Here is a 72089-nt window from a genome sequence, read left to right as displayed (position 1 = left end):
GGATAAAGAGGACTTGATACTTAATGCTATGGTTGTCTTTCATGACCTTAATGATCTTTAGTAGTTGCGGATGCTTGCTAGGGGTCCAATCATTAGTGCATATGATCCAAGTAGAGAAAGTATGTTAGTTCATGCCTCTCCCTCATATAGAATTGCAAGAATGATTACCAGTACTTGTTATCGATTGCCTAGGGACAAATGAATTTCTTGTTGACAAAAGCTATCCACTTTTATTACCTTGCAATTTTTTGTAGTTTTATTCTCGCAAAGTACTCATAGTTTTATTCTTGCAAAATAGTTTCATACTTGTTTTAGGTATAGCAAATGTCAAGTGTGTGTAGAGTTGTATCGGTGGTCGATAGAACTTGAGGGAATATTTGTTCTACATTTAGCTCCTCGTTGGGTTCAACACTCTTATTTATCGAAGAAGGCTACAAACGATCCCCTATACTTGTTGGTTATCAAGACCTTTTTCTGGCGCCGTTGCCGGGGAGCAATAACATGGGGTGAATATTCTCGTGTGTGCTTGTTTGCTTTATTAGTAAGTAGTTTTTATTTTCTGTTCTAAGTTGTTCTTGGAACACGAAACACCAAAAAAATTAGTGGTACTTGCTACTCATGGAGATGGGGAACCTCCTAAACCCTCGATGCTTGTTATGTGAAAGATATTATGCACTACTTTGATAATCCAGAGAAAACCCCATTCAACTATATAATGGGAGTAACGTTGGACCAACCTGAATGCTTTAGGGATTATCGTTTGACTCATAAATGGAAATTGTTATGGGATCAAATTCATATGTTGCATTGGTATGCTCGGGAGCTATGCTTGAGATATGATTATACTTGTTGCTCTAGGATGAATACTTCACACCTTCCCTTTTCATACAAATTTAATGATAATGAAACCTTGGCTTCTTATGCCAATGGTAGATAAGATTATTATGATGTGGAACGGATAGAAGAATTTATTGCTTTTAAGGGTGCTTATGAAATTGAATCCTTGTTTATATAGTATGAAGCTTTTGATGATGATGTTTATAGACCTGAAAATTTTGCCATCCTTAAATATTGCTATGATAATTATAAATGCAATTACAATATTGATTTATTTATTGAGAAAGTCTCCGCTATCCAAGAAGAGACTAATATATTGCAGGAGTCTATGGAAGAAGGAATTGATGAAACTTTGAGCTCATTGGATGAAAAGATGATGAGGAGAGTGAAGAACAAGCGGAGGAAGAGCGGATTGATCACCCATGCCCACCTTCTAATGAGAGTAACTCTTCAACTCATACATTGTTTAATGTCCCTTCGTTCTTACCAAAGGATGAATGCTACGATAATTGCTATGATTCCGTTGATTCATTTGAAATATCCCTTTTTGATTAACTTGATGATTGCTATGCTTGTGGCCAAGATGCCAATATGAATAATGTTTATGGAGATGAACTTGTTATAGTTCCTTATGTTGAGAATGAAATTTTTGCTATTGCACCCACACATGATAGTCCTATTATCTTTTTGAATTCTCCCGACTACACTATATCGGAGAAGTTTGCACTTATTAAGGATTACATTGATGGGTTGAGTTTTGCTACTACACATGATCAGTTTGATGAATATAATATGCATGTGCTTGCTTCTCCTACTTGCAGTTATTATGAGAGAGGAACTACATCTACGCCTCTCTATGTTTCCAACACGATAAAATTACAAGAAACCGCTTACGCTATGTATTGGCCTTTACTTGATGTGCATGAATTGTTCTTGTATGAAATGTCGATGCATAGAAGAGAGTTAGACTTCGTCATTGCATGATATATGTTGCTTTGTTCTCACTACTAGATGCCAAATCATTGTTAATTAAAATTGGCTTTGATATACCTTGGGATATGGGTGGATCCATTACTTGAGTACTTTATGCCTAGCTTAATGGCTTTAAAGAAAGCACTGCCAAGGAGACAACCCAAAAGTTTTAGAGAGTCATTTATTTCTGTTGAGTGCAATTTAAAAAACAAAAAATATAAGGGGAACTTAAAACTTCAGAAAAAGAAAAGTGAAAGTGAGATAGACGAGCATCGTGGAAGCGGGAGCATGCCTTGAACTTTGTTCATGCCCATGGAAACTTTGTGAATCTTGAATTGCAGAAACTTTTCAACAAAAATAATTATCCCCTTGTAAAATTCCATTGTATTATAAAAATAATATGCCAAGATTTGCCTTTAGGATGTTTAGATTGCTTGTTCGTATGTGCGGTGCAGAAACAGAAACTTTGGTTGTAGTGCGCGATTTTCCATTTTTTTTACTGGAACGTCGAAAGCTTCTAATTTTTTTTGCACAATATTGCTATACAAAATGTTTATTTTTTCTAATTTGTTCAGAATTTTTGGAGTACCATAAGTATGGTGAATTTTCAGATTACTACAGACTGTCCTGTTTAAGAAAGATTCTATTTTTGATGCATTGTTTTGCTTGTTTTGCTGAAACTATCGATTCTATCAGTGGAATAAGACATCAAAAAGTTATATTACAGTACCTACAATGCAAAAAGAAAAAGAATTGGTTTGCAACAGTACTTACAGTAGTGATTTGCTTTATTATGCTAATGGATCTTACCGAGTTTTCTGTTGAGTTTTGTGTGGATGAAGTGATCAAAGATCGAGGAGGTCTCGATATGAGGAGAAGGAGGAGAGGCAAGAGCTCAAGCTTGGGGATTCCCAAGGCACCCCAAGTAAATATTCAAGGATACTAAAGCGTCTAAGCTTGGGTATGCCCCGGAAGGCATCCCATCTTTCTTCAACAAGTATCAATATGTTTTCGTTCTTGTTTCGTTCATGTGATATGTGTAAATCTTGGAGTGTCTTTTTCTTTATTTTTCACTTTTCTTTTATGCACCATGTTGGTATGAGATAGTCCATGGTTGATTTATGCAATGCTCATTGCACTTCACTTATATCTTCTGAGTATGGCTTTATAGAATACTTCATGTGCTTCACCTATATCTTTTGAAGTTTGGATTGCCTGTTTCTCTTCACATAGATAACTATTGTTTGTAGAATGCTCTTTTGCTTCACTTATATTGTTTAGAGCATGATCTTTTGTAGAAAGTCTCCTGCTTTACTTATATCTATTTAGAGAGTCCAAAGGAATTGGTTAATTGCATGGTTAGTCATGAAATCCTACATAAAACTTATGGGTCACTAAATATGATATGTTTGATTCCTAGCAATAGTTTTGCGATAAAGAGATGGAATATGTGGTAGGTACTAGTAAACAGTTGCGGTTAGTAAGAATATTGGTGTTAAGGTTTGTGATTCCCGAAGCATGCATGTGTAGTCTCTCGTTATGCTATGAAGTTGGAGCATGATTTATTATTGATTGTCTTCCTTATGAGTGGCGGTCGGGGACGAGCGATGGTCTTTTCCTACCAATCTATCCCCCTAGGGGCATGTGTAGTAGTACTTTGCTTCGAGGGCTAATAAACTTTTGCAATAAGTATATGAGTTCTTTATGACTAATGTGAGTCCATGGATTATACACACTCTTACCTTTTCGCAATTTGCTAGCCTCTACGGTACCATGCATTGCCCTTTCTCACCTCGAGAGTCGGTGCAAACTTCATCGGTGCATCCAAACCCCGTGATATGATACGCTCTATCACACATAAGCCTTATTATGTCTTCCTCAAAACAGCCACCATACCTACCTATTATGGCTTTTCCATGGCCATTCCGAGATATATTGCCATGCAACTTCTACCACTTCCGTTTTGATGACTTGAGCATTCATTGTCATATTGCTTTGCATGATCATATAGCTGACATAGTAGTTGTGGCTCAACCACCGTTCATCATTTTTCATACATGTTACGCTAGATCATTGCATATCCTGGTACACTGCGAGAGGCATTCATATAGAGTCATACTTTGTCATAGGTATCGAGTTGTAATTTTTATTTCTTTTGAGTTATAAGTAAATAGAAGTGTGATGATCATCATTATTCATATTTAGAGAAGTGCCCCAGTGAGGAAAGGATGATGGAGACTATGATTCCCCCACAAGTCGGGATGAGACTCCGGACAATGAGAGAAAAAAAAGAAAAAAAGAAAAAAAGAAAAACAAAAGAAAGAAAAAGAAAGAAAATAAAAAAAAGAGAGAAGGTGCATTGTTAGTATCCTTTACCACACTTGTGCTTCAAAGTAGCACCATGTTTTTCATATTGAGAGTCTCCTATGTTGTCACTTTCATATAATAGTGGGAATTTTTCATTATAGGATTAGATGCACACCCACTTAGTTTCATATTGAGCTTTCATACACTTATAGCTCTTAGTGCATTCGTTGCATGGCAATTCCTACTCCTCACGTTGATATCGATTGATGGGCATCTCCATAGCCCGTTGGTTAACCGCATCAATGCGAGACTTTCTACTTTTTGTCTTCTTTATATTTACCCCTATAATCATACTCTATTCCACCCGTAGTGCTATATCCATGGCTTGCGCTCATGTATTGCATGAGGGTTGAAAAAACTGAAGCGCATTAAAAAGTATGAACCAATTGCTCGGCTTGTCATCGGGGTTGTGCATGATAAATACTTTGTGTTAAGAAGACAGCGCATGACAAGACTATATGATTTTGTAGGGATAGCTTTCTTTAGTGTTGATATTTTGAAAGACATGATTGTTTGTTGGGATGCCTGAGTATTGATTTATTTATGTCAAATTATAGACTATTGCTTTGAATCACTTATGTCTTAATATTCATGCCATGATTAGATATATGATCAAGTTTATGCTAGGTAGAATTCCACATAAAAATATCTTTTTTATCATTTACCTACTCGAGGACGAGCAGGAATTAAGCTTGGGGATGTTGATGCATCTCCATCGTATCTATAATTTTTGATTGTTTCATGCCAATATTATACAACTTTCGCATATTTTTGGCAACTTTTTATATAATTTATTCACTACAAAAAAATACACTTCCATGATGATACGTATTTGTCACAGTAGGTCGCGTTTTTTTTCATGCATGTACATCCATGACAAATTTATGACAGAATCAAGATAGTCATACCTGTGCTGTCGTAGAAGTGTTCCATGACATTACCAAAATTATTATCACGGAAGTGTCCACTTCCATGACGATAAATCACGCGTCACAGAAGTGCTTTCGTCAAGGGTGACCGACACGTGGCATCCACCGTAACGGAACGCCATTAAGCTATCGGGCCGGGTTTTGGATCCGATAACCCATTAATAGCCCCGACCAATGGGGATTTTCCACGTGTAAAATCATCATTGGCTGGAGGAAACACGTGTTGGCTCACCGTTGGGACAGATGTCATCCACTCATTGGACAGAAGGCACCTATGATACGTTGACACGTGGCACAGCCCAACAGAGGCCCATTCCTGTGAAAAGGCCGGCCCATTTGATTTGGTTAAAAGGTGGTGGGTCGGCCCATGTAAAGCCTGTTAACGGCATGTTCGCATATAGCCCATTTACAGCCCGCTAACCCAAGGCCCGTTACGCCCTACCCGAATTAGGCCCGGTAGCGTCATCTGGGCCACCCAATATGATTCCAGACCGTTTTCACTTCTGGCCCATGTATGGCCCATGACGTCTTTTGGGCCATATGAGGCCCTATGTAACTCTTGGCCTATTAACGGCCCGTAGTGAAACTGGCCCGTAATGAACATTGTTTTACTTTACACCCATTAACGGCCCGTGGTGAAACTGGCCCGTAATGAACAGTGTATCGCTTTATACCCATTAAGGGCCCGTTATTCCGTTGGGCCGTTTCCAGCCCATGTTATCTTTCGGCCTTCTCAGAGCCCATTTATTCTTGGGCTCATTTCCAGCATTCGTTTACTTACGGCCCATTACTGTTCATTTTCTGCTTAAGGGCCAAATTCGGCCCGTGGTTACAGTCGGCCCGTTTGTGGTCCGTTAACACATTGGGCCGTTTTCATAGCGTCATGAAATACGGCCTATTAACTATGGCCCGTTATGGTCGGCCCATGAACGGACGATTCCAACTCTAGCCCGTTTACGGCCATAATGCGGCCTGTTATTAGCCCATGTTTGGCCAATCGATCATACTGCCCGTATAAGGCCCATTGATGATACGGCCCGTAGAAGGCCCATTTTTTCTACGGCCGGTAGAAGGCCCACTATTTCTACGGCCCGTAGAAGGCCCACTGTTTTTACGGCCCGTAGGAGGCCTAGTGGCAGTACAATAAATATTAGCCCATGGTTATTGTGGCCTAGTTTTAAAAAATAGGTTATTACAGCCACTAGCAAACCGCGGAAAAAGAACTGCAATGACTACAAGCAAACTAATAAACAATACAACAAGGAAATAAATAAGCAAGCAACTTACTCTAGTCTATCACGGCTATCACACATATTACATCCACTGGGCATCAAAGTTTGCCACCAGTGCAAATAAATGCGCCGACAAAAGAATATAAAAAACTGAGAGCACTTCAGAAGGCACTAGGCCTGGCCAGGTCGGCCCCCCCAAACAGCCGAAGAAGCTGAGTAGACCTCAGTTGTGTCAACAATAGATGCATCAACACAAGATTTAAGGCATGATGGTGCGCACGGCAGTCCTCTGAGATCTTCATTGCATCTTTGACTTCAAGTCGGAGCTAAGCTGAAGCAAGCCTTTCCGTTTTAAGTTGAGACTGAAGAAGTCGAACTGATTGAGGCAGCGACTGCACAGAGGTTGTCTCACACCTGCTGGTGAGTAGCTTCAACTCACTGTCTTCATCAAGACAGGACCTTGGGGTCATCTCGCTGTCCTCAAGATGGTTTGGCTCACTATCTTCCCTAAAGTTCTGCCTGGCGTAAGAGATACGACTCTGAAAGAGAAACAAGGAGGCACGTAACAGGTTTCACAATTATATAAGCAAATAAATGGATCTGTTCTGCATAAGGAACATGTTTTTACAACTACAATTTGAAACTGGTAGTTGTTGCAAACATACAATCAGATGTAAACAGCAAAGCAAACAACAGTGGAGGCAATGATGCCTATCCAAATCTATACTAGAACAAAGTTTGAAGGCTTGAGAAGGATGAACTTACATTACATGTTAACACGGGCTGGACAAAGCCCTTCTCCATGTTGATGGAAGGATAATTCAATAAATTCCCCAAGAAAATTCTTTATAAGCGTTGCCATTATTCTACATTTTGCAAAGAGTAAATATAGATCTAATAATATTTGAAGAAACAGAGGATAATGAAGCTCAGGTGCAGACTGATGATACATAATCAAATAGCAATTAATTAAGTACAGCGTTACAAGGCAAAAGGGAGAGAGGTACCGACAAGAGCAATGCAGAGCCCATTATTGTTTTGAGATCGTATGATCCTCTAAGCAAGGACATTCATCTGAAATTAGTTTTCATACAAGAGAGAAGGTAAGGCACAAGCAGAAATTTAGGAGTTCAAATTTTGAATTGATATCAGACAGTACCTGACGCTGGGCTCCCAGCAGTTCTAATAGGGGTTTGGCCACTGGAGTAGGGGTAAAGTGTGGTACAGTTGGGCCTGTGTTTTCTGTGGCTGCTGATCTATCTGATTTAACAGGTACCAGTACCTTTTCCAAATACCTAGTTTGTACTCCTTGAGGATCTGCACTCACCCTCTTCCTTTTGGACATCTATCACGAAAGAACAACATTTGACTGGAAAAACATAGTGTGACGACACATGGAATAGGTACAGAAAATGGATAGTTATGGCATATATTGATATATGATGCTTAAACTAAGCAGATGGTGTAACAAAGTAGAAGAAATGCAAGAGGTCAGATGCAAAATATGTGCGACCAATACAACTTTGCAAAGTTAGAGCAAGCACCTTGATGGGTGAATAAGATAGGCCATCCTCCACCATGCCAAGTTTGTTAGCCAGTGGATCATTCCGCAATATTCCTCTCGTGCGCCCATTCTCATGTTCATTTTGATAATGTTCAATATCTGACATGCATGAAAACATAAAAACAAGTGAGATTTTCTTTGTAATGCAGAAGTGATTCTAATCCAATACTGCCTCCCTGTAAACCCCTTTGTGCTATCTCTGCAATTCTTTTAAAAGATGCCATGCATGCTGTAATTTGTTGTGTGCATTAATATAATGTGGCCTGCTACTCAAAATATGAGAGCTCCAGAAGTGATGACACTTCGCAGATGATAGCTTCAACATATAGTAAAGACGAACAAGTCGACCTGACCTGATAGATTCAAAATATACTAAGGGAGAACAACTCGACCTGACCAGCCGACCGCAAGAGAAGAGTATCATCTTAAAGAAGAGCAAAAGAGCAAGCAGATTGAAGATATTACAAGTGTTTCAATACAATGTCGGTTGGCCACCCATGATGAACCAGAGCGCACAGAGAAATACTATTCTTTCCGGTCTCTCCATATGTGGCTCACATGCATTTCGAAACTAAAGTAGGAACATTTAGCTAACCAATTAAACATCTCTCAGTTTTACTAATATCAGCAATAATATCAGATATGAATTTGTACAACTAAGCTTGTTTAGCTCGATGGGTGGAGCAGTGCTATTACGACACGAACCACGTAGGATGATTGTGGTCATCATAAAATGGGGAAAACATAAGCATGATTAGTACAGTGTTGACCGTGGCAGTGGGATGGCAGATCTGGAGCTACAAACCGCGCAAAGGGTAGTTAGCAACCGATGTTTGCTTTGAAATAAGAACTAAGATTTGGTATGGACAAGAAAGTACGGTCAACAAGTGACAAAGAAATGCAATTATGCTGTCTCTCTATATGTCGCGACATGCATTTGGAAACTCAAGTGGGACCTTTAGCTAACCAATTAAATGTGTCGGTTAACTAGTATCAGTATCATATCACAATCATATTTGAACAACTAAGCTTTCGAATTCTGAGTGTAGTGTTGTTTAGCTTGAAGGGTGGAGTAATGCTAGTACGACAGAAAGCACCTATGGAGATCATAGTAGAGTAGATAAAAGGGGAAAACCCTAAGCATCAAGAGAAAAATCAGTAAAATTGGAACTAGCTGGACCAGTGGGTGGCGCACATGCTTTTCGAAACGAATATAGGAACATTAGGTGACCAATTAAACATTCTCTGTTTTAGTGATATGAGCATCATATCAGATTTGTATTTCAACACGTAAGCTTTGGGTTGAGGACTTGAGGAGCAGTGCTAGCACGACACGAAGCACCTACGATGATGGTAGTGAATATAAAGGGGGAAACCATAAGCTTTACGAGTATAGTGCCCGTGCCATGGCGGATCTGAAGGTGCAAACCAGACAAAGCTACTTCGCAACCAATGTTTGCTTTCAACTAGCCACTACGATTTGGTACGGACAAGAAAAGTACAGTAAACAAATTACGATCTATTTTCGGGTGAGATCAATAACTTAAGCACATATGGAAGAGTACCACCTCTCTTGCGACGCCGTGTAGGCCTATGCTGATACGTTGAGGGTGCTGCGGGTGCGATGGCTGTCGGCGGCAGGGAAGAAGACTTTAGACGGCAGACGGTCGGGTCGGGGGATATATCCTGTTACCGTGGACGAGGCGGTCGTAGGAGCGGCAACGGCAAGTTGGACGATAGCGCCGATGAAGCGAGAGGAGGCGATGAAAGGATCCTGGTCCAGCGCCGTGGATGAGAGAAGTCCATCTCTTGCAGTGGACGACGGGGTAGGGGTAGCGGCTCCATCAAGGTGGAGGATGGGGTGGCGGACGGAGGAGGCTGGCCGCAGTGCGGAGGTTGTCGTGCTGCCGACGGTGTATGAATGGGGAAATGGAGGGGAGGGGGCGATCTCAAACTTTGGGACGCACTTCTCTGAAAGGGGGGAAAGTTACGAACTTATCCCCCGTTTAAAATTTCAGACATCGCGTCCGTTGGGGATAGGACGGTAATCTCGCATCTCCCAAATATTTGCCGGTAACTATTTCGGGCGAGGAGAGGGTGTTTTGCTGCCCACGGTTGGCGCCCACAGTGTATGAACGGGGCTGACAGGTAGGGCGGTTGTGTCACGTCTGATGGAAGTTACACATCTGCCCCTATTTGAAATATTAGCCTACATCGATTTCGGACGAGGAGAGTTTGTTTTGCCGCCCACCGTGTATGAATGGGGAAATGGAGGAAGAGACACATGTATTTCGGACGAGCTTGAATCAAATGTGTTTTTCTGCCCACGTTTGGCGCCCACCATGTCTGAATGGGCTCAGAGGCTGTCGTGTCACGTCTGACTGAAGTTACTAGTCTACCCCTATCGACAGCAGTGTAAATCCGATCGATAAGGATGTCAAGTGTCACGGGTAGACAATAATTTTCATCTCGCAAACACTTGCTTCGGGCAGCCCACAAATTATAGTGGGTGTTTAGCCGCTTCGTTCAAAACTTGGGAGAATTAGCATTCACGTTTGCCCTGGGACCTGGCAAAATAATTCAAATCCAGTTTGTATTCAATTACGAATATCCACATATAATTATACATTTTGTTATTTATTTCTTCCAAACCACAACAAAGATTTATTCCACCTTTATATATGATTATGATTTAGAAATGCCGTGATCTTCGAATTCAGTAGGTTGGATACACTCTGATTCAAACAGTTATTTCATCCAATACAATATGCTCACACGAAAAACAGTTCACCTTATGTCAATCATACAAGTACTGAGGATTACCTCGCCTAAAAAATTCGGATCATTAAAACACATGGACAACATGGAATTCCGGACAACATAGGGGGTCTTGCAACATAATCCATTCAGAGACATGACATAACATGCAAGTACAATAATCTAATGACAATTTCAACTGGTATCTAAAGAAGAACAGGGATTACCTTGGGCTTCAGATAGCAGAAACAGCAGGACCTCCTCCGTCTTCAAATGCAACATTCTTACTTCCTCCAATTCTTGGGTTGCTTGCATAATGCGTGCCGCTAATTCCGTAATTTCTAGCCTCAAGATAAAGATTACCTCATTCATGGCAGCCACACCATCTCTTTCTGCCTCTAGTAGAGCCTCAAGCACTATAATATCTGTGCTCAGACTGCTCTCCAGCGGTGTTGCCTCTGAACTACTACCATCTGGTAACATGGATGGCACACTGCTTCCACAAATAGATTCTGGGGTTGTACATTGTGTCCTAGTGTGAACGGCATCCTGAAAGGTTTTCGCTGGACATAAGTAAGAGATAGTTATCGTATGATCCAGGCAGTAAGCTTACATGGTAAACGACGGATGAATTATTGCCGAGCATGGCAAACTATATTTAAATGGTTCGAAGCAGCATCAGCCGAAAAGAAATTAAAATGGTAAGATGAAAGTTGAAAGGGAGTGTACAACCGCTATATTTAAGTTGCCAAGGCATCTAAGCAGTTGAAATAATCTGAGAAAGCACTTAACAGTGTGGCCTCATATAAACTACGAAGACAGTCTTGTGATGAAGTTGAGAGGAAAAGTTAAGGACTCAAATGAAGTAGGCATGCATTTCTTTACGATAGTACAGCAAACACTGCTGACATATTGGCCAACTCAGGTATAACATAACAACAAACAAGCATCGAATCAAGCAATACAGCAAAGCAGACAACTGAAATATTTGTAATTTGGTAGGATTACACGTTGAGGGCACAAGCCAAGAAAGCAGCCCACTCGCATTATATTTAACATGTACTAAAACACACTGGCTTACCATATGTTGCTGTGAAGCCTAGCTGCTGTTGCACTGTTCTTTGAAGATATCGTCAGCATCCCGTGGTTGCAAATCTAGTTGTTGTAGTTTATTCTGCACCATCTATTTAGGTAAAATTAATTTTAATCGCATGCACTGGTCCGAATTGATCATCAATGGTTCATCTAAACTAATGAAAGAAGGGTGTGTGCATACACGACAATATATCTGCTTCTGTCTATTTTTATGCTTGTTCAAGGTGCCAGCACCAAAAGAACAAATATTTTGCTTGATGGGGTTGGCAGCTCCATAATTAATAGAACCATCAAATTAGTCATGCAACTTGGGAAGATCAAGAACACACAAACTCCCCCCTGATTTGATGACCTGGCTAAAACACCTATTCCTTTTTTCTGGAATTGCTGGATCTCAGAATCGCATAGATGGGTAGAAGTAATGGGCAAACGCACCTAAGTTAGAGATTTCAACTACTACGGTAGTGATGGGGTGCATGTTTACCTAAGTAGGCCTAGTTCTTTCTATAATGAGCATTCGCGTCCGGGGACTTTGATCCAACTTGACTTCACAGTCTTTCTCGAGCCTCATTAGCCCAACAAGCAAGCTTTTTTATTGCTACGCGCCTCCGCCTCTCTATATAATGATAATGGGAAGAATCTTTTGAACGAGAATCATCTTCTCGTTAGGGACAATAGTTCCTATACTTAACTAACCTCTGTGCGCAATCACTGTTTGACACATCATTCTTTCAGCTTTTCGTTCTTGACGACTCTGTTTGCTGGAGCTTGACCTTGAACTAGCTTTTTGCAACACAAACCACTATCTTTACTTTCCTTTAGCAATAGTATCTAACTATCAATTCATAAGAGTCGTGAACGCGGAGCAGTCAGGTAACGAACTGGAAACCGGCTAACGTTACTTTTCCTTTTCCGCTTCGGAGTTGCAAACCGGCAGACCTTACTTTCTGAAAAAGAAGTAATGAACAGAGGCTCGGAGCAGTGATGTAATAGCTAGCATCAGAAAAATGTAGGGTAAAACAAACAAAAAGCAGCGGAACCACATGCTAGTTTGCTGATGTGTAATTAAGCATAGAGAACATTAAAAAGTCTGATGGAACCAATAGGTGGCATCAGAACAAAACTAAAGCATATTAACTATATGTGCACTGGTATGTAATTTAACACATGTAACATCACTACTAGGGAAAAGCCTATACACAGAATCTTATCAGCAGCGCGCTTTAAAATAAGGTGCTGCTGCTAATTAGCAGTAGCGTGCTCAGGTGTAACTTGCTGCTGAAACAAATATAGCAGTAGCGCGCCCGCTCAAAGACGCGCTACTGCTATAATTCCCACGAGGCCGTCGCGAGGAAGCCGCGAGGCTAGTTATAGCAGCAACGCGTTATAACGACGGGTGCTACTGCTACATAGCATAGTAGCAGCGCATTTCTCCAATAAGCGCTACTGCTAAGTTTACTACAAAAATTTAGTCCCACCTCGCTCCGTGAAGAGAGTTTCTACCACCTTAAATATGTTACTTCTCAAACTTTGACAAGCACTTGGTCTTCATTGAACTCTATGTGTAGAATTTGTGGCTGCAATATGAGTCTTCACATGTTCCTAAACCGGTGAGGACTCATATTGACAAAACAGATTGTACACAAAAAGTCTATTTTTACATGCTGACACATAGCAGTAGCGCTTTATTGTGAAAGGCGCTGCTGCTAGATAGCTTAGCAGTAGCGTCTTTTACTACAACGTGCTACTGGTAAGCCATTCATCTCCCACCCTCATCTCCAGAATCCGATCCACTTACACAGTCACACACTAGCTCACTGGATCCCCTCTCAATCCCCCGTGCCGGTCCACCCCCGTCGCCCCTCCTCCATCTGCGCCGCTATCACCACCTCCTCCTTGCTGGACTCGGTACCGGCCTCCTCCTCCATCCTCCCTCTCCACTCGCCGTTGGCCGGCCCCTCCTCGCTCCGCCTTCCTCCTCCGTCCTCCCTCCACTGGCCGCGCCGGCCGGCCCCTCCTCGCTCCGCCTACCTCCTCCATCCTACTCTCTTCTCCCTCCTCGAGTCGCCCCTCCTTCTCCCTCCTACCCGCTACATTTTGATTTAGTAGCTTGGCTAGTTCATATGCAACATTTTGATTTAGTTGAAATTATTTAGTTGATTTAGTAGGCTAGTTGATTTAGTTGACTTAGAACATTTTGATTTAGTTGATTTAGTAGGCTAGTTCATTTAGTTGATTTAGTTGACTTAGAACATTTTGATTTAGTTGATTTAGTAGGCTAGTTCATTTAGTTGATTTAGTTGATTTAGAACATTTTGATTTAGTTGATTTAGTAGGCTAGTTCATTTAGTTGACTTAGAACATTTTGATTTAGTTGATTTAGTAGGCTAGTTGATTTAGTTGATTTAGAACATTTTGATTTAGTTGATTTAGTAGGCTAGTTGATTTAGTTGACTTAGAACATTTTGATTTAGTTGATATGATTTAGTTGATTTAGTAGGCTAGTTGATTTAGTTGACTTAGAACATTTTGATTTAGTTGATTTAGTAGGCTAGTTGATTTAGTTGATTTAGAACATTTTGATTTAGTTGATTTAGTAGGCTAGTTGATTTAGTTGACTTAGAACATTTTGATTTAGTTGATCGTTAATCCTTTGCTCATATTGCTTTAGGAAAAATGGCGCCACCACCACCACCACTATGTCGACTGTGCAAGTCAAGATGCGCCAGCAGCCTTGCAACTGGCAAGCTGTTCGGCATCTACTTCTAGCCGAGTTTTCGTCATGCAGCGGTAATAACTATTTTATTTTTAGTGTTGTCATTACTGCATTGTGTCATTTTGCTTATTTTACACAGATCGTCCCATGCAATGTGAGGTTGAAATTCAACAAGCTGACAGTAGACACTGTGACATTTGAGGCTCCTGGGGGGCCGTACACTATGGAGGTCGAGAAAGGACGCAATATGTCGCAGATTGGAGGAGATGGATGGGCCCGTTTCGTCGCTCGCATGTGTCTTACTGGTGGTGAGTTGATCAGCTTCTCCTTCCGAGCAGAAAGACCCAAGCTAGCTGTCATTTATCTCAACCTGGTGGAAGATGATGAAGATGATGAAGATGATGAAGATAATTAGGACCCACTCGATGAAGATGATGAGGACCCACTTCATGAAGCCATCATAGCTCAAAGAACAAGGCTGAGTGAGGAGGAGGTGTCCAACATGTGGGACATAATTCCGCCACGTGCTGACTTTGTCGGGGTGCCATTCGTGACTCGCTTGACAAATACCATGGTTGATCGACATGATATGGTATGTTATACTTACAAATGCAAATTATCTGATGAATTACTTAGTGTACAGTCCAATGATATGGTATGTTGTGTGGAATCTAGTCGATGATATGTTTTAGTGTAGAGTTTGGTCACATGCTTATTAGTGTAGAATCTAAGGAAACTATTAATAGTGTAGATAATCCATATGTACTTATTTGCGAGGCTATTTATTAATTGATATGTTTTTCTTATTCATAAATTGGCAAAGAGCATATCTGTGAGTTATGGTATCAAGCCTGATGAAGAAGGCTCAGCTGGACTACGCCTTACTGTAAGGGGCTCCGTCACAACCTGTACTTACCGTGTGGACACGGACGGTCGCACACACTTAAACTCGGTTGGGTGGAAGAAATTCCTCGATGGCAAGAATCTTCGTGTTGGACAGGCCATCCTAATTACTATCAGGAACACCAACCGCCCAGGCTTGAGGATGATGATTGTCTTTGATATCATCTAGAACTACATATGTGTGTGTGGCTATATCATCTAGAACTACATATGTGTGTGTGGCTATATCATCTAGAACTACATATGATGATCGTCGTCGATATCATCTAGAAGTACATATGATGATGGCCGTTGATATGACCTTGTACTGCTTGAGGATGCATGTTGACTATGCATGAAATTGTTATCTAGTACTCCCTTCGTTCCAAATTACTCGTCGTGGTTTGAACTAAAACCACGACGAGTTATTTGGAACGAAGGGAGTACTACCCAGTAATGGTTTATGAATTGATATCTACTAGCAGTACCTAGTATCTAGTATCTGAAAGGGAAACTGAAAGGGAAAGGGGTAATGGGAAAATGATGAAAGATATAGCAGTAGCGAGGGATGGCGAAATCGCTACAGCTAGGTAATAGTAGCGCGTTCTTAAAAAGCGTCGTTGATATCGTCAACAGTAGTAGCGCGGGTAGGGGTCGCGCTACTACTATGAGTTAGCTGTAGCGCCTTATTAGTAGCGCGGCCACCCGCGCTACTGCTAGCCTCAAAACCCGCGCTACTTTCACTGCCAGAAGTATGGCCCTACAGGTGCAAGCATAATAAAGCGTCTCATGAAAAACTGAATGATGCCCTGAAGAAATTCAAAGGTGCGGGGCTTATGCTAGGAAATTGAACGTAGGCACCGGCCGTTGGATAATAGTACCTGATTCTCGGCGGCGTATGGGTATCATTGTCATACTTGATAGCTAAGGATCGTCGATGGTGCTCGTGTTGCGGTTGAGTTTGGGCCGGCTGTCGCTGTCGCTGAAGCTGCTCCAGTGCTACGGTTGCGGCGCCTGTCGACATACAAGAAAGCTCATCTGTGGTAAGTGAACAGTTACACGAAAAAGATAAAAACCGAAGGAGTACAAATCGAAATAACCTGATGAAGCTGCGGCGTCGGTAAAGCAGGGCCGGTGGATTTGAATATGGCGTCCGTGGAGCGGGTCCGGTGCAGTGGACGAAGGCTTCGGCGGGCGCGTTGTATAGTGCTTTCCGTGAGGCGGATCTATAGCGTTGGACGAGGGCTTGTATGAAGGGCCAGCGAAGGGGCGGACGAGGGAGTCAGTGAAGGGCCTACGCTGTGGTGGAGGGCGCCGGTTAAGCAGATCCGGTGCGGTGGACCATGATGGCGGACAAGGAGATATAGAGCAGTGGACAAGCCAGTCACTGAAGCGGCTCCGGTGAAGTGGTGAGTTGGCAGTTGGGGGTTCCAAGGTGCGGAAGGTAGATCCGGCGGGGTGTGAGGTCCACCGCTGCGGCGGAGGACTAGATTCAGCGGCTTGCCGTGGTTGGGGGGGTCGGGGAGGGGAAGGGGAGGGGCTCTGGGGAAGAATGTTGGGGGCAAAGAGGGGAAAACAATAGCAGGGGTAAAATAGGAATATCGCAGGGCTAAACTTTCGGGCGCGTGATATTTCGATGTGAGCGGGAAGTTTGAAAGCTTTTGGTGCCTAAAATTATAAGTATTCTGCTCTCGTACGGCCGACTATGATGTCATGGCCGACAATTTGTTTGTTTTGCTCGCAGAAAAGGTGCAAGTTTTGAAAATCAATGTCTCCAACTCGAAACTTAGATTGTCCATTCAATTCAAATATGGATCATTGAGCTACTACAAGCAAATACCATCATACAGTCCAATTCAAATGAAATTCCAAATGTGTTTATCCTAAATATGATGACAGAAGCAAAAATGTGTATGTGTATGAATAAAGTGGATGATTATAAAGTTTGAACATGCCCGTATGTATATATGTCTAGGTTTGATATATGAATTTGAAATCACGAAATCCCGGCTTAAGAAATGTACCTCCGTTTAAATGAATTACTAAAGCTAATGATGGAGTCGAATTCCAAAATTCCAATCTTAGGTTTGTAATTCTGGTACATCAAGGTATATAACGCATGTTCAAAAGTATCGTTATCTCATAGTACAAACTGTGAGACAAATGGATCAACCATGAGTGCATAATATCTCAATTACGCTAAAGTCCCTCAAATATAGACACCTCATTCTTTATCTGAAGTCAACCCCCCCCCTCACCACACACACACACATGCACACACACACACACACATAGATAAGTCGTTCCCTCCCCCAAACACCAACACACGAGCACATTAAGACCCCTCTCTCTTGTAAAGTCCGGACCCCAACATAGGTCTCTATCACTTTGTCTCTCGGGCATGCACACATCTCTTCCCTCACTCTCTAGGTCTCCCGCTATCTCTCTTAGCCAAGCACACGCACTATGTAGAGTGTATATTTCCCATACACACAAAACGTCGCCCCCAAACGTCTATCTCCCTAGTTATGTGGTTCTCGCGCACTCACCTCACACACCACCCCCACTGCAAACAAGCACACTTTGTCTCCTTGTGCACCACTCTCCTCTTTCTATCTCTCCCACATGTGAACCCGCCCCAGCTCCTTCCCTGCATACATATATGTCGTGACTCTTTGCATAGCTCCCTAATGTATAATCGTTCTCGATTTCGCACATTGTTCTCTACACCATCTATTCTAGATCTCTCATGAAGTCCCTATCACACACACGATGACTCGCTTCCCTTGCGTCTCCGTTCATAGGCCAATTTCGGACAACATCAACATTGTCTCCCTATCTATACGCCATTTATGGACACAAACGACCCCTATCGCCCCCTCTCTTCCTATCTCTCTCTCTCCGTCGCTAGCTCTCTTTCTCTCGCTCTCACACCCCTCTCCCACACACACACTCAATGTATCTTCCAAATAGGCTGCTGCCCCAGCCCGCACCCGTGCTATCCCGCTACTACACATGTCACACCATTCCCCCTTCCCTTATACTAGGTTTACATCATCAGTGGTCTCTCTAATCCACGTACACTATCTCCCTCTCACACACAAACGCGTGCACAAACACACACAAACACGCACAAACATCCATTTATATGGATCCTCATCTCTCCCAATGTCCGCATGTGTATCTCACACACTCACACTCTAATTATGTATATGTGTCTCCACGTTACACAACACAAAGCCCCATGTACATGTCTCTCTCTATCCTCCACACACATAGACACAAAGAATCTGTTATCATTGCCTCAGTCTCTAACATATCACACACGCACACCGTCTCTCTCTCTCTCGCAAACATGCTCATCAAGGGTTTCCCCGTGAATAACTTACCGTCTATTCATCAACAGTTGTGGCAGTACGGCGAACACGAGACGTGAAAAAGAATAAATCTACACGTGCTTAGACCACCTAGTATGACTACTAGGACTAGAGCAAGCCAAAAAACGTGCCGCCGTCACCCCCTCCTTGTCAGCGATGGGAAAATCTTTGTTTTACACTGTCGAGAAGTCATTGTGCTAAGGCACCACATGCCGAGGCGTTGAATAGAATTTAGATGCTAGTTTACGGAAGCAAGTATCGATAATACGTTTGTATCTCCATACTTATATTTCTTCTCTTATAAAAAACCGAGGTGGTGATGATGGTACGTCTGCCATCTTGCAATATAGACCGTCCGATCTATATCCGACGGATGGAAATTAAACTAAAAGATACCCGCACCCCTCTCCACATTTGCAGACAAGGCCTTCCCTTGTTCATCCCTCTCTCCAACAAACCTCATTGTTGAGCAATTAAGAAAGGAAGCCTCTAGAACAAACTGGCCTGGTGGCCGCTGCCGGCGTTGTCAATCCCCATGCCTCCGCTCAGTCCGACCACCAATCACCACCACACCCCACTCCTCTTCACCTTATCTCATATTTCTCGAGATATCGTTAGTTTTTACACATGGGATTACTCCCGCAAGGGTCAATCACAACAAGTGTTTTATAAAAAATGCATCTTGATGTTCCGTGCAATGCACGGATCTTGCTAGTACTCCTACACAAGACTAAGTTGGTGATGCTGGTGTGTCTGTCATCCGTCGTTTCTGACCATTAGATCTACATCTAACGATTGTGAGGTAAGTTGTTGCCTTTTCTCACCAACATCCCAGTTGTCTACCAATTTGTAGAAAAACCCATAATTAGTATCTTAAAACCAACCACATCCCTCCCTGACCTCACCAAAGCAACCCAAGGAATATATTCTAATTGAAACATATGTATATCAAAATTAGAGTGTTTTGTACCAAGTTTGTGAATAAGTATTATTCTAATTATGATTCGTTGCAACAGACATGAACATTGCTAGTATTTCCAACTATGCATTTTTTCCCTAGTATTCCATCGTTTCAAGTTTTCCATCAAGATATTAGTCACTCATGGTTGATATTTACTTTCAATCATGTACACATATGCACTATGTAACTAGCCTTGCTTATTGGCTTCCAAAGATTAACTTCCACTCCTACTTACAATATGTAGAGTATCTAACAAAAAACTACCACTTTAACCAGCCCTAGGAAGAATCTATTGTACAAAAAATAGCAAAAACATACCGAAAATTTCTTAATCCGCACCAAAAACTACTACCTAGTACTCCTACCGATTAGGTTCGTTTAAACCCATTTATGACAGGGTTGGCCCACACGTCCGTGTTGACGAGGCAGCTTAAACCAACACATTTTATTTGACCGTTGACACGAGGGACCCACATCTGACCTTCTATCCTGTTATTCCCTCTCAAATCATTATTTTTCCTGAACATTACTTCAAACAGTACTTATGTGTGTTCGTCGGTGGCGCGGGTGATTAGCGAGTTGGCCGCCGCTCCGCCGGACGGGCCGGACGCCGCGCTGGCCTCCGCACGGGTTGGCAGGCTGGCCCGAGCGTGACTCACGAGTGAGCAAGCCGTCGCGCTGGCCATCGCTCGAGCCAGATGGGTGGCCTGAGCGCGGCGCGCGCGAGCAAGACGCCGCGCTGCCGTGGCAATCTATCTAGCAAACCTTGTAGACAAGCAGCTGGACGGAGGTATCTTGGCTAGCTAGCGGCCGCGAGCGCCGGGTGGAGCTGGCATCCGGGGTGCCGCAACATAGGCTCCGCACAGCCAGCAGTTTTGACCTCGCCTTCTACCGGCGGCGGTAGCTGCGTCCCATGGCCGAGGATGACTAGGTGGACGGGCTGAGGTAGGAGGTCACTCGAGAATTTTTGTTGGTAAGAGCATGTACAATGGTTGATAAGGTAGTCTTATCTTAAGTCTGTCACGTATGCAAGTGGTGGTAGTTTCTTGGCATTTTAGTGGTTTCTTGTAAGGAACAATGTACGCACTACTAGCGACAAAAGGTGATTCTAGGTTGCGTTGTACTCCAACGAGTACTACTAGTGGTCGCGGGAGTGTATACCTCGTTTTGTGGGTTCGATCCTGGCCGAACAAACGGTGGCCTTTTAAAAAAAATAGTACTACTACACTTTGCTGCGAGCCATATTTTACACGGGTAGTTTGAGTTTTGAAGTCGAACGGACGTGTAGCCCCACAATCTGGGTGCACTGGACAACCTAGCCACGTGAACGGGGTTTCCTTCCCAGCATCCCGTGGCTCGCGTGCTCGCCCTAGCCGCACCTTGCTTGCAGCTTCCTCATCAGCTAGTAGCATATTTAAACTAGCGCCTCCCAATTAAGCCCGAGGAGCCGGAAAAGCCTGGCGGGGCATTGGGAACTGTGCAATATGGCTCCATACGTAAAGTGCTCTACTACTACTCTGTAGCTTGTGGCGTTGCACGCATGGACTTCACTCCATTATCAGCTCTACTATAAAAGAAATTCCTCTTGACGTGTTTTTTTAAACAGAGGCAAAAGCTTTGCTTCATCTCATTCATAAAGAAGGAACTACTAACAAAGTTCGACGAGATCCATTACACCTCCACAAATGGAAGCGAAAAGCCTAGTCTCGATGTATCAAATAACTCAAATGTTCTACCCCCACAGTAATGTCACTGATAAACAGGCTGCTAGTGTGTGCGTGAGAGGAGCGGCTGAGTAGGCCAGCTACTCCTACATGAGAGGAGCGGCCGAATATAGCACCGAGAGTACCCACTAGGCCACTACGCAGGTGTACTTCCCCTGCATTGATAGTACAGTGATGGTTCTAGAGAATAGTAGTACCCTCCACTTCCAACTGTAGCTCCTTGGCCCTGAGATTCAAGAGTTTAAAACTGGTGCACTATACTACACTAGACTAGTATAGTACATCGCACTACTAGTTGAGAGAAGTAGTACTGGTACTGCTACAGTACGAGTACGTACTCCTCCGTCACATAATGTAAGACGTTTTTTGACACTAGTTGGCATGTACAAAAAATGGCAAAAACATACCCAAAATTTCTTAATCCACGCCAAAAACTACTACCTAGTGCCAAAAATTTCTTACTAGTGCTATTATTTACAGTATAATGCAATCCCATAACGTTCCATAATGCTAGTACTAGTAGTAAATAATAGCCTCACCCCTTCGCTGAGGAACGATCTACAATTGGAAGGGACAAGGCCCTACGGTTACTACGCTCTTATCTCCTCCTTGCCAGCTCCCCTCCCCCCGAAGAGAAGGCAGTTCGTCGCTGCTCCCATGGATTCGCCAGGCGGTTCTCCTCCTCGTCGGGGCTGGGAGACCTTGGACGACAATCCTTTGGGAGAAATCGAACGCCGCTCCGACGTCCTCACCACCGCAAGACTCGGTGCTTCCTGCACCAACTTTTTCAAGACGCTGCTTAAACAGGCTTGGGAAAAGGCCATGCTTGTTGGTCTTCCATGCGTCCTCGAGGAGAAGGTTCTTCTATGGGACAATCCTTCGAACAGTCCACCGCTCCCTGGCCATTGTTGCACGTTGACTCCACTAGAGTTGTCGACGTTGGGAGGTAGTCGGATTTTGTCCGATGAGCAGGTCAGTAGGAGTTTGATCATGTATTACTTAGTTATTCCATTTCCATCCCGTAATTTCTCCGCTGCCCACCGTCTTATATATAGGTCTGGGTCGGTGCCAACGAAGATTGGCTTGCATACCTCTGGCCAGATACCACCATCATTTTGCACAACATCCACAGCAGTGCGGCCGTTCCGGTAGACCCCTTCTCCACCATTGGGATCGGCCTTCCGGACTGGCTGGCTTGAATACGCATGATGATGCCTACATGAGATTGAAGAAGATAGCAATTGCGGACCCGCCGACAAAGCGACGCGGCTACGACGATTACTATCTCATCGCGGTGTTCGACATAAGGATTGCCATCAATGCAAGACGCAATAACGGCAGAGGCTGGCGCATGTTGGCGACGACAGATTTGTACCCCTACACGTTCGAAGACGCCGTGCGCGATCTTGGCTGCATCTTCGCGGTGACAAGCCAGGGGACTTGTTTCATCTGGTTGCCATCCTACGGTACGAGAGATTACAAACGGAATGCACAAACCATCATTTGCATCCCTAACGGCACTCCATTATTTTGTAGGGACCAGTCATCCCCCGATCAAAATAAGATTGCCGATCCTGGATGTGCATTTGCATCCGCGATTCGGTCTAACCTGGAACCTTGTAGCTGACTTTGGCATATTGGGATCAACTATCTTAGCAGTCATTACCCATGGTACCACTCATGGTCACACAATCTACCACGATCGGACCGTCACCATCTACCCAGGTATTCCATTTTTTTAACCCTCTCGCCTTCTCTTTCATTGTTGTCCTAGTAGTATACTTAGTAGTACTAGTAGGAGTACTTTTTACCTTGGAGGACGCGTATAGCTAGCTAGGCCCTTGAAGACTTGAACCCACTAGCTGCCACCATTTTTGTTTTTCCATGTCTAACTATCTCATCCATGTAGCCAAGAGTGGCTATATATAATAAGCTGGTTATTTTACTTCCACTATACCGGAGTAGTACTATTTGCTGCACAGTATTACTGACCGCCATATTTGAGCACAACATTATTATGCATGGACCTTGACTATGTACGTCACCATGTGTCCAGATCTGGGATGCCACGTGTACCAGATGAACGGCGCCGAGTTTGACCCCTGTGATGCTACGTGCATGCCGAGGAACACTCTTGGAGAGTACTCGCTTTTCATCGGGGACAGCTACCCCATTGTGAAGCGGATGCCACCTTCCGTGCACGGCACGGAAGGCCTGCCGTTCATGAAGCATGGTTGTGTCTTCATTGCGCACCGCCGGATGAACGACATGCTGGGACACACTATCCCTGATTTATGCCGCTTCAGCTTGGATGAATCTCCATCGTGTGGAACCGGACTAGAAAGCTGCGACAATTATTCCTGTTGCCCACCGCTATGGGTCGTGCCATCCATGAAGAACACCTGGGACTGGAACCTGGAGGAGGACATGCATGTAGCCCATCTATAACGTGTAAGTGGAGTACGGTAATTGTGAATGATAGCGCTGTTAATATATGTAGACTAGTCGTGCACAAATTTATCACATGAATTGGAGATGAACTTGTGTGGCATACTGGCATTTGTCCTTTAGAATTTATTACTAGTAAATGTGTTATGTGTACGTGCAACTTGTGTGGTTCTTGCACGGGCTCCAACACGCTCTTTTAGAAAAAAAAAAGGTGGCATAGCTTTGGATATACGTGACGTGGCGGCATCATACAGTAGCATCGTTCGCTATAGTTGTAGTACACTCCTACTAGGACGACAACTCCTATAAAACCTTGCGCTTGGCTCTTTGCCTCTTCGGGAGATTCAACAATTTGTACTCGTGTGAACCTTGCACTTGGCTCTTCGCCTCTTCGGAAGGTCCATCAATGATGATACTACAATACAATATGCTTCTGGCAATCTGACACCGATTGAACTGCTGCACGTCCACTGCGAGGGCGAGGGCGAGGGCAAGGGAGAGGGAGAGGGAGGGAGAGGGAGAGGGTGCTGTAGTCAAAACCCTCTCCTCGTCCTGCGAACCACCACGCGCGTGGGCGAGGGAGAGGCGTAGTAAGCAAGCTACTCCTCGTTCGGCGAGTTGACAGGACACATGAAAGGAGTACTAGTACTAGTAGTAGTCCATACTGCGTCCTTTCCGATTAATATGGCTTAATTTCAAACGAGAAAAATACACTGGCGGTCAACGTATGTAACAATACGCTCTTTATGGTCACTATATATAGTTTTGCGGTGATTATACGATCACTAGCTCATCGTAGAGCACCGTATTGCACCCTACTGACCGGCCACATAGTCGACGTGGCACTTTGTTGACTGGTTAAATTGACACCTGGTTTCTGGGTCCCACCTACCAGTTGGTAGAGCAATGAAATCAGTTAAACAAAACTTTACGCAGGCGCGACACGAGTACAACCCTTGCGCGCGAACCGCCCTGGCTGTGTATGTGAGTGCATGCACGTGTCCTCCCTCGGTCTTCCAACAAACAGTGTACATCGGCTACAAAACAAAGAGTATGGTACATACTGTGCATCTACACTTTCAATGCATTTAGCCTTTAATCTAAATTGATATTGATTGACTAATGCACCAACTTGTGCTGTAGGTATAGGCTACATGTCTATCCTTAATTACAGCATGCAACGGCCTTCATTTAATCTTCTTATCTCAATGGTCGCATGCACACATAAGTCTGCTACTTTTGGGCGTTAATTATGCCCTGGTCAATGTGTAAATCTCTAAATGTACAATCTTTCACGGACATAGGGAGTAGGTTGAGCACTTGAGCGTGAGCTATGTGTGTTGTGTTGTGTGTTGTGTGCCGCATGGGTGCGTGAGTGTTGCGTGCGTCCATGTGTACGTGTGAGTGTTGCATGTTGCATGCATGCATGCATGCATGGGGCTTACTCCCTGCCATTGACATGTTCATATTTCAAGCTTCCTTTGTTCCCTCCATATGGTGATACTCCCTCTGTTCCCAAATAATACGGAGTAAAAGCCTCCCTCTGTTCCCAAATACGGAGTATTTGTCTTTCTACAGATTTCAACAAGTGACTAGGTACAGAGCAAAATGAGTGAAGTGAGCGTAGAGGCATAGGGATACTGTAGAAAGGAAGTCCTCGCGATCCATTATTCCCCATCTCGGTCAGAGAGAACTATTCAACTAGTCTTCGCAGTGAAGTTACAATACACGCTGCAGCAGATGGGATGCGTAATTAATAAGCTGAACCAGCGTGTTGTTGTTACTAAATCAGCCTTACCCAGTACTACCATCATGTTTGCGAGTAGAGCATGCTTCCGCAAATACGCATACGCACCTCTGCCCCCCATTAACTGACATATGGGCCCTCTTGTGGTAGACTCACATGTCATCGGTGTAACTATTTACACTCCGACGGATGGTGCCTATATCCTGGTAGTAGTAATAGTAGAATTGAGATTTAATGCACTTTCTTCCCCGTCTTCCAAAAAAAATTTATATGAGACCAGGTCTCATATAAATCAGGTGAGACCCGCCCTGATGAATGGCATGTGGCATTCATAAATCAGAAAGCATATAATCTCTCCCCCCTGATTTCTGGTGGGGGTGGGGTGGATGCTTTGTGATTTGTGAATGCCACGTGTCATCCATCAGGATGGGTCTCACCTACTAATCCGTGAGACCTGGTCTCATAGAATTTTTTTCCCCGTCTTCCACTCTTTTTCCTCCTCTCTTCTTCTTCCTCCTCTCTTCCCCATCGTCAGCCGCACACCATTTACCCCCGCTCACTGCTCGCCCGCCCGCGCCATCTTCCTTGGTAGCTCGCGCGTACCATATCCCCCCGCTCACTGCTCGGCCACACGAGGAGAAGCTTTTTCGCTCGCCCGTCCGAATCCACTTCCCCGCTGGCTCGCAGGCACCGAAAACCCCAATGGCAGTGCTGCTATTAGAATTCCCTCCCTGATGTTCTCTTGGAGAAGATCTATAGTCATATGGACCTACTCAGCACCATCCGTCTGGCCGCATGCTCGGTGTCTTTGTACCGACTACTCGTCTGCAACTGGCCGGCTCTTTTCAAGACACCCTGCTTGCTGATGCCCAATCCTCGCAGGTGGCCCAGACACCGACTTGACGATCCTACGGAGGTTGCCGTGGTGCCCCTCGACATGCTACCACTACCTGTCCACCTGTCCTTCATGCGCGGCCACTACTGGGCGGGCATGAAGGCCAACTGGATCGTCCTCATCCACCATACCGGTAGTCCGTGGCGTCTCGTGGATATCTACACCCAGCGAGAGATCACCCTTCCATCATTGGATACCGCCGACATCGAGCCTCGCGGCCCGCCGTACACTCCTGCCTACTACACATGAGACGTTTCAAGCTTTTGGCTCGACCTCTGTTTGCAGAAAGTTGTAATCTGCAAAGTGCCCACACCATCAGAAGACTACATGGATTACAAGCTCATTGCCTTGTTCAACATGGGATTATTCTATCTGGAATCCGTCGCCATACATGGTCATGGCTCATCATCAATCCTGTTGAGGCAACATTTCTGTCTGATGCTATAGTGCACGATGGCATCGTTTACGCGGTTAACGCACAGATTGGCTGCCTATACTGGTGGAATCTATCGTCGTGTAATTGTTCTATCTCATCTCATCTTTACCTTATGAATACGACTGCCTGTTCATTTGTTACAAATTTAGAATGCATAGCATGTCTATAACCACATCATTGCTATATGTTCCTCTCATTTCCTAGATTTTTATGACCACACATGTTATTGTTAGAGTTGATATGAGAACAATTGGCATCTAATGATTGTTAGAATACATATTATGAGCATGACATCATGATTGCTATATGTTACTCTCGTTTACAAGATTTTTATAACAACGCATGTTATTGCTTAGAGTTGATATGAGAACAGTAGTAGTAAGTGCCATGGTAGAATATGAGTAGGCGCTGTCATAGCTGTTTTCCTCTCATTGTTATATGATGTTTGAACCATGACATGTTGCTAGAATATGAAAACCATTGGCTTATTTTTTTAACTTGGGGTATGATTATGACCACGGCATTGCAATTCTCTGTCTATGATATGTGTCACTATTATAATAATCTTAATTCCACACATACTCTGAACATGATTGTTTATTTTTGTCCTTTTGGTCTCCAATTTGAATTGTTGCAGCAGACGCAAATGCGCTGGCCTTCATGATTCCAGGACCTGGAATCATACCAGCCGATGGGTGGTGGTTTATCGCTCGTTCAGCTGACGGCGGTCATTTGATGCTCAATCGCACGTACCAAATTGACCAAACCATTACATCAAACCACATGTAGTACAATGCATGGGGCGTTCGTGACATTGGTGGCTATGGTTGCTTCGTGTTCGAGAAAGATCCCAGCTCCGTTGGGCCAAGCGTATTCAACTGGAGGTGGGTTTACAGCCTCGGCAACCACTCCTTGTTCCTCGGGCTCAATTATCCGATCATCCAACCAATCATCAATCATATCACCGGTGATGATTACTGTGCTATGCAACTTCCATTCGCGAGGGGGGGCTGTGTTTACACATCATACCATGGGTTTCATGAATTACCATATCCAGAGATTCATCTACACGGCTTGTTGCCAGGTAATCTTTAGTGTGTGCAAGGCATCAAGCTTCCATGCAATGGATGGCTTTTGCAAACCCGACATGCGGCGATGTGGTTCATGCCAACAGCAAATATGCACAACTTGATTCGTGCTGATATCTAGACTGAGCCATGTATTCTGCTGCTGTAGCACGACCCTCTTTTGTTGGATATTATGTACTGTTGTTAGTTTGAAGCACTCCTCTGGTTTGAAGGATAGATACCTTCCTGCGATCAAGTGCATCCTAACTCACCTGCGTAGGATGTACTGGTAATGATGATGGAGATGCTGTGCAGAAGCCATATATATATATATATATATATATATATATATATATATATATATATATATATATATATATATATATATATATATATATCAGTTAGGCTTCAAGTGCGTACTTGTTAGTTAAACCTATGTATAAATTGTGACACTAAATACGACTAGTAAGTAGTACAGTAGCAGTACTAGTATACGTCGGTCAAATTATTCATCATGTCCACACATTGAATTGACGTGACAACATGCTGCACGTAAGGTGACACAAGAATCCCGGCGGTGTGTTCGGATATTCCAGACTTCAGATTTGGAGTACCACTTATCTGTCGAAATCTTTCATCATTCACTTAAAACAGTCGATTGATCATACATTGAGTACCATATAACTAGAATTACCGATGCAAGTCAAAGAAGGATTGGCCGGTGCTGCTGGCTGGCGTCAAGTTCGATCCCACGGATCAGGAGCTGATCGAGCACCTTGAGGCCAAAGTGAGTGCTGACAGCGCGAGATTTCAGTCTCTGGTCAATTTGTTCATACCAACCATCGATAGCGAGCACAGCATATGCTACACCCAACCTGAGAAACTTCTAGATAAGACACCGATCGGCCGTCTACTTGCACAAACATATTCCTTTGTTTATAGCTCTATTTTTCTTTTTAGACGCAGACTTGGTGAAGCAATTACAATTTGACAGTTAATAAAAAGTGAAACAAGTGACTGCAACATGCCAAAGATGTTATGAAAATGCCAACTACATACACTAAAACCTGTATTCCACAATACTGCAGGTACCACACTGAGTGGCCTAAGGAAGCAATTCTTCTAGCGCAATTCTAGGGCGTTCAAAAGGGGCACGTGGACGCGTCGCAAGATACAATCGGAGTGCGGCATGCATGTGATGTGGCACAAGACCGGCAATACCTTGCCGGTGATGGTCAACGGCCGGCAGACGGGCAGCAAAAAAGGTTCTGCTGCTGCACACCAACAAGAACTTTGACCAGCAGAGGATCAACTGGGTGATGCACCAGTACCACCTCGGGGACCTGGAGCAAGAGAAGGAGCAGGAACTGGTCCTCTGCAAGATTTTCTACCAGACGAACACTACGGCCAGGAGTAAAAAGATTATAAGTTAGTTAGGTATTGGTAGTTGTACTACCTTGTCGTCCGCAAGTTGGTATTGTTGTTAACGATCTTTTGGTATGAACTTGCATTTGCTTCCAACCATCATGCCGAGGGTCGGCGTGGATATAAAGCTGAATCATTTGTTTCGAAACGAATTTTCAGGCACCTGATTTTTATTTGATGGGTAGCATAAGCACCCGCCGTTCGAATTCCCAGTTCTCCAATTTTTTCAAACCAAGTGCATGGACTTATTATCATGATAAAAAACAATATCCGTGCTGCATCCCAGTTATCAGTCTGTACTTGCAGAATTCTCTCGTTTATTGAGCATGTATATTGTTTTTTCAGGTCGAGCAAGTTTCAACTGGGCTGTAGACTGCCCAGGGTTGGTTTTGTTTTTAACAAGCCCAACCCATGACGACAATGGGGCACAAAGATCCAGCAGGTATCTACTGGCCTCTGGCCCACCAGCGTTAGCTATATTTTTTCTTACAACATCCGCAGGCAGTTTTTTTTCTGAATCAAACACACATCCCAATTCTATTTTCCTCTTGAAACGCATGTCCTACATCCGTTTTCTAATCTCTACCTATAGTTTTACTAGTTCATATACACGTATCATTATATTGAAATCACATGAAATTCCCTTTTCATATTTACATCCTTATTTTTATTGTTTTTTCCCATCCAGCGCTGATTTTTTTACCACTGGTTTTCCCTTAAACCAACTCAATTGTCCCATGTCTTATTTGCTCACAAAAACAAAATGATTTTTTGGCAAATCAATAAGTTCTTAAAAAATGTTTATCATTTCGGGATTACAACAGTTTGGACTCCACCGAAATATGCAAAATAAGGTTGAACTTTTTGACCGTGGTCCTGGGCAGAAAATGGGCTGTAATAAATTACTTAAGAATTAGCAAATGGGCTGCAAATTATAAAAAATAGCAAATGGGCTTTATGTTGTCTGCCACAGATTTGGAGGCTGACTTGTGGGCCTACCAAGTTCATGCATACACAAGGTTTCGCAAAAAAAACTTAGTCAACAATCGACTCTACCAACGTCAGACCGTTAGATGTCAACCTAACGGCAATCGTGCTTCTTCAGTCTCTAATCTTCCTGCCCTAGCCGCCCAAACCAGCGCCGTCAGAACCGCCTGCTCCCGCCTCCCGTGGCCGGCAGTGCTGCCGGGCAAGCCTCACGGCACCATCAAACTCACATCCCTGGCCTTTCTATCCCTCTACTCACCCACACCTCCTATTATTTTCCGGCGACGGGAGCCGAACCAGTCAACCCTCGTACTCTGCACCGCGTGGGCAGCCACTGCCGTGTCTTCTCCGGCTTCGTGTAGTTCCCTTCGTAGGCCTCACCGTCATCCACCGCCCTGGTGCTCTCGGTGTGGCGTGGTCAACGATGTCCATCCAATGGCCGTAGTGCTTCTTCAACCTCTGGTCTTCTTGCCCCAGCCGCCCAAAGCAGCGCCGGTCGTGCCGCATGCTCCTGCCTCCCGTGGCCGGCTGTGTTGCCGCGGAGGCCTCACCATCCCCATACTACTCCCACCGCTGGCCAGGCCATCCCTCCACTCACCCACTCCCCCTGTTATTCTGCGGCGACAGCAGCCTCACACCGCAGCTGAACCAGTGAACCCTCGTGCTCCTCTCCGCGTGGGCATCCACTGCCACATCTTCCCCGGCTCCGCGTCGTCCCCTTCCTTGGCCTCGCCGTTGTCCACCGCCGTGGTGCTCTCGGCGCGGCGTGGTCAATGTGGTCAACGACCGACTTCCATCAGAAGAGTACTGTACGTGGAGAGGCTGACAGCTGCGTCCACGGCAGCCGCAAGGAAGTGCCTCCTTATTACGCGCAAAATAATTATTCCTCCACCAGACAGCGGGGACCCACCGAACGGGCCACCAGTATTTCGCGGAATAAATGTTTCCCCCTGACTGCTGGGACCCACCGGACGGGCCACCGTATTTCGCGAAAAAACGTTTGCCCCTGACTGCTGGGACCCACCGGACGGACCACCGTATTTCGTGAAAAAAATGTTCCCCCCGCTGTCAGCTCGGACCCACCAGAAGTGCCTCCTTATTACGCACAGAAAAATGAATACTCCCCCTGCTAGCTGGGACCCACCATTGTGGGAGGCTGACCTGTGGGCCTACTAAGTTGACGGGGACGGAGGGCTTTGTCAATTTGTCAATATGAACGATTCTAGATCCAGTGACCATACGATGTCCATCCAACGCCCGTCATGCTTCTTCAATCTCTTCTCTTCCTGCTCCAGCCGCTCAAACAAGCGTCGGCAGGACTGCCTGCTCCCTCCTCCCCGCGGCCGGCTCTGCTGCCGCGCAGCCCTCACCGCCCCACCGTACTCCCATCGCTGGCCTAGCCATCCCTCTACTCACCCACACCTGTTGTTATTCTGCGGCGACGGCAGACGAACCAGTAAACCCTCGTACAGTCGTACTCCCCTCCGCGTGGGAAACAACTGCCGAGTCTTCCCTGCCTCCATGTTGTTCCCTTCCTAGGCCTCGCCGTCGTCCACTGCCCTGGTGCTCTTGGCGCGGCCTGGTCAACGTGGTCAACAACCGACATGCATCCTTATTACGCACCAAAAAATGAATACCCCGTGCTAGCTGGGACCCACCATAGTGGGTGGCTGACTTGTGGGCCTACTAAGTTGACGAGGATGGAGGGCTTTGTCAACTTAGTCAATATGAACGATTCTAGCTCCAGTGACCGTACGATGTCCATCCAACGGCCATAGTGCTTCTTCAACCTCTAGTCTTCTTGCTCTAGCCGCCCAAAGCAGCGCCGATCGTGTCGCGTGCTCCTGCCTCTCATGGCTGGCTGTGATGCTGCGGAGGCCTCACCGCCCCCTATTACTCCCACCACTGGCCCAGGGTATTCCTCTACTCACCCACACCCCCTGTTATTGTGCGGCGACAGCAGCCTCACGCTGCAGCCGAACCAGTGAACCCTTGTACTCCTCTCCGCGTGGGCATCCACTGTCGCGTCTTCCCCGGCTCCGCGTCGTCCCCTTCCTAGGCCTCGCCGTCGTCCACCGCCTTGGTGCTCTCGGTGCGGCATAGTCAATATGGTCAATGACCGACTTCCATCGGAAGAGTACTGTACATGGAGAGGCTGACAGCTGGGTCCAAGGCCACAGCCCAGTTTTTTTGTGATTTGCCAAGTAAGTCGCTTTGTCAGGCCTGTTGGGCTGCAAATCTTTCAAGACGAGGAGAGCTTCATTCGGCTGGCCGAGATAATGGCCTATCAGTAATGAGAAATGGGCTATACATTTTTAAAACACATCAAACCGGCAATTAGTTTCAAATATCTTTTTTTCATTTCGAGATTTTAAATTACATTAATTTTTATGCGTGGAGAATTTGTTGGATTTTATATTGATATACATTTATTTTTAAAATCAGTTTGAATGTGAGTGGAAATTTCGGGGTTAAAAACAGTTCAGACCGCACCGAAATATGCAAAATTTCGTATAATTTTTTGACCGTGGCCACAACATGGGATGTAATGCTAACAAAAATAATATGGGCTCCAAAAAAACCTTAAGAATTAGCAAATGGGTTGTATATTATTAGAAATAATGGCAGATGGGTTGTATGCTGTTTGCCACAGATTTGAGGCTTTCCTAAAAAAAGGTTGACGCACAAGCAGTGACTGTTGGATGTCCATCCAACGGCCGTCGTGCTTCTTCAATCTCTGCTCTTCCTGCTCCAGCCGCTCAAACAAGCGTCGGCGGGACTGCCTGCTCCCTCCTCCCCGTGGCCGGCTCTGCTGCCACGCAGGCCTCACCGCCCCACCGTACTTCCATCGCTGGCCTAGCCATCCCTCTACTCACCCGCACCTGTTGTTATTCTCCGGCGACGGCAGACGAACCGGTAAACCCTCGTACAGTCATACTCCCCTCCGCGTGGGAAACAACTGCCGAGTCTTCCCTGCCTCCGTGTCGTTCCTTTCCTAGGCCTCGCCGTCGTCCACCGCCTTGGTGCTCTCGGCGCGGCCTGGTCAACATGGTCAACGACCGACATGCATCTGAAGTGGATTGTACGTGGAGAGGCCGACAGCTGGGTCCACGGCCGCACGCAAGGAAATGCCTCCTTATTACGTGCAAAATAATGATTCCTCCACCTGACATCAGGGACCCACCGAAAGGGCCTCTATATTTCGCGCAAAAAACGTTAACACCGCTGACAGATCGGACCCACCAGCTATATCATCGCACGCAAGGAAGTGCCTCCTTATTACGCACAAAAAAATGAATACTCTGCCTGTTAGCTAGGACCCAGTATAGTGGCATGCTGACTTGTGGGCCAACTAAGTTGACGGGGATGGAGGGCTTTGTTAACTTAGTCAATAATATGCACGATTCTAGATCCAGTGACCGTACGATGTCCATCCAACGGCCGTACTGCTTCTTCAACCTCTGGTCTTCTTGCTCCAGCCGCCCAAACCAGCGCCGGTCGTGCCCCGTGCTCCTGCCTCCCGTGGCCGGCTGCGATGCGGCGGAGGCCTCACCGCCCCCTACTACTCCCACCGCTGGCCAGGCCATCCCTCTACTCACCCACACCCCCTGTTATTCTACTGCGACGGCAGCCTCACCCTCGTACTCCTCTTCGCGTGGGCATCCACTGTTGTGTCTTCCCCGGCTCCGCATCGTCCCCTTCCTAGGCCTCGCCGTCGTCCACCACCGTGGTGCCCTTGGCGCGGCGTGGTCAATGTGGTCAACGACTGACTTCCATCGGAAGAGTACTGTGCATGGAGAGGCTGACAGCTGGGTCCACGACGGCCGCAAGGAAGTGCCTCCTTATTACGCGCAAAATAATTATTCCTCCACCTGACAGCAGGGACCCACCGGATGGGCCACCAGTATTTCGCAAAAAAAACGTTTCCTCCCTGACTGCTGGGACCCACCAGCTACATCTTCGCACGCAAGGAAGTGCGTCCGAAAAAAAAACCAAAACGATTCGCCCCCCTGACTGCTGGGACCCACCAGCTACATCTTCGCAGGCAAGGAAGTGCTTGACAGTCGGGACCCACCTGGTCGAAGCGTATGTAGCGTTGTCATTCTAGTCGTGAAAGTGTATGTACATACTAGTCGATGTAGAGGCACGCATGTGTCGTAGTAGAGGCGCACACGTGTCGATGTAGAGGCGCGCACGTAGCATGTACACATACATACAACGGCGAGGGTGCAAGAAAGAAAATACGGCTACGTACGTACATACGGGCAGGGTCTCGAACGCCTACTCGCGCATACGTACATGGTTGGGTCGAAACGGAGAAACAGCGTCGTCGTCATGTTCATGGGGAGGCAACGAAATGCGTCGTGCTCATGGGGAGGCAACGGAATGTGTCGTGTTCATCGGGAGGCAACGGAACGCGTGGGAGCCAACCGGCTTGGACGGAACAGGCGATGGAAACGAGGCCTGGCGTACCGCGGAACGGAGGAAACGGCCTTGTGTTCGACCGGCCACGTTCAGAACGGGGTCCTGTTGATCGGGAGGGGTGTGGTGTACCGCAAAACGGAGGAAACCGACCTCCTACTGTCGAAACGGGGGTCATGTTGATCGGGAGGGGTGTGGCGTACCGCAAAATGGAGGAAACGGACCTCCTACGGTCGAAACAGGGGTCCTGTTCATCGGGAGGGGTGTGGCGTACCGCAAAACGGGACTCCACGGGATACTCTTCATCTCCACCGTCGACCTCCTCCAGCCTCCACGGGCTACCGTCGACCTCCTCCAGCCTCCACGGGCTCCTGTTCATCCAGCCTCCACCGTGCGCTACTCCACCGGCTACTGTTCAACCACCCCTCCACTGTCTACTGTTCATCCAGCCCTCCACACCACGGGGTCCTGTTCAACCACCCCTCCACGGCCACCCCTCCACCGTCTACTGTTCATCCAGCCCTCCACACCACGGGTTCCTATTCATCCAGAGGCAACGCCACCGCTCACTGTTCATCCAAACCCCCCCTACAATGCTCACTGTTCATCCAATCGATCGGCTTCAGTTAGCAGCAGTAGTGAAGGAATCGCTCCATCGGGTTCAGTTAACAGCCATCGATCGATCGCTCGGGTTCAGTAACGCGTAGCCTGCAGTGCAATCGCTCGGGTTCAGTTAGAGCCCAACGCCTCGCTCGGGTTCAGTTAGAGCCAACGCCTCGCACACATGCGCGTACCTGTACGAGAGAAACGCGCATCGCTCTCCCACCATAACTGGCAACTCCCCGAAATTTTCCTCCCCCTCGCTTCTACGACGGTTTTTTCCGTCATGGATGGCCCAAAGAATGTCATGCAGCTGCGTCTCCGGCCCGCCCAGGACGAAAAGCCCATTTTCTGTCATGATTTTTTGTCATAGAAGTAGGAGCCCACCACATCTATGATGATACCGGGTTTTGTCACAATTATCGTCATAGAAGTGTCATATGTATGACAGGAAAAAAATTCGTTCGGCCCAAAATGTCACGGATGTGTCTTTTTTTGTAGTGATTGGACTAACCTATTGATCCAGTGCCCAGTGCCAGTTCCTGTTTTTGCATGTTTTTTTATCACAGAAAATACATATCAAGCGAAGTCCAAATGCAATAGAATTTAGCGGAGAATTATTTCGGAATATTTGTGATTTCTGGGAGTTGGAATATGTTGGGGAACGTACCATGTGATTTAAAAAGTTTCCTATGATTACGCAAGATCTATCTAGGAGATGCATAACAACAAGAAGGGGAGAGTGTATCCACATACCCTCGTAGACCGAAAGCGGAAGCGTTAGGTTAACGCGGTTGATTGATATGTCTCCAACGTATCTATAATTTTTTATTGTTCCATACTATTATATTACCCGTTTTGGATGTTTATGGGCTTTACTTTACACTTTTATATCATTTCCGAATTGTTGTTTTTTTTGCTTATTTCAGTGTTTCGAAGGAAAGGAACATCAAACGGAGTCCAAACAGAATGAAACCTTCGGGAGCGTTCTTTTTGGAACAAACATGATCCAGGGGACTTGGAGTGGACGTCAAGCAACAGAGGAGGCGGCCATGAGGGTGCCCGGCGCGTCCCCTAGGGCTGGGCGCGCGCCCGACCCTCGTGGGCCCCTCGAGCATCCACCGACTGACTTCTTCCTCCTATATATAACCACGTACCCTGAAAACATCCAGGAGCACCACGAAAAACTATTTCCACCGTCGCAACCTTCTGTATCCGCGAGATCCCATCTTGGAGCCTTCACCAGCGCTCCGCCGGAGGGGGAATCGACCATGGAGGGCCTCTACATCATCTCCAAGGCCTCTCCAATGAGTTGTGAGTAGTTTACCACAGACCTTTGGGTCCATAGTTATTAGCTAGATGGCTTCTTCTCTCTCTTTGATTCTCAATACAAAGTTCTCCTCGATCTTCTTGGAGATCTATTCAATGTAACTCCTTTTGCAGTGTGTATGTCGAGATCCGATGAATTGTGGGTTATGATCAAGTTTATCTATGAGAAATATTTGAATCTCCTCTAAATTCTTTTATGTGTGATTAAGTTATCTTTGCAAGACTCTTCGAATTATCAGTTTGGTTTGGCCTACTAGATTGATCTTTCTTGCAATGGGAGAAGTTCTTAGCTTTGGGTTCGATCTTGCGGTGTCCTTTCCCAGTGTCAGTAGGGGTAGCAAGGCACGTATTGTATTGTTGCCATCGAGGATAAAATTATGGGGTTTATATCATATTGCATGAGTTTATCCCTCTACATCATGTCATCTTTCTTAATGCGTTACTCTGTTCTTTATGAACTTAATACTCTAGATGCAGGCAGGAGTCGGTCGATGTGTGGTGTAATAGTAGTAGATGCAGGCAGGAGTCGATCTACTTGTCACGGACATGATGCCTATATACATGATCATGCCTAGATAATCTCATAACTATGCGCTTTTCTATCAATTGCTCGACAGTAATTTGTTCACCCACTGTAATACTTATGCTATCTTGAGAGAAGCCACTAGTGAAACCTATGGCCCCCTGGTCTATCTTTTATCATATAAGCTTTCTATCTACTTTTATTTGCATCTTTAATTTTCCAATCTATATCATAAAAATACCAAAAATATTTATCTTATCATATTATCTCTATCAGATCTCACTTTCGCAAGTGGCCATGAAGGTATTGACAACCCCTTTATTGCGTTGGTTGCGAGGTTCTTGTTTGTTTGTGTAGGTGCGTGGAACTTTTGAGGAGCCTCCTACTGGATTGATACCTTGGTTCTCAAAAACTGAGGGAAATACTTACGCTACATTGCTGCATCACCCTTTCCTCTTCAAGGAAAACCAACAAGCTCAAGACATAGCATTGATGTAGTTGAACGTCTTCACGATCTAGTACTGAACGTACGGCACCTCCGAGTTCTGCACACATTCAGCTTGATGACGTCCCTCGAACTCTTGATCCAGCAGAGGGTCAAGGGAACATTCCTTCAGCACGACGGCGCAGTGACGGTGATGGTGATGTGATCCGCGCAGGGCTTCGCCTAAGCACTACGACGCTATGACCGGAGGAGTAAACTATGGAGGGGGGCACCGCACACGGCTAAGAGAACAATTGATGTGTTATGGGGTGCCCCCTGCCCCCGTATATAAAGGAGGGGAGGAGGAGGTGGCCGGCCAAGAGGGGCGCGCCATGGGGGAGTCCTACTAGGACTACACTCCTAGTAGGATTCACCCCCCCCCCCCAATTTTTCCTTGCTTCATCGGAGGCGAAAAGGAAGGAGTGGGAGAGGGAGAGGGAAAGAGGGAAAGAGGGAAAGGAGGGTGCTGCCCCCTCCTCTAGTCATATTCGGACTCCCATGGGGGGTGGCCACCCCTTGTGGGTTGTCCCCTCTCTCTCCTGTGGCCCATGAGGCCCATAACCTCCCCCGGGGGGTTCCAGTAACCCCTCGGTACTCCGATAAAATACCCGAACCACTCGAAACCATTCCGATGTCCGAATACCCACCTTCCAATATATCAATCCTTACCTCTCGACTATTTTGAGACTCATCATCATGTCTGTGATGTCATCCAGGACTCCCAACAAACTTCGGTCACCAAAACACATAACTCATAATACAAATCGTCATCGAATGTTAAGTGATACGTCTCCAACATATCTATAATTTTTGATTGCTCCATGCTACTTTATCTACTATTTTGGACTATATTGGGCTTTATTTTCCACTTTTATATTATTTTTGGGCCTAACCTATTAACCGGAGGCCCAACCCAGAATTGCTGTTTTTTGCCTATTTCAGTGTTTCGAAGAAACAGAATATCAAACAGAGTCCAAACGGAATGAAACCTTCGGGAACGTGATTTTCTCACCGAACGTGATCCAGGAGACTTGGACCCTACTCCAAGAAGCAGAAGAGTCGGTCACGAGGGTGGGGGGCGTGCCCCCCTAGGGCGCGCCCCCTGCCTCGTGGCCCCCTGTTGCTCCACCGACGTACTCCTTCCTCCTATATATACCTACGTACCCCCAAACAATTAGAACATGAGCCAAAAAACCTAATTCCTCCACCGCAACCTTCTGTATCCATGAGATCCCATCTCGGGGCCTGTTCCGGAGCTCCGACGGAGGGGGCATCCACCACGGAGGGCTTCTACATCAATACCATAGCCCCTCCGATGAAGTGTGAGTAGTTTACTTCAGACCTTCGGGTCCATAGCTAGTAGCTAGATGGCTTCTTCTCTCTTTTTGGATCTCAATACAATGTTCTCCCCCTCTCTCGTGGACATATATTCGATGTAATCTTCTTTTTGCGGTGTGTTTGTTGAGACCAATGAATTGTGGGTTTCTGATCCATCTTATCTATGAACAATATTTGAATCTTCTCTGAATTCTTTTATGTATGATTGAGTTATCTTTGCAAGTCTCTTCGAATTATCCTTTTGGTTTGGCCAACTAGATTGGTAGTTCTTGCAATGGGAGAAGTGCTTAGCTTTGGGTTCAATCTTGCGGTGTCCTTTCCCAGTGACAGAAGGGGCAGCAAGGCACGTATTGTATTGTTCCCATCGAGGATAACAAGATGTTTTTTTATCATATTGCATGAATTTATCCCTCTACATCATGTCACCTTGCTTAAGGCGTTACTCTGTTTTTAACTTAATACTCTAGATGCATGCTAGATAGCGGTCGATGAGTGGAGTAATAGTAGTAGATGCAGAATCATTTCGATCTACTTGTCTCGGACTTGATGCCTATATACATGATCATTACCTAGATATGCTCATAACTATGCTCAATTCTGTCAATTGCTCAACAGTAATTTATTCACTCACCGTAGAAAATCTATGCTCTTGAGAGAAGCCACTAGTGAAACCTATGGCCCCGGGTCTATTCTCATCATATCAATCTCTATTACTTTATTACTTGCTTTGTTTTTACTTTGCCTTTTACTTTTCACTTTGCATCTCTATACCAAAAATACCAAAAAAATATTATTTATCATCTCTATCAGATCTCACTCACGTAAGTGACCGTGAAGGGATTGACAACCCCTAATCGTGTTGGTTCTGAGGAGCTATCGTTTTGTGTAGGTACGAGGGACTTGTGCGTGGTCTCCTACTGGATTGATACCTTGGTTCTCAAAAACTGAGAGAAATACCTACGCTACTTTGCTGCATCATCCTCTCCTCTTCGGGGAAATCCAATGCAGTGCTCAAGAGGTAGCAAGAAGAATTTCAGGCGCCGTTGCTGGGGAGGCTCACGCAAGCAAGTCAACCATACCAAGTACCCATCCCAATCCCTATCTCTCGCATTACATTATTTGTCATTTGCCTCTCATTTTCCTCTCCCCCACTTCACCCTTGCCATTTTATTCACCCTCTCTTTCCCAATCTCCTTCTCTCCTTCCCGTTGCCTTTTCCTCGTTCGTTTGTTTGCTCGTTTGCTTGCTTGTCGCGATGGCTCTACCTAGATTTGGTAATCTTCACCTTAAAAGGCTAGAGGAGATCGAAATCAATGTCAGAAAATTTATGGTTTTGCAATTTGATCATAATAATTTCTTTAGAAACGAGCTTAAGGAACAAAAAAGTTTTATGAGTTATATGAATAAAGAACTCGATGATATGTATAAAGAATTTGATGGTATAAGAGCCCAAATTGCTCGTCTTGAAAAGATGACCGCTGAAATTTCAGATATGCAAGCTACCTTAGTCAATAAGATGGCCGCTAAACCGAATTCCTATGAAAATCAAGATGAAGATCTAAAAGTTATCGATGTGTCCCCCATTAAATCTTTGTTTTGCAATATGAATCTTGATGAAACTGAATATGATCTTCCTTTACCTAGAAGGCGTTCTAGGAATTCGGAGTTTCTAGATCTTGATGATGAAATTGATGAAAGTGGGGTTGAAAGAAATGAAAACCTAGATGTTGCTAAACCCACTATTTTGGATCTCAAAGAATTTAATTATGAAAGTTGCTCTTTAATTGGTTGTATTTCCTTGTTGCAATCCGTGCTAGATTCTCCTCATGCTTATAGTCAAAATAAGGCCTTTACCGAACACATTGTTGATGCCTTGATGCAATCTTATGAAGAAAAACTTGAGTTGAAAGTTTCTATCCCTAGAAAACTCTATGATGAGTGGGAACCTACTACTAAAATTAAAATTAAAGATTATGAGTTTCATGCTTTGTGTGATTTGGATGCTAGTGTCTCTACTATTCCCAAAACTTTGTGTGATTTGCTAGATTTCTGTGACTTTGATGATTGCTCTCTAAACTTGCATATTGAGGATTCCATTATTAAAAAGCCTACGGGAAGAATTAATGATGTTCTTATTGTTGCAAATAGGAATTATGTGCCCGTAGATTTTATCGTTCTTGATATAGATTGCAATCCTTCATGTCCTATTATTCTTGGTAGACCTTTCCTTAGAACGATTGGTGCAATCATTGATATGAAGAAAGGGAATATTAGATTCCAATTTCCCTTAAAGAAGGTCATGGAACACTTCCCTAGAAAGAAAATAAAATTACCATATGAATCTATCATGAGAGCCACTTATGGATTGCCTACCAAAGATGGCAATACCTGATCTATCCTTGCTTTTATGCCTAGCTAGGGGCATTAAACGACAGCGCTTGTTGGGAGACAACCCAATTTTATTTTTGTTTTTTGTTTTTTCTTCTGTTTAGGAATAAATAATCCATCTAGCTTCTGTTTGGATGTGGTTTTATCTTTTAATTAGTGTTTGTGCCAAGTAGAACCTATAGGATAACCTACGATGATAGTTGATTTGATTTTGCTGAAAAACAGAAACTTTGCACGGACGAATATAATTTTGTTAAATCACAGGAACGTGCTTTTGTGTTGAATATTTTTTCTGATGTTCAATAAACAAATTTTCCAGGACTTCCTACTTTGGTAGGATTTTTAGAGTTCCATAAGTTTGCGTTAGTTACAGATTGCTACAGACTGTTCTGTTTTTGACAGATTCTGTTTTACGTGTGTTGTTTGCTTATCTTGATGAATCTATGGCTAATAAAATAGTTTATAATACATAGAGAAGTTGGAATACAGTAGGTTTAACACCAATATAAATAAATAATGAGTTCATTACATTACTTTGAAGTAGTCTTTTGTTTTCTTTCTCTAACGGAGCTCATGAGATTTCTATTGAGTTTTGTGTTGTGAAGTTTTCAAGTTTTCGGTGAATTCTTTTGATGGATTATGGAACAAGGAGTGGCAAGAGCCTAAGCTTGGGGATGCCCATGGCACCCCCAAGATAATATAAGGACACCAAAAAGTCAAAGCTTGGGGATGCCCTGGAAGGCATCCCCTCTTTCGTCCACTTCCATCGGTAATTTACTTGGAGCTATATTTTTATTCACCACATGATATGTGTTTTGCTTGGAGCGTCTTGTATTATTTGTGTCTTTGCTTGTTAGTTTACCACAATCATACTTGCTGTACACACCTTTTGAGAGAGCCATACATGAATTGGAATTTGCTAGAATAACCTATGTGCTTCACTTATATCTTTTGAGCTTGATAGTTTTGCTCATAGTGCTTCACTTATATCTTTTGAGCATGATAATTTTTGCTCTAGTGCTTCACTTAGATCTTTTAGAGCACGGTGGTGGATTTTTTTAAAGAAACTATTGATCTCTCATGCTTCACTTAGATTATTTTGAGAGTCGTTAATAGCATGGTAATTTGCTTAATGTTAATATACTTGATGTTCAAGATATGTGAAACTTTCTTTTGAGTGTGTTGAATACTAAGATAAGTTTGATGCTTGATAATTGTTTTGAGATATGAAGATGGTGATATTAGAGTCATGCTAGTTGAGTAGTTGTGAATTTAAAGAATACTTGTGTTGAAGTTCGTGATTCCCGTAGCATGCACGTATGGTGAACCGTTATGTGATGAATTCGGAGCATGATTTATTTATTGATTGTCTTCATTATGAGTGGCAGTCGGGGACGAGCGATGGTCTTTTCCTACCAATCTATCCCCCTAGGAGCATGCGCGTAATACTTTGCTTTGATACCTTCTAGATTTTTGCAATAAGTATATGAGTTCTTTATGACTAATGTTGAGTCCATGGATTATACACACTTTTTCCCATCCTTCCACCATTGCTAGCCTCTCTAATACTGCGCACTTTTTGCCGGTATCATATACCCACCATATATCTTCCTCAAAACAGCCACCATACCTACCTATCATGGCATTTCCATAGCCATTTCGAGATATATTGCCATGCAACTTTCCACTGTTTCATTTATTATGACACGCTCCATCATTTTCATATTGCTAGCATGATCATGTAGTTGACATTGTATTTGTGGCAAAGCCACCATTCATAATTCTTTCATACATGTCACTCTTGATTCATTGCATATCCCGGTACATCGCCAGAGGCATTCATATAGAGTCATACTTTGTTCTAAGTATCGAGTTGTAATTGTTGAGTTGTAAGAAAAATAAAAGTGTGATGATCATCATTATTAGAGCATTGTCCCAAGTGAGGAAAGGATGATGGAGACTATGATTCCCCCACAAGTCGGAATGAGACTCCGATGAAAAATAAAAAAAAGAGGCCATAAAAAAAGGCCCAAATAAAAAAATGAGAGAAAAAGAGAGAAGGGACAATGCTACTATCCTTTTACCACACTTGTGCTTCAAAGTAGCACCAAGATCTTCATGATAGAGAGTCTCTCATTTTGTCACTTTCATATAATAGTGGGAATTTTTCATTATAGAACTTGGCTTGTATATTCCAATGATGGGCTTCCTCAAAATGCCCTAGGTCTTCGTGAGCAAGCGAGTTGGATGCACACCCACTTAGTTTCTTTTGTTGAGCTTTCATATACTTATAGCTCTAGTGCATCCGTTGCATGGCAATCCCTACTCACTCACATTGATATCTATTGATGGGCATCTCCATAGCCCGTTGATACGCCTAGTTGATGTGAGACTATCTTCCCTCTTTTTGTCTTCTCCACAACCACCATTCTATTCCACATATAGTGCTATATCCATGGCTCACACTCATGTATTGCGTGAAGATTGAAAAAGTTTTGAGAATGTCATAAGTATGAAACAATTGCTTGGCTTGTCATCGGGGTTGTGCATGATTTAAATATTTTGTGTGGGGAAGATGGAGCATAGCCAGACTATATGATTTTGTAGGGATAACTTTCTTTGGCCATGTTATTTTGAGAAGACATAATTGCTTTGATTAGTATGCATGAAGTATTATTATTTTTTATGTCAATATGAACTTTTGTCTTGAATCTTTCGGATCTGAATAATTATACCATGATTAAGAAGATTTACATTGAAATTATGCCAAAGTATCACTCCGCATCAAAAATTCTCTTTTTATCATTTACCTACTCGAGGACGAGCAGGAATTAAGCTTGGGGATGCCTGATACGTCTCCAACGTATCTATAATTTTTGATTGCTCCATGCTACTTTATCTACTGTTTTGGACTATATTGGGCTTTATTTTCCACTTTTATATTATTTTCTGGACTAACCTATTAACCGGAGGCCCAGCCCAGAATTGCTGTTTTTGCCTATTTCAGTGTTTCGAAGAAAAGGAATATCAAACAGAGTCCAAACGGAATGATACCTTGGGGAACGTGATTTTCTCATCGAACGTGATCCAGGAGACTTGGACCCTACTCCAAGAAGCAAAAGAGTCGGTCACGAGGGTGCCCCCCCCCTAGAGCGCGCCCCCTGCCTCGTGGCCCCCCTGTTGCTCCACTAACATACTCCTTCCTCCTATATATACCTACGTACCCCCAAACAATCAGAACAGGAGCCAAAAAACCTAATTCCACTGCCGCAACCTTCTGTATCCACGAGATCCCATCTTGGGGCCTGTTCCGGAGCTCCACCGGAGGGGGCATCCACCATGGAGGGCTTCTACATCAACACCATTGCCCCTCCGATTAAGTGTGAGTAGTTTACTTCAGACCTTCGGGTCCATAGCTAGTAGCTAGATGGCTTATTCTCTTTTTTTGGATCTCAATACAAAGTTCTCCCCCTCTCTCATGGAGATCTATTTGATGTAATCTTATTTTTGCGGTGTGTTTGTTGAGATCGATGAATTATGGGTTCATGATCCAGCTTATCCATGAACAATATTTTAATCTTCTCTGAATTATTTTATGTATGATTGAGTTATCTTTGCAAGTCTCTTCGAATTATCCTTTTGGTTTGGCCAACTAGATTGGTAGTTCTTGCAATGGGAGAAGTGCTTAGCTTTGGGTTCAATCTTGTGGTGTCCTTTCCCAGTGACAGAAGGGGCAGCAAGGCACGTATTGTATTGTTGCCATCGAGGATAACAAGATGTTTTTTATCGTATTGCATGAATTTATCCCTCTACATCATGTCATCTTGCTTAAGGCGTTACTCTGTTTTTAACTTAATATCTAGATGCATGCTGGATAGCGGTCGATGAGTGAAGTAATAGTAGTAGATGCAGAATCGTTTCGATCTACTTGTCTCGGACTTGATGCCTATATACATGATCATTACCTAGATATGCTCATAACTATGCTCAATTCTGTCAATTGCTCAATAGTAATTTGTTCACCCACCATAGAAAATCTATGCTCTTGAGAGAAGCCACTAGTGAAACCTAAGGCCCCCAGGTCTATTCTCATCATATCAATCTCTATTACTTTATTACTTGCTTTGTTTTTACTTTGCCTTTTACTTTTCACTTTGCATCTCTATACCAAAAATACCAAAAAATATTATTTATCATCTCTATCAGATCTCACTCTCGTAAGTAACCGTGAAGGGATTGACAACCCCTAATCGCGTTGGTTGCAAGGAGCTATCATTTTGTGTAGGTACGAGGGACTTGTGCGTGGTCTCCTACTGGATTGATACCTTGGTTCTCAAAAACTGAGGGAAATACTTACGCTACTTTGCTGCATCATCCTATCCTCTTCGGGGAAATCCACCACAGTGCTCAAGAGGTAGCATTAAGCGTGCGGACCATATGGGTTCGAGAACTATGTAGACATTATCGAGACACATCTCCGGTCAATAACAAATAGCGGAACCTGGATGCTCATATTGGTTCCTACATATCCTACGAAGATCTTTATCGGTCAAACCGCAATAACAACATACGTTATTCTCTTTGTCATAGGTATGTTACTTGCCTGAGATTCGATCATCGGTATCATCATACCTAGTTCAATCTCATTACTGGCAAGTCTCTTTACTTGTTCCATAATGCATCATCCCGTAACTAACTCATTAGTCACATTGCTTGCAAGGCTTATAGTGACGCGCATTATCGAGAGGCCCAGTGATACCTCTCCGATACTCGGAGTGACAAATCCTAATCTCGATCTATGCCATCCCAACAAACACCTTCGGAGACACCTGTAGAGCATATTTTATAATCACCCAATTATGTTGTGACGTTTGATAGCACATAAGGTGTTCCTCCGGTATTCGGGAGTTGCATAATCTCATAGTCAGAGGAATATGTATAAGTCATGAAGAAAACAATAGCAATAAAACTTAATGATCATTATGTAAGCTAATGGATGGGTCTTGTCCATCACATCATTCTCTAATGATGTGATCCCATTCATCAAATGACAACACATGTCTATGGTTAGGAAACTTAACCATCTTTGGTTAACGAGCTAGTCAAGTAGAGGCATACTAGGGACACTTTGTTTTGTCTATGTATTCACACAAGTACTAAGTTTCCGGTTAATACAATTCTAGCATGAATAATAAACATTTATCATGATATAAGGAAATGTAAATAACAACTTTATTATTGCCTCTAGGGCATATTTCCTTTAGTCTCCCACTTGCACTAGAGTCAATAATCTAGATTACATTGTAATGATTCTAACACCCGTGGAGTCTTGGTGCTGATCATGTTTTGCTCGTGGAAGAGGATTAGTCAACGGGTCTGCAACATTCAGATTCGTATGTATTTTGCAAATTTCTATGTCCCCCTCCTTGACTTGATCACGGATAGAGTTAAAGCATCTCTTGATGTGTTTGGTTCTCTTGTAAAATCTGGATTCCTTCGCCAAGGCAATTGTGCCAGTATTGTCACAAAAGATTTTCATTGGACCCGATGCACTAGGTATTACGCCTAGATCGGATATGAACTCCTTCATTTGCTGCTTCTGAAGAAGCTATGTACTCCGCTTCACACGTAGATCACGTCACGACGCTCTTCTTGGAACTGCACCAACTGACAGCTCCACCATTCAATATAAATACGTATCCGGTTTGTGACTTAGAGTCATCCGGATCAGTGTCAAAGCTTGCATCGATGTAACCATTTACGACAAGCTCTTTTTCACCTCCATAAACGAGAAACATATCCTTAGTCCTTTTCAAGCATTTCAGGATGTTCTTGACCACTGTCCAGTGATCCACTCCTGGATTACTTTGGTACCTCCCTACTAAACTTATAGCAAGGCACACATCAGGTCTGGAACATAGCATTGCATACATGATAGAACCTATGGCTGAGGCATAGGGAATGACTTTCATTTTCTCTCTCTCTTCTGCAGTGGTCAGGCATTGAGTCTGACTCAACTTCACACCTTGTAACACATGAAAGAACCCTTTCTTTGACTGATCCATTTTGAACTTCTTCAAAACTTTATCAAGGTATGTGCTTTGTGAAAATCCAATTAAGCGTCTTGATCTACCTCTATAGATCTTGATGCCCAATGTATAAGCAGCTTCACCGAGGTCTTTCATTGAAAAATTCTTATTCAAGTATCCTTTTATGCTATCCAAAAATTATGTATTATTTCCAATCAACAATATGTCATCCACATATAATATCAGAAATGCTACAGAGCTCCCACTCACTTTCTTGTAAATACAGGCTTCTCCAAAAATCTGTATAAAACCATATGCTTTGATCACACTATCAAAGCGTATATTGCAACTCCGAGAGGCTTGCACCAGTCCATAAATGGATCGCTGGAGCTTGCACACTTTGTTAGCACCTATAGGATCGACAAAACCTTCTGGTTGCATCATATACAACTCTTCTTTAAGAAATCCATTAAGGAATGCAGTTTTGACATCCATTTGCCAAATTTCATAATCATAAAATGCGGCAATTGCTAACATGATTCGTATAGACTTAAGCATCGCTACAGGTGAGAAGGTATCATCGTAGTCAACTCCTTGAACTTGTCGAAAACCTTTTGCAACAAGTTGAGCTTTGTAGACAGTAACATTGCCGTCACCGTCAGTCTTCTTCTTGAAGATCCATTTATTCTCTATGGCTTGCCTATCATCGGGCAAGTCAACCAAAGTCCACACTTTGTTCTCATACAGGGATCCCATCTCAGATTTCATGGCCTCAAGCCATTTCGCGGAATCTGGGCTCATCATTGCTTCCTCATAGTTCGTAGGTTCGTCATGGTATAGTAACATGACTTCCAGAACAAGATTACCATACCACTCTGGTGCGGACCATATTCTGGTTGACCTACGAGGTTTGGTAGTAACTTGATCTGAAGTTTCATGATCATCATCATTAATTTCCTCACTAATTGGTGTAGGCATCACTGCAACTGATTTCTGTGATGAACCATTTTCCAATTCGAGAGAAGGTACAACTACCTCATCAAGTTCTACTTTTCTACCACTCACTTCTTTCGAGAGAAACTCCTTCTCTAGAAAGGATCCATTCTTAGCAACAAATGTCTTGCCTTCGGATCTGTGATAGCAGGTGTACCCAACAGTTTCTTTTGGGTATCCTATGAAGACGCACTTCTCCGATTTGGGTTCGAGCTTATCAGGTTGAAGCTTTTTCACATAAGCATCGCAGCCCCAAACTATAAGAAACGACAACTTAGGTTTCTTGCCAAACCATAGTTCATATGGTGTCGTCTTAACGGATTTAGATGGTGCCCTATTTAACATGAATGTAGCCATCTTTAAAGCATAACCCCAAAACGATAGTGGTAAATCGGTAAGAGACATCATAGATTGCACCATATCTAATAAAGTATGGTTACGACATTCGGACACACTATTACGCTGTAGTGTTCCAGGTGGCATGAGTTGCGAAACTATTCCACATTGTTTCAAATGAAGACCAAACTCGTAACTCAAATATTCACCTCCATGATTACATCGTAAAAACTTTATTTTCTTGTTACGATGATTTTCCACTTCACTCTGAAATTCTTTGAACTTTTCAAATGTTTCAGACTTATATTTCATTAAGTAGATATACCAATATCTGCTCAAATCATCTGTCAGAAAATAACAATACCCGCTGCGAGCCTCAACACTCATCGGTCCGCATACATCAGTATGTATTATTTCCAATAAGTCAGTGGCTCGCTCCATTGTTCCAGAGAATGGAGTATTAGTCATCTTGCCCATGAGGCATGGTTCGCAAGCATCAAGTGATTCATAATTAAGTGATTCCACAAGCCCATCAGCATGGAATTTCTTCATGCACTTTACACCAATATGACCTAAACGGCAGTGCCACAAATAAGTTGCACTATCATTATTAACTTTGCATCTTTTGGCTTCAATATTATGAATATGTGTATCACTGCGATCGAGATTCAACAAAAATAGACCACTCATCAAGGGTGCATGACCATAAAAGATATTACTCATATAAATAGAACAACCATTATTCTCTGATTTAAATGAATAACCGTCTCGCATCAAACAAGATCCAGATATAATGTTCAGGCTCAACGCTGGCACCAAATAACAATTATTCAGGTCTAAAACTAATCCCGAAGGTAGATGTAGAGGTAGCGTGCCGACGGCGATCACATCGACCTTGGAACCATTTCCGATGCGCATCGTCACCTCGTCCTTAGGCAATCTTCGTTTAATTCGTAGCCCCTGTTTCGAGTTGCAAATATGAGCAACATAACCAGTATCAAATACCCAGGCGCTACTAAGAGCATTAGTAAGGTACACATAAATAACATGTATATCAAATATACCTTTCACTTTGCCATACTTCTTATCCGCCAAATACTTGGGGCAGTTCCGCTTCCAGTGACCAGTCCCTTTGCAGTAGAAGCACTCAGTTCAGGCTTAGGTCCAAACTTGGGCTTCTTCCCGGGAGCAGCAACTTGCTTGCTATTCTTCTTTCCCCTTCTTCCCTTTTGCCCTTTTTCTTGAAACTAGTGATCTTGTTAACCATCAACACTTGATGCTCCTTCTTGATTTCTACCTCCGCAACCTTTAGCATCGAATAGCTCGGGAATTGTCTTTTCCATCCCTTGCATATTATAGTTCATCACGAAGCCTTTATAGCTTGGTGGCAGTGATTGAAGAACCTTGTCAATGACACTATCATCAGGAAGATTAACTCCCAGCTGAGTCAAGTGGTTATGGTACCCAGATATTGTGAGTATGTGTTCAGTGACTGAACTGTTCTCCTCCATCTTGCAGCTATAGAACTTGTTGGAGACTTCATATCTCTCAACTCGGGCATTTGCTTGAAATATTAACTTCAACTCCTGGAACATCTCATATGCTCCATGATGTTCAAAATGTCTTTGAAGTCCCGATTCTAAGCCATAAAGCATGGCACACTAAACTATCGAGTAGTCATCAGCTTTAGTCTACCAAACGTTCATAACATCCGGAGTTGGTCCTCCAGCGGGCCTTGCACCTAGCGGTGCTTCCAGGGCGTAATTCTTCTGTGAAGCAATGAGGATAATCCTCAAGTTATGGACCCAGTCCGTGTAGTTGTCACCATCATCTTTCAACTTAGCTTTCTCTAGGAACACATTAAAATTCAAGGGAACGGTAGCACGGGCCATTGATCTACAACATCATAGATATGCAAAAACTATCAGGACTAAGTTCATGATAAATTAAAGTTCAATTAATCATATTACTTAAGAACTCGCACTTCGATAGACATCCCTCTAGTCATCTAAATGATCACGTGATCCATATCAACTAAACCATGTCCGATCATTACGTGAGATGGAGTAGTTTTCAATGGTGAACATCTCTATGTTGATCATGTCTACTATATGATTCACGTTCGACCTTTTGGTCTCAGTGTTCTGAGGCCATATCTGCATGTGCTAGGCTCGTCAAGTTTAACCCAAGTATTCTGCACGTGCAAAACTGTCTTGCACCCGTTGTATGTGAATGTAGAGCTTATCACACCCGATCATCATGTTGTGTCACGGTACGACGAACTATAGCAACGGTGCATACTCAGGGAGAACACTTATACCTTGAAATTTAGTGAGGGATCATCTTATAATGCTACCGCCGTACTAAGCAAAATAAGATGCATAAAATATAAACATCACATGCAATCAAAATATGTGACATGATATGGCCATCATCATCTTGTGACTTTGATCTCCATCTCCAAAGCACCGTCATGATCTCCATCGTCACCGGCTTGACACCTTGATCTCCATCGTAGCGTCGTTATCGTCTCGCCAACTATTGCTTCTACAACTATTGCTACCGCATAGTGATAAAGTAAAACAATTACATGGTGATTGCATTTCATACAATAAAGCGACAACCATAAGGCTCCTGCCAGTTGCTGATAACTTTTATAAAACATGATCATATCATACAATAACTTATATCACATCATGTCTTGACCATATCACATCACGACATGCCCTGCAAAAACAAGTTAGACGTCCTCTACTTTGTTGCTGCAAGTTTTACATGGCTACTACGGGCTTCTAACAAGAACTGTTCTTACCTATGCATCATAACCACAACGATTTTTTGTCAAATGTGATGTTTTAACCTTCACAAGGACCGACCATAGTCAAATTTGATTCAACTAAATTTGGAGAAACAGACACCCGCCAGCCACCTGTGTGCAAAAGCACGTCGGTAGAACCGGTCTCATGAACGTGGTCATGTAATGTTGGTCTGGGCTGCTTCATCCAACAATATTGCCGAATCAAAATAAGACGTTGGTGGTAAGCAGTATGACTATTATTGCCCACAAGTCATTGTGTTCTACTCGTGCATATCATCTACGCATAAACCTGGTTCGGATGCCACTGTTGGGGAACGTAGCATGCAATTTCAAAAAAAATCCTATGATCACGCAAGATCTATCTAGGAGATGCATAGCAATGAGAAGGGGAGAGTGTGTACACATACCCTCGTAGACCGAAAGCGGAAGTGTTAGGTTAACGCGGTTGATGTAGTCGAACGTCTTCACGATCCAACCGATCTAGTACCGATCGTACGGCACCTCCGAGTTCTGCACACGTTCAGCTCGATGACGTCTCTCGAACTCTTGATCCAGCAGAGGGTCGAGGGAGAGTTCCATCAGCACGACGGTGTGGTGACGGTGATGGTGATGTCATCCGCGCAGGGCTTCACCTAAGCACTATGATGCTATGACCGAAGGAGTAAACTGTGGAGGGGGGCACCGCACACAGCTAAAAGAACAATTGATGTGTTATGGGGTGCCCCCTACCCCCGTATATAAAGGAGGGGAGGAGGAGGTGGCTGGCCAAGAGGGGCGCGCCATGGGGGGGGAGTCCTACTAGGACTCCACTCCTAGTAGGATTCGCCCCCTTCCCCTTTTCCTTTCTTCGTCGGAGAGGAAAAGGAAGGAGTGGGAGAGGGAGAGGGAAAGGGGGGCTCTTCCCCCTCCCCTAGTCCTATTCGGACTCCACCCCTTATGGGCTGTCCCCGCTCTCTCCTGTGGCCCATGAGGCCCATGACTTCCCCCGGGGGGGTCCGGTAACCCCTCGGTACTCCGATAAAATAGCCGAACCACTCGAAACCATTCCGATGTCCGAATACCACCTTCCAATATATAAATCTTTACCAATCGACTATTTCGAGACTCCTCGTCATGTCTGTGATCTCATCCGGTACTCCGAACAAACTTTGGTCACCAAAACACATAACTCATAATACAAATCGTCATCGAACGTTAAGCGTGCGGACCCTACGGGTTTGAGAACTATGTAGACATGACCGAGACACATCTCCAGTCAATAACCAATAGCGGAACCAGGATGCTCATATTGGTTCCTACATATTCTGTGAAGATCTTTATCGGTCAAACCGCAATAACAACATAAGTTATTCCCTTTGTCATCGGTATGTTACTTGCCCGAGATTCGATCGTCGGTATCATCATACCTAGTTCAATCTCGTTACCTGCAAGTCTCTTTACTCGTCCCGTCATGCATCATCCCGTAACTAACTCATTAGTCACATTGCTTGCAAGGCTTATAGTGATGTGCATTACCGAAAGGGCCCAGAGATACCTCTCCGATACTCGGAGTGACAAATCCTAATCTCGATCTATGCCAACCCAAAAAACACCTTCGGAGACACTTGCAGAGCATCTTTATAATCACCTAGTTACGTTGTGACGTTTGATAGCACACAAGGTGTTCCTCTAATAGCAATAAAACTTAATGATCATTTTGCTAAGCTAACAGATGGGTCTCGTCCATCACATCATTCTCTAATGATGTGATCCTATTCATCAAATGACAACACATGTCTATGGTTAGGAAACTTAACCATCTTTGATTAACGAGCTAGTCAAGTAGAGGCATACTAGGGACACTTTGTTTTGTCTATGTATTCACACAAGTACTAAGTTTCCGGTTAAAACAATTCTAGCATGAATAATAAACATTTATCATGATATAAGGAAATATAAATAACTACTTTATTATTGCCTCTAGAGCATATTTCCTTTAGAATCAATGCAAACGAAGGCCCACATAGCCCACAAAACACCAGGGTGAGCCAGAGGAGCCAGGCGCGTGGTGGTGGGTTATGCTCACTTCGTACGTCTGTTGGAGATCTACTTTGGGCGCTAGGTAGCTTATACCCAGAAAAAACCGTGTTAAAATCTCAGCGCAATCGGAGTTACAGATCTCCCAGAATATAAGAAACGGTTTTCGGTCAGATCTGGGGAACACGAAACAGAAGAGAACAGAGAGGGAGATCCAATCTCGGAGGGGCTCCCGCCCCTCCACCGCCATTGAGACCATGGACCAGAGGGGGAGCTCTCCTCCCATCTAGGGGGGAGGCCAAGGAAGAAGAATAAGGAGGGGGGCTCTCTCCCCCTCTCTCCCGGTGGCGCCGGAGTGCCGCCGGGGCTAGGATCGGGACGACGATCTACATCAACAATCTTGCTACCGTCAACACCAACTTTCTCCCCCGCTATGCAGCGGTGTAACACCCCTTCTCCCCGCTGCAATCTCTACTTAAACATGGTGCTCAACTCCGTATATTATTTCCCAATGATATGTGGCTATCCTACGATGTTTGAGTAGATCCATTTTGTCATGTGGGTTAATCATGATCTTGGTTGGTATGATTGTATATTTTATTTTTGGTGCTGTCCTACGGTGCCCTCCGTCTCGCGCAAACGTGAGAGGCCCTCGCTGTAGGGTGTTGCAATACGTTCATGATTCACTTATGGTGGGTTGCGAGTCTGACAGAAGCTTAAACCCGAGTAGGTGGATTGTTGCGTATGGGATAAAGAGGACTTGATACTTAATGCTATGGTTGGGTTTCACGACCTTAATGATCTTTAGTAGTTGCGGATGTTTGCTAGGGGTCCAATCATAAGTGCATATGATCCAAGTAGAGAAAGTATGTTAGCTCATGCCTCTCCCTCATATAGAATTGCAAGAATGATTACCGATACTTGTTATCGATTGCCTAGCAACAAATGACTTTCTTGTTGACAAAAGCTATCCACTTTTATTACCTTGCAATTTATTCGTAGTTTTATTTTCGCAAAGTACTCGTAGTTTTATTCTTGCAAAATAGTTTCATACTTCTTTTAGGTAAAGCAAACGTCAAGTGACGTAGAGTTGTATTGGTGGCCGATAGAACTTGAGGGAATATTTGTTCTACCTTTAGCTCCTCGTTGGGTTCGACATTCTTATTTATCGAAGAAGGCTACAAATGATCCCATATGCTTGTGGGTTATCAAGACACGGTTGCCGTGAGATAACTGTAAGTGATGTACTACTATGTAATATGGGGCTGCAATAATTGAGTTACGGTAATACTTAGTGTAAGCAGCCGCTCTGCGGATATCTGTCAAAAATAAAATAATCACTCTGCAGATAGAGATGGCGGCGGCCGAGGCAGCGGCTACCGGATAAGAGGTCCATCCTCGGTCGGTGGGTGGTTACGGTGTCATATATAGGACGTCAATCCTTGGTTTGTGGCAGGAGATAGGAGGAGCTCAACCATCGAGGTCGGTGTTGGCATGATTGAAGCACATTCATTGCGATCAATGTCGGGATAGTGGAGGTCGAATTTCAGGCGGTAGCCGCACTCAGCTTTGCTCCTCGACCCAGCTGTCTCGGCTTGCTGCCACATCGCGCTTCTTTGTGTGCTCGGTGGAGTCATCACATGGCTAATTAATTAAGGTATTCTTTTCGTGAGTGGCTTAATTAAGATTTTCAATTCCTAAGGGTAGTGTTGTAGTACTCTGCGTGTAAATTGATTGGCCAGTACTTTTTGTCATCGTCGCACAGCTGGATAACAATATGGAGTGCCCTCAGTAATTATGAAAATAAAATCTTATGACTTAAGCACGTATCTTTGGGCATCAGTTAATCTGTGTATTAATGTTGTTGTTTTGTTTTTAATTACCCTTTGTGTGGTGCAGATGGAACGATCTGAATGGATGAAGAATCGAAGAAGCTCAGATTTTGTCAGTGGCGTGACAGAGTTCATGAATTCGGATGAAAGTACAAAGAGGAGAATTGGTCATGAGGATTACATCCTGTGTCCATGCAGTCATTGCGCCAATACAGAGTCACATGAAGTTACACTTGTCGAGTTCCACTTACTCACTTGGGGATTCATGGATGGATATACACGTTGGACCAGACACGGTGAATAGCAGGTCATGGATGAATATACCCAGGGTTGCGAGATGCCAAAACGTCGGTCAAGAGTAACATGGATGTTGAATCTAACATCGGGGCTGAGGCGTCAAGCTACCAATGGAACACCTGAAAGCGAAAACCCCCACCGGAAAACCAAGATGACGATGCAGACGATGACGACGACCTTTATATGCCAGATTTTGATGCTATGATTGCAGATTTCAAGGGCCCAAAAAATAATATGATTGGGTACAAGGATGTGCCAACCATTGATGTGGACTCAAAGAAAGATTTGTATCCAAGCTGCAAAAGGAAGTATTCCAAGTTGGGTGCCACACTGGCGGTTCCCAGATTTAAAGTAGAAAATGGTCTATCAAACAAGGGCTTCATGGAGTTATTATGTCTTTTCAAAGAAATTATTTCGAAAGATAATGTGCTCCCCAAAAGCATGAACGAAGTGAAGAAAATTGTTTGCCCATTGGAACTTGAAGTACAGAAGATACACGCTTGTGTGAATGATTGTATATTGTACTGTGGTGAGTACAAAGATTTGCGTGCATGTCCCATATGCAAGCATGCACGATACAAGCGCAGGAGAGCAAAGGACAAGTACAAATTGGACGACGAGATCAAAACAAGAATCCCAGTCAAGGTTGTTTGGTACTTGCCTTTAATTCCAAGGTTGAGGCGTTTGTTTGCAAACCCTAGAGAGGCAAAGAGGTTGTGGTGGCATCATGATGAGCGAATTGCGGATAAATATATGATGCACCCGAAAGATGGGGCTCAATGGGAATTAATCGACAACAAGTTTAAAGACTTTGTCAAGGATCCTAGAAGTATAAGGCCCGAGGAGTGTACTGACGGGATGAATCCTTTTGGCGATATGAGCACCAATCACAGCACATGGCCGGTGCTTCTGTGCATATATAACCTAGCTCCCTGGTCGTGTATGGAGAAAAAAATATATTATGATTTCAATGATTATCCAAGGCCCGAAGCAACCTGGAAATGACATCGACATTTACTTTCAGCTACCGGTAGAAGAACTGCTGACACTGGGTAAAAGAGTCTGCTATAAAAATGGTATGATGCTTACAAAAAGGAGATTTTTGATCTACATGAGATGCTGCTACACACCATTCCAGATATGCTGGCATTAGGCAACACATCGGGGCAGAAAACAAAGGGAGCTGTAGGGTGTGTCACATGCATGGATAGGACAGCTAGTTAATTTCTTCCCAACTCACGCAAAACCATGTATTTGCGTCATCGTAGGTTCTTACGGAGAAATCACCCATACCGAAAGATGAAAGCTGAATTTGATGGTACGGCAGAGGTAGGTTTGGGCCCAAGACCCTATGCTGGGGAGGTGGTCCACAACATGGCTAAACAAATTAATGTTGTGCTTGGCAAGAACCACGCTTTGACGATGAAACAAACACCCAAGGGTCAAGTGTTTAGGAAGAAATCGGTATTGTGGAAATTACCTTACTGGGAGATTCTACGTGTACGTCACTGCATCGATGTGATGCACATAGAGAAGAACGTACGTGAAAGCATTCTTGGTAGTCTGCTCAAGATTAAAGGTGAAGCAAAGGATAGTGACGGTGCACGACTCGATATGCTTGGTGATCAATCAAAACAGAAGAGTGAAGCAGAAGATGCTAACAAATTCCTCCATGCTCGCCAGAGTTACAATTTCAGTACAAAAGAAGCAACAAAGTTCTTCAACTATTTGTTGTCAGTTAAGACATCCTCTTCCTACTCCGCAAACATCAGAAGTCTCGTGGATGTGAGCTCACGTAAAATGAAGTTGGAACATATGAAGTCACATGATCGCCACGTAATGTTGAAACAAATCCTCCCAGTGGCCATCAGGAATCTGATGGACAAAGATATAAAAAACACACTTATTGAGCTCTGTGATCTCTTCAATGAACTATGGCAGAAAGTTGTAGATCCTGAAGAGTTGGATCATACACAAGAGGATATTGCAAGAATATTGTCCAGCCTAGAGATGTTTTTCCCACTGTCATTCTTTGATGTCATGGTTCATCTCACTGTGCACCTTGTCGACGAGATAAAGTATTGTGGTTCTGTGTTTCTTCGCAACAGTATCCATTAAGGCGGTTCATGGGAATACTGAAGCGCTATTGTCGGAACCGAAACCATCCAGAGGCAAGCATCCTACAAGGTTATACCGCAGAGGAGGTGGTTGAGTTTTGCACCGAAGTTACTTACTTATTACCCTTTACTAATTATCTTATCACAAAACTATCTGTTGCCGATAATTTCAGTGCTTGCAGAGAATACTTTTCTGAAAATCGCTTGTCATTTCCTTCTGCTCCTTGTTGGGTTCGACACTCTTACTTATCGAAAGGACTACGATAGATCCACTATACTTGTGGGTCGTCAGGATTAGCAGTTGCCACTGCTGCTACAAAAATACAAAATACATGTATGCCCTATCAATCTATTGTTACATCAGCTGGGTAAAACAAAAACGTTCTTTGTCAATATCATGAGCCACCACCATGATGTAGTGACCGGGTTGACGTTGATCCTCATTTCAAGAAAAAAGGGCCATGACCGTTCTTCAGATAAACCTCATGCTAACACATTTGGATTCGTCCCCCTTCATATCCAAGTGGACGAGAAGTAGCCACGAGGTTGCGTTGCTAGATGAAGAAGAGGTAGTAGGTTTGTAGGGTCGGTGCAGGGAGGAGCTTCAAGGAGACTTGCTGGCCAGGCTTGCAGACGATGGCACTGGTGACTGCCGTCGACGACAATTAGAAGGACGTAGGTGACGGGGAGCTCGTTGCGGCACTAGTCAAGTTCCCGCATCTAAGCATGCACATCTTTCAGTAGGGGCCGTCGTTGTAATGGATATTAATAAGGCGCGAACTTGAGCGGGACCTGCTGGTGCTGCAGCGTATGCTAGATGGTCACCTTCATGATATGCAGGCGAGGCCTAAAGCTGTCAGATGTTGCCATGATGTAGCTCGATCTTGCATTGGATTTGAGCCGATAAATTGGAAGCCCCTTGGTCCCCCGAGGTAGCCAGAGATAACTGTACTCCCTTGTATAAAGAAGGTACCAGGTGTTGGCAATAAGCCACGGCGGTGCATCGAGCACGTTGGGCGCGTGTATGGGCACGCGTCTGACGAGCTGGACGCGTCGGGTCCGCGGCGGGTGCGTGCGAGTGTGCGTGCGTTGTGTACACGGGCATGTCCGTGCGGGTGTGCGGGTGTGCGTGCGTGTAGGGAGTAGCTGTTAGGTCGGGTCGTGTGGCACGATCGAGGGCGCGGTCGCTGGTGCTCGCCGTGGGGCGCGCGCTGCGGAGCGCGACGCGGGCGCGAGCGGAGCAAGCGGAGCGCGGGCGATCGGGAGGGAGTGGAGGCGTGGGTTCGAGCCCGGTGCGCTGGCTCAAGTATAAAGTCACGCGAGGGGGGGGGGGCTTGTAACAACTATGGGTTTAGCTCGAGTACGTGCTCGAGGGAAAAACTGAAGGCGTTTGTGCGCTGGTACACCACCGTGTCTATCTTCTCCTCATGCATTCTTCTTCCTTGGTTCGGTTTGGTCGCCGACAAGGTGACGCAAGGAGAGAGCTAGGGTAGAGGGAGAGCTAGGGCATAGCCACGGCGTCTGCGAGGGCGAGGAGAAGCGAGGCAAGGGACTGGAGGTTCTAACATTTGGCATCAGAGCCTCGTGGCGGTCAGGGCGCGCCGGCGATGTCCATCGTACCGTACGGTGGCGGTTCGGGCGGCGCGGTGGTGCATCCAGTGCCGGTGCTCACGGGGGAGAACTACGTCACCTGGGCCATCAAGGTGGAGGCCGACCTGGACGCCGCAGGGCTGTGGGAGGCGGTGGTGCAGCCGGAGGACGCGGCGTCGGTGGTGATCGCCAAGAAGGACAAGCCGGCGAGGGCTTATCTGCTCTGGGCGCTCGGCGACAACCTTCTGCTGCAGGTGGCCGCGAAGAAGACCGCGGCGGAGATTTGGAGCAGCTTGAAGGCTCGGTTCGTCGGAGCAGATCGCCTGCGCGCGGCGCGGTTGGGCACGCTGCGCGGGGAGTGGGAGCTCCTACACATGGCGAGTGACGAGTCGCTGGACGCGTTCGCCGGGAAAATCAGCGGCATGGCGGCGCGCTACACCGGGCTTGGGGCGACGCTCGACGACGCGGCGATGGTGAAGAAACTCCTTGACTGCGTCCTGGATCGGCTGTACGTGGCGGTCGCCGGAATGGAGCAGTTCTGCGATTTGGGCTCCCTGCTCTTCGAGGACGCGCTCAGGCGCCTGAAGGCGTTTGACGAACGGCTCCGACGACGCGGGCAGACAGGCGGCGAGAGCGCGGACGGGCAGCTCATGTTCACTGCGGCACAGTGGCGAGCGCGGGAGCGACAACGCGGCGGAGCTCGGGACGACGACGACGGGGCGCGCAGCGAGGCGTCGGGCTTCTGCGGCAACAGGAAGGGCCGGTGCTACAAGTGCGGCGAGCGGGGTCACTTCAAACGTGACTGCCCGCAGTGGAAGAAGGCGCCGGCGCCGGAGCGTGCACTACTGGTCAACGGCGACGTCGAGGACGGCGGGCTGCTCTAAGTCGCGGCTTAGGGCGCGTGTGTTGGCAATAAGCCGCGGCGGTGCATCGAGCACGTTGGGCGCGTGTATGGGCGCGCGTCTGACGAGCTGGACGCGTCGGGTCCGCGGCAGGTGCGTGCGTGTGTGCGTGCGTTGTGTACACGGGCATGTCCGTGCGGGTGTGCGGGTGTGCGTGTGTGTAGGGAGTAGCTGTTAGGCCGGGTCGTGTGGCACGATCAAGGGCGCGGTCGCTGGTGCTCGCCGTGGGGCGCGCGCTGCGGAGCGCGACGCGGGAGCGAGCGAAGCAAGCGGAGCGCGGGCGATTGGGAGAGAGTGGAGGCGTGGGTTCGAGCCCGGTATGCTGGCTCAAGTATAAAGCCACGCGAGGGGGGGGGGCTTGTAACAGCTGTGGGTTCAGCTCGAGTCCGTGCTCGAGGGAAAAATTGAAGGCGTTCGTGTGCGGGTACACCACCGTGTCTATCTTCTCCTCGTGCCTTCTTCTTTCTTGGTTCGGTTTGGTCGCCGGCGAGGTGACGCAAGGAGAGAGCTAAGGTAGAGGGAGAGCTAGGGCATAGCCACGGCGTCTGCGAGGGCGAGGAGAAGCGAGGCAAGGGACTGGAGGTACCAACACCGGGGGCTAGGCTTGTGCAAGATAAATATTCCTTCTGTATCATAATATAAGAGCATTTTTTATACTGGTGTATTGTAAAAAATACTCTTATATTGTCGGACGGAGGAAGTAAATTCTAAAATGTGTTGAAGCACCTCTCTCTAGCTTACCCGCTCAAAAGATGGTTTGGATTGGTAGTGGTCCATGGTGGTGGTGTGTGAGCTCGAGATCCTTCATACATTTCTTCATAGAGCCTTTCTTTTCTTTTGGGTGTCAAGCTGCAAATCTTTGTTGGTGCAAGCTTAGGATAGGAGTTGGAGGCACCAGAAAAATATGTTACAGAGACGAGAGATTTTACAGTACCCTTGTACTCCATATATAGGAGATGGAGTACCAATCAAATTCTAGGCAACCGTAGTTGCGTGCGTTTAATTGTCAGGTTAACCCAGGATCTGCTTTGTAAGAAAGCCTTTCCATACTACCTTATATCGTTCGGCTGTGCATTTTGTTTTGTACTTTATTTATACAGTTTCGCTAAAGCACATTTAGATATGCCCTTAGTATTATACATCTAAGTTCTATATCATTGATATTACATGGAGATTTGTGCGGGTATTTTCTTTTTCTTATATATTTGATTGAGCCACTTAAATGTGCAATAAAAGAGCTCTTTTACAGTACACCGAAGTGAATGTAGACCCTCCATTTGTTGTGATCCAACGGATTAGGTCAGTTGGTACTCCAATCTAATAAATATGGAGTACTGTTACAAAATTTTAGGGAGTACCTAGTTCGTAGGGGTAAATTCATACTTTTAGAGGATAGTTAATTAACTTATCAAGTCATGGTGTTGATAGTCTATTTCTTGGTGGCGATCACCAGATGCCAGGCATCGTATCTGTGGCGGAAGTGGAGAGACCACACGAAACAGGCTAGACCGCTGGATCTTGTGTTCCATGGCCGATTACCTTCCTTTTTTTGAACCATTGACCATAGAACAATTGTTCTAGGGTATATTTCCAATTAATATGGGATATTTACAGGAAGGAAACCAAAAAGAGAAAGAAAATAAGATACAAGTAAATTATCCTACCCCTGTTCTAGGGTTCACTAAATCAGAGGAAATGTTGTAAGAGGCTTAAATCTTGCTTGAACAGTGTTTGCCAGGATCTCAAGCTAGGAGTTACTCCCCTGAATATCTTTCCATTTCTTTGCATCCATATGTTCCAGCTCCCCAAGATTACAATGTCTAGTGCTATGTTTTGGGGGATTTCTTGATAGCTGAGCATGATCTCATCAAACGATGAAACTCCTCTTCTCATTTGTGGAATGATGATGTTCCAGCAATCCTGAGCAAATGTGCAGTTCCAGAGTAAATGCATAGTCATTTCCTCAGTATGCTCCTGACACAGCACACAATTGTATGACTGTAAATACATTGTTCTCCTCTTAAGCATATTTATAGTGTTTAATCTGTCATGCAGGATCAACCAAAAGAAGATTTGTGTCTGACTCTATTTGCACTTCTCCAAAGTTTTTTGAAGATGTTGTGGGCCTCAGTATCTGTTTTGAGAGCCTTGTAAACTTGAATTGATGAGAAATTCTTGGGCCCAGAAACACAACTCCAAATGTCAGGTGATTGAGCCCCTGAAAATTATTGTAGAGCTACTGTAATTTCATTAAATTGATCAAAAGCTTGCTCTAAAAGAGGAATGTGAAACTGATTCGGCAATTATTTTGTTTGGATCATTTCCGATAGACTCACTGATTCCTTTCTAGCATAGGAGAATAGTTGTGGATAGCGTTGAAAGAGAGGTGTATCTGTCCATTTATATTTCTAGAAATCAAAAGTAGTTTGATTGCCAGGTTTACACAATACCAAGGATTTAAATTCAGGTAGGAGTCTGAGATGATTTTTCCACCAACTAGAGCCCATCAGTTTCTCTCCTGGTAGTTCTGTGGTATAGTATTGGTCCCGCATTAGTTTGACCCAGGGTAAATCTTTCCTTGTTAAAGAATTTATGGAGGTTCTTTAGCAAAACCATATAAATGATTGAACATGACACAAGGCATTTGATATGATTGAACATGACACAATACTGAAGATCCTTGAAGCAAGGGGTTTTAGCAGCGAATGGATCAACTGGATCAAGATGATCTTTCAGCCAGGATTCTCTTCTGGTGCTACTAAATGGAGTTCCAGGGAAATAAAAGGGGATAAGACAAGGAGATCCCCTCTCTCCTCCGCTTTTTGTCTTGGCTCCAGATTTTCCCCAAACCATTCTAAACACAACAATGCGGGAAGAAATCATATCAAAACCCATTGATCCCCCACCAAACCCTGATTTTCTAGTCATTCAATTTGCTGATGACATCATTCTAGTGCTACCTGCTGAGGAAAGACAAATAATCCAAGTAAACAATCTCTTGGCACATTTTGCAGCCCAAACTGGTCTTCAGATCAACTACAGCAAATTTGTTTTAGTACCACTCAATGTCAGATAGGAAAATCTTAACAGTCTTGTCAGCTTCCTAGGATGTAAGCTTGGCAAATTCCCATTTACCTATCTGGGGCTGCCACTTAGTGATCACATACTAAAAAAATGCAGATATTTTTCTCCTATATGCAAAACAATTGAGAGAAGGCTAGCAAGGGTCTCTACTATGTTGGGGCATGATGGCAGATTACAGCTCATCAAATTAGTTCTTTCAGCACTACCAATATTTTTCATGTGCACTCTTGCACTACCAGCTGGTATAATTGAGCAGATCAACAAATATCTAAGGCACTTCTTCTGGAGAAAGTTTGGACAAGAAAACTAAGGTCCTACCCTCATTGCCTGGGCTAAAGTATGCAAACCTCAAGAACAAGGAGGTCTAGGTATCCTAGACATTGATGTTCGATTACCTTCCTCCCCTCTGATTACCATGGCGATAATCGCTTCTATGCACCCTTCACATCCATGCACGGCCGATTACCTCCCTTCCCTTTGTTCCACCGCTTCACGAACAAGAACAAGCATGTGAGTCAGTTTGTTGGCTGGATCGAAACTTCTTCTAGCTTTACGTGGGGACTGGGAAGCAAACTGAGAGCTAATGATAGAAATAAAAATTGTATTGACAATCTAACTGGAATGGTCTACAAGTCCCTCTTTCCTGGAACCCAACGCAAAATTTTCCTTTGGGAAGTAGATTTGCGCCGATGAGACTAGCGTCACCAGAGATGCGGATACCGGAAGGGCGGCTGGAGATGCGGACATGGGGCTGGGCCACCGGATTTTTTTTTTTTTTTTAGAAAAGGAGGAAGACCCCCGGCCTCTGCATCTGGGAGATGCATACGGCCACTTTATTAATTATTCTCGATAACCATACAAAGTATTACAACAATGTGTCTGAATCCACCATCTTGGCAACATGTGCCGCTACTCCTATCCAATATGATGAGGGGGTGCTAGCTGGGCCACTACCCAAACCACTCACCTAAGCCTAACATCAAAAGCCGGAAGCCGAAACTCATTCGGTAACCCCAGCCGAGCCACATACTGGGTCTGGGGCGCAATCCGGTCAGACGCACTCGTGTGTCGTCGCCGCCATCTTTCACAGGTCCGTCTTCAGATCAAATTGAGGCTTCTACCTTGTCTGGCCAGTCTGCCATCGACGTCCCCATGACGCCAGACAGCTTCCTCCTCCTGCACGAGTCCATCTCCGCGCATCAGACGCCGAGTCTCCACAGCACCATGCCGCCGAGATCCGCCATCATCAATGTGAAAGATGAAGCACCGCTCCACCAACGTCGCCGTCCTCTAGACAGCGCCACCACCTTGCAGAGCGGAAAGATACAATGGCGATGGAAAGCAAGAGCTAGGACGAGGAGGGTACCACCGCCGCCACCCCCCGCACCCCAACAGCGCCCACCGACCACCAAGCTCCCTAAACGGCGCCTTCAAGAAGGATACGACGCCGATGGCGCCGCCGCCGCCCAACAAAGTTGGAGCTTTCGCCCGGGAGAACTAGGGGAAGGGGGAGTGGGGGGATCAGACCTGTCAGACGCCTCCAAGGAGGGACACGGCGCCCTCAGGCGTCGCTGTCGACGTAGCCGAGCATGGTCGGCCATGGCTTTCGCCCGGACTGGATTCCCCACCACTAGCACCACCAGCGCCGGCGTCCCATGGAACACGGGCGGGCCGGATGGGGGAGAACACGCCGTACAGGGAGGAGGGGCGCCAGATCTGGCGCCGTCGCCCTCGTCCTCCGAGATTCCGCCGCCCGCGCGGCCAAGAACGCCGGAACCAAACGCCCGCACCACCGCCCGCCGCTAAGCCGGTGGTGCCTCACCAGGGGGGCCGCCGCCCCAGATCCGAATGCCCCCGCGGAAGCAGAGCAGCAACTTGCCCCGCCGCCACCTTCCTTGGCGGCGCCCCGGACTTGCCCGGAGACCGCCTCTGGCGGCGGCGAGGAGAGGTGGGGGTGGAGGAGGGTGGGCGCGGCTAGGGTTGGCGGCGGCGAGGAGAGGTGGGGGTGGAGGAGATGTGGGAGAGGCGCGGCTAGGGTTGGAGGAGGGCTGGGCGCGGCTAGGGTATTCCAGGGCCACCGGATTTACAAACATAGGACTGCGTGGGGTGGCTAAAGACATGTGGTAACATCGGCAGCGGAGAGCGTGCCCGCGGTAGAGAATGACCTGAAGGTTGTCGGTCATGGGTGAATCGGGATGAACATGCGGGGGTATATGTACAGAAATCAATATTACCCTTTTGTTAGCTAGAGTATGGAGTACAAGGATATTGTAAAATCTCTTGTCTCTGTACCATATTTTTCCGGTAACTCCAACTCCTAATCCTAGACCCTACGCTTGTACCAACAAAGATTTGCAGCTTGACACCCAAATTAAGGAAAAGAAAGGCTCTTTGAATAAATGTACCAAGGATCTTGAGCTCTTTGAATAGATAGAAGAAATACAGAAAAGTGGCACAAGTTGTGTGCGGTGCCAAACTCCTGTGTGTGTTCTTCTATCTTGCGTGTGTGAGAGTCGTATACAGAGCCATAGTTTGATCCGTTCTTGTGATGGCCGGCACCGAGGGAGATGATGCGTCCAAGGCGGCGGAGCTGGCCAAGGGGAAGCCGGGGGAGCCGGCGACTCCACCGAAGGCGTGGCTCACTGACGGCAGCAGCAACGGCGAGGTTCGCGTTGTCGAGCGCGTCGTCCGACAAACCTCGTCGATGGTGCACCTTCCCCCACTGACCCGCACGAACTACACCGAGTGGGCGCTCGTCATGCGAGTGCGGCTGCAGGAGCAAGGCCTATGGGAGGTGGTTGAGCATGGCGCCGTCATCGACTACCGCGACGATCGTGAAGCTTTGGGCATCATCCTCCAGGCTGTGCCACCGGAGATGTTGTGCTCCTTGGTTGCGAAGGACTTGGCGAAGGAGGCTTGGGACACCCTCAAGACCTTGAGGATGGGGTCCGAGCGCGTCCGCGAAGCCCGGGCGCAGACGCGTCGATCGGAGTTTGAGAATCTCCGGTTCAGGGATGGCGGGAGGATGGAGGAGTTCGCTGTCCGCCTCACCGGCATCATCAACGACCTCGAGGCCCTCGTCGACGGCATCACCGGGCACAAGGCAGTGCTCAAGTTTCTCCGTTGCGTGCCGCCGCCGCTACCGGCAGCTCGCGCACTCCATCTAGTCGCTACTCGACCTCAAGACCTTGACGATTGAAGAGCTCACGGGCCGCTTCTTGGCTGTGGAGGAGAGCTTCGACATGGACGAGGCAGGCAGTAGCAACGGCGGCACTCTGCTCCTCACGGAGGAGGAGTGGCTTGCTTGTGACAAGAACCGCCGTGGCGCCGGCAAGAAAAAGAGCACCTTCGACATCCGTAAGGTGCGTTGCTACAACTGCCAAGACTATGGCCATTTCACGAAGGATTGCACCGCGCCAAGGAAAGAGCAGGCCCATCTCGCCCCCGTGACCGCCGCGACGAGCCGGGGCTGCTTTGAAGATCGACATGGAGGTGTTCGAATAAACGACAACAAGGTTAAGGAGGTGATTGATAGAGTTTACCTTGTTGTCTAGGTATTCATCATGTTTATTTCGTCGCATTAGTTTCGTTCATGCATGTAGTTAAGTTGAAGACTTCTGGCTGCAGCAGTTTGTGCACGTAGAAATGTGGGTATATGTAAACATGCAATCTAGATAGTGGTCTGTTAGTTGAGTGAGTCTTGGAACAAATGGATGCATGTGTGTCCGTGAGGTTACTAGCATGCACGTATTGCATGGATAAGATTAGTTAGAACGGCTTAGTTGTGGACCTGGTAATCATCAGCGTTGTTATCTCCAGCAGCTAGGAGATCGGCCGAGACCGAGTGGCCAGAGAGATGGTTATCAGCTGCCGATTGTCGAAAGAAAAAAGCTGCCGTTTCTACCGGCTAGTGGAGCCAGTCGTGGTTCAGCCGGGTCCGATTTGCCTGCTCCCTCCTCATGCTTTCATCCGTGTTCTCACTTTATTTTATGATTGTCTTTTTTTTCTTTTTTAATCTAATCATCTTTCCTCCTCCCCCCTGATTTTAAGAAGGTGAGGCCGGACTTATTTTGTTTCAATCAAATCAAGCCACGTACGCGGGAACACAAATAGGTACACACGCGGGGAGCAGGCAGGTCTTGTCCGGTTCAGCCGATGTGTGTGGCTTGACCGTGGGGTTGCATGCAAAAGTGAGTGCGTGTGTGCGTGGCTTAGTGGGCGCGTGTGTGTTGTGTTTAGTCCGGCTACTTAAGACTTTGTAATCCACTTCATTTCGGTGCGAGAAGAAATACAGAAAAATGGCACAAGTTGTGTGCGCTGCCAAGCTCCTGTGTGTGTTCTTCTATCTTGCGTGTGTGAGAGTCTTCTTCCTCCTCCGGCTGCTCCAACACCACGGACCAATACCAATCCAAACCATCTTTTGAGTGGTTATAAGCAGGAGAGGTGAGCTTCAACACATTTTAGAATGTATTTACGTTGCACAAACCTAGCCCATGGTGTCTTTTTTATACTTATACACCAAGTGACGGAAGGGAATACAGTTATTTCGAGCTGCCTCTGGGGGATAGAGGGCTTCCAATTTGAGAGTACAAACAAATGAAACATGATTGCGTGATTCAGTCGGGTTAATGCATGGAACATGAGTTGTGCGAGTCGTCAGATCAGTCAGGTTAAAGCATGGAACATGAATGCTTCTGTTTCCAACTATTGCAAGAAGAGTGATTCTTATGGATGCCGAACCTGGCCGTGCTTTTACCATGTCATGCCATTAAGATGATTTGCGAGGAAATTGTGCAAGCTAATCTGCACGGGAGTTTGCAGCTCCATTGGATCCGCAAAGCTTTGCTTTCGATTCTTTGCTTCTGTCTACCTGTAGAAAGACGGTTAGTTGTTATTGCTTTCGATTACTTTGCAAACTATGGACGTCAGCTTGACGCAGAGAAATGGTTGTGCGGCGGCACATCGCATGTGTCAGCTTGACGCAGAGAAATGGTTGTGCGGCGGCACATCGCATGTAGCTGTCGGGGTCGTGGAAAAGTGGTGGCGACAACACATTTGTGACGTCGATGGTGGTGTTTCTTAAGTACCCGGTATCGAGCTCCGGGGTGAAAGCCCAGAATTGAATTCTGGCAATGACGATGGTTATACATCGTTACCTTTTATCTAATAAAAAAATACATCGTTACCTTGTTGAAGGCATTTCTCGGATATGCTCGAACAATTTCTTCAGGGTGAAAACCTAGATTCCGGCGTTGACTGCTGGATCCAGTAACGACAGCGTTTCAGCGTTGCTCCTTTCCTGAAGGCATTGCTGTTGAAGAATCACGACGTTCATATGGTGTCTTGAGACGGTTGGTGCGGATATGGTCTTTCCTATAGTTTGTCGATCACCGAACTGATCACTTTGTTTTTTTCTTTCTTTTTCTCGCCCATGCATAGCTTTGGTCGTATATGACTTTACTATTTGCTGGCGTGTTTTTGTGTGGGTTGGTGTTGGCTGTGTGCATCCTACCTGTGCAGAGACCGGATGTGTGTTCATCATATTTGTATTCTATTGATGCTTCATTTTGAGCTAATAAAATCTACCCTTTTTCGAAAAATTGCTTTCGATTACTTTGCTTGCCCCGCACTCAACGCCAAAGCATGGTAGCCTAAAAGCCCTTGACTTTTTTTATGATAACTCGCATCAGCTTTGCCCTCTCAATCTCTTGTTATTGCATCATCGGCTGGGTAAAACAAGAACGTTCTTTCTAAGGATCATGAGTCATGACCGTTCTTGAGATAAAGCTCATGCAATGAGTCCAACACGTTCATGGTCTTCACCTAATCCATCTCAAAGTCCAAGAGGATGTATTGCTGCACGAAGAAGAGGTAGACAATCGTCGGCGACCGTCGACGCCGGCGGTTAGAAAAACGTTGGCGACCAAGTGCTTGCTCCAGCGCTAGTCATGCTCCAGCATCTAAACATGTGTATCTAGTATCTTACACACCTTCCAGTACCGTTCGTCGTAGTAATGGATGTCAACAGGGCGCTACGTGAACGAGACCTGTAGGCAGTTGGCTAATGCAGCTATTGCACATTTCTACCGGTAGGATCATCAGTTGGGTTAGTACAATCGTCACCCTCATGATCAGAGTTTTGAAGATGTGGTGGAAGAAGAAGGATTTCTTGTTTGAGAAGTGCTCCGGCATTAGGATGAAGTAATTCAAAAGGAAATACTGACTCATCAAATACTACATCACGAGAGATGTAGACCCTGCCAGTAGAGATATCGAGACATTTGACTCCTTTGTGAATGGGACTATACTCAAGAAACACACACTTCTTTGAGCAAAAAGAGAGCTTTCCTGTATTATATGGGCGAAGGTTGGGCCAACAGGTACAGCCAAATACACGTAGTGACTTATAGTCAGGAGATATGCCAAAGAGGCGTGTGATGGGAGTTTGATACTTTATGACCTTGCTAGGTAGCAAGTTGATGAGGTACGTGACAGTTAAGAAGGCTTCATCCCAGAATTTCAGTGGCATGCATGAATTGGCTAGTAGAGCTAGTCCTACTTCAACAACATGGCGATGCTTCCTTTCAGCGGAGCCATTCTGTTGATGTGCATGAGGACATGCAACATGATGTGAAACGCCAAGTTCTTGAAAGGAGTTTAATTTTCTGTATTCACCTCCCCAGTCGGTTTGCATGGCGATGATTTTAGTGTTTAATTTGCGCTCAACAAGATTTTGAAAATTCTTGAAGACTTGAAAAACTTCAGAACGTTTTTTGAGGAGGTAGATCCATGTAAACTTGCTGTAGTCGTCAATGAAACTAACATAGTATGAGTGCCTACCAACAGAGACGGGGGCTGGTCCCCACACATCGGAAAACACAAGTTGCAATGGAGCAGTGGAAATACTAGTAGATATAGGATATGGCAACTGATGACTTTTAGCTTGTTGACATGGATCACAAATAGACTCAATGTTTGACTCATGAGAGTACGGAAGCTTATTCTTGCTAAGAACAAATTTAACAATAACCGACGAAGGATGACCTAGTCTACTATGTCATTTTGATGAAGAAGGCTTGACTGCAACTAAAGCTTGTTTATTTGATGGTGTTGATGAAGATATGATCGGGTAGAGACCTCCCACGCACTTGCCCCTAAGAAGGATTCTCCTCGTGTCCAAGTCCTTTACCAAAAAGAAATATGGATAGAACTCAATGAGAAAACGATTATCAAGAGTAAATCTATGAACAGAAAGAAGGTTCTTTGATGTTGTGGGCACATATAAAACTCTTTTAAGATGCAAGTTTTTCATGGGGGGTTTGACAATTGAACTACCAACATGAGTGATTTTCATACCAGAACCGCTTGCAGTGTGGACTTGGTCATGTCCACGATACTTGTCTCTGATTGTCAGCTTGTCGAGCTCCCCTGTGATGTGATTTGTGGCATCGGTGTCGGCGTACCAGTTCGTATCAACGCCGTAGGAGTCGGTGGCCATGTTGGCCCCCTTCTCCTCATGTTCATCTTCTTCATCATATCGATGCCAGCAATCACGAGCACCTTCGGGGTGATGCTTGAAACAGATTTGGCACTCTGGGTAGTCTTGAACCTGCTGCTGGCGTTGTTGCTGTGGGCGACCGCGGCCACCTCCGCCGCCGCTGTTTCCACCAGATGGAGCTGGGGAGGAGCGCCTGCCTCGGTCACGCCCCCTGCTGCTGCTGCGTCCGCGGCCTTTGTTGTAACCGCGTCCACGTCCCCTGTAGGCTAGGTTTGCTGACGTCTTGAAGCCTGCATCAGGGCCTTCGCCAAGCATCTCCACGCGCTGATCAAAGGCTGCGATCTGGGCAAACAAATCATCTACGGAGATCTGATTCTTCACTGCTCCTATGGCCGCCACAACGGGATCGTCGTCCCTGTCAAGGCCAGCAAGCACATAGTCAACCATCTCTGGATCCGAGATGGGACGGCCTGCCGCTGCGAGCTCATCCCCCAGGTTCTTCATCCGAGAGATATAGGCGCTGCTGGACATGGAGCACATTTTTGTGTTGGTGATGGCGATCCGTAGATTGATGATGCGTGATTGGGATTGCGAGGCGAACAGAGTGGTGATGGCAGTCCAAAGCTCAAACGTCGTCTCCTTTCTCGCAACTTGGGCGAGAATCTCCATTGAAAGGGAATTCAGGAGGTGACTTAGGACTTGCTGATCCTTCAAAATCCACTGTGCGTACAGAGGATTGGGTACTGGGGCGGTGGTTTTGTCCACCTGCTGCTGCTGCACCATCTTCAATGGCGCTACATCTGATCCATCCAGGAGGTCGGTGACCTGCGCTCCTCGTAGGCCCGGCATGACCTGTGCCTTCCACAAGATGAAGTTGGTCTTGGTGAGCTTCTTTGATGGGAGAGCGCCAAGGTTGAGGGATATGGTTGATGAGGACGACATGGCGACGATGGTCGAGGAAGGTGGCGATGGTGGCGATGGTGGCGAGGGTAAAACGAGGAATGAGGCTGCTGGCTAGACCGATGGGAAGAGGATTGCTCTGTATACCATATCAGATGGGAAGCGTTTCTACTCT

Source organism: Triticum aestivum, chromosome 6B (genome assembly GCF_018294505.1).
Source record: "Triticum aestivum cultivar Chinese Spring chromosome 6B, IWGSC CS RefSeq v2.1, whole genome shotgun sequence".
NCBI classification, from domain to species: Eukaryota; Viridiplantae; Streptophyta; class Magnoliopsida; order Poales; family Poaceae; genus Triticum; species Triticum aestivum.
The sequence above is the reverse complement of the archived record's forward strand: the minus strand, read 5'-3'. Positions refer to the sequence as shown.